The 72,089-nt window shown below is 33.0% G+C and overlaps 1 protein-coding gene across 1 annotated transcript; it reads right to left on the minus strand.

Annotated features, from left to right (window-relative positions):
- Positions 1-19,525: 19,525 nt before the first annotated feature.
- LOC106693952 (uncharacterized) lies at positions 19,526-20,299 on the minus strand. The gene has a single exon (XM_014443637.1). The coding sequence runs from the start codon at positions 20,297-20,299 to the stop codon at positions 19,526-19,528; it is 774 nt and encodes a 257-aa protein (XP_014299123.1).
- Positions 20,300-72,089: the final 51,790 nt, after the last annotated feature.

The raw sequence follows: 72,089 nt of genomic DNA on the forward strand, positions 1-72,089 counted from the left end.
TTTATTGCGAGTTTTGATGAGATTCAAGGTTTCGGCTGCCTCCATAATAGCATCGTGGAAATTTTCATTGAGCTCGTTTAGTGGCGTACTTTCAAAATCCACTGCGATTTTCTGCGACCATCTCATGTAGCTAATATAGAATTGCTCAGTATGCGAGGACCAGATTAAAGTAGTTCTGTTGAGTCGGGTATCGGGCTGATCCTATTCTGTTTGAGCTTCTACGTCCAGTTGAAGAAGTATAGGGAAGTGATCTGAAGAAGAGTCCTTTTGCAGCACTTCCATATCATGAGTTAAATTTGAGGCACTTATACTAGCTCAGATAAAGTCAATTGTGCTTCGGCTAAGGTGTGTGTAAGTGAAATTGCTCGGTCGATCACTGTTCGATCTGTCATTGATGAGTACCAGACTATTATCAGTCATGAAGTCGACTAGTGTGCGCCCTCTTACCGTGGTACGATTTCCTATCCTGGCATTGTAGTCACTAGTTATATATATCGGCAATTGTCCATGAGACGCTGTTAATTCATCTAAAGCTAATTTGAGCAAGTTTAAAGAAGCCTCCGTGTCTCGACTTGGACGAATGTATACACAGGCCAGAACACATGAAAATTTTCCTGTTTCAATGAAAGCAAATATCCAACTGTCTGAGGCTTTCAACAAAGTGGCTTTAATATGCTGAGCTACGAGAATTACTAATCCACCGCTTCCGTGTCCAGTGCTTTTTTCTTTGATGGCAGGAACCCACAGTGCCGAATAGCTAGACCATAAATTAGTTAATTTAAGAGGTGACGTTGCCCACGTTTTGTATGCACAAACTATATCTGCATCAATACTGAAGTTATGGTTGAGGAGATTTTGGATTCCCCTCGAGTTCTATGCTAAAATTTTTATTAGCTTTTTGGTTGCGATATAAGCATCTCCATGCGAGTAACAACAGAGTAAGTGCCTGGAGTTTCCGTAGATATGCGTTTTCCCAAATCTTTTTATTTATCATTTGCCAGATCCCAGGTGTACCACTTATTATCTATATTTAATCGCGTACTGTGCATTTTTACCAAGTGACCCGTGACTTTGTGCTAAACTGCTGCCTCTTTTAGCTTTTTAACACATTATTTCCTGCTTTGTTATATCGTGCTGTATTAATGTTCTTGTGCCCTTTAATGCAGCTGCTTTGGCTTTCATTATTTTTTTTTTAACCTCCTGATTTATTAGCTTGATTCTGGGGAATTTCCCTTCTCTATCAGCAGGTGAAACACTATCCACTACATCATCGAGGTTACGAAATTTTAATCATTAAAAGGCAAAGTCCTTAATTTTATTATATCATGGAGAATGGTGATTTAAATATTTATAAACTGAATTAGTAAAATATAATTCAGAATATTTGTAAATAATTATTGAATTATTAAAAAGTTATAATTCATTTAAAAAAAAATAATTTTGATAAATATTCCGTCGATTGTCAAGTTCAAATCGAATTATTTAAATATAATTAATTTAATTAATAAAATTCAATATTTATTAAATTTCATCGATTATCAAGGGTTAAGAAGGTTGAATAATGAATAAAAAATTATATAAATAATAATTGATAATAACAATAATCATCAAATGAATGACGATAACAATTTAATTGACTAAATAATTAATCATAAAATTCGAATAATAAATTGTTTTTAAATAAATTAAATAACAAGTGAAATCGAGAGCTAATCCATTTTATAAGTTGTTACGTCCAGCTCAGACGCTGAACTTTATATTTTTTGTTTTATTATATTCAATTTTATTTCTCTTGTAAAAATTTAGTAGCTAACCAAATGTTACATTCAAACAAATTTACACTCATAAGATATAATGTAATTTTTAAAAAATGCTTTTAACAGATTTAAGCTTGTTTGTTCTGACATTCATTAAAATGCTAGAGCAAACAATTAAATGTAATTTTAATGACCCCTCCGGTCACTATAGAAAAAAGGCCCAAGTGCCATCTGAAAATACTTTTTTAGAAAACAATTGAAGGTTTATCAACAGAAACGTACGTTAAATATTTAGAAGAAAAAGTAAATTTTAGAATGAATTTTAACAGTGACTCATTTTAGAATAAATAAAATAATCTTATAAAACTTTCCCTTTTTAAGTGTACCTTTGTAGAAACATTTCGGTCTTTATACGTAAACGTAAAACAGATGTCCAAATGAGATTTTAATGACAGAATAGTCATTAAGAAAATAAATTTAAGAAAACAATTTTTTAACTGAAAGAATATTCAGTAATAATTTCTATATAATTGGAATCGAAATAAATTTGTACTTAAAAAATATTCAGTAAACAACTATAACGAAGGAATATTCAATTAATAATACAATTTTCTTTATATAATTTTAAAATAAATAATAAGTGGAATAAAAAAATTAGACTGAACGCCATTCAACAATAAATATTAAACGAATCGAATGCTAATTTTTAAATAGATAAAAATTTGTAACAACTACTAAAGGAATAGGCTCAACGCCATTAAATAGTAAATATTATACGAATCAAACATCAAAGGTTAGTAATTTTATAAAATTATAAATAAATTAAAATATTGTTATAAATAAAATATTGTAGATGTGAGCGGATGTGTAGTTGCGCACGCACATAGGCCCACATCGGGGTGTGCCCTTACCGTTCCCTTAAAGAAAAATCTTAAGGAAAGGGAAAGGACTCAAGAAAACTACATTCTGATTGAATGCAGTTTTTCCCTTAAACAATAAACGAAATAGGACAAAGTAAAACACATAAAAAGGGCCGTAAAATCAAAAATAATTAGTCTAGTCTAGGACATGAATCCCATTGAGACAGCGAGTTCAAATCACAGTGTCTTCACATAAGTTTTTTTCACTAGTTCTGCACTAGTTTTTACAAGTGTTCTCTCACACTTAAGTTTATTTTACACTAGTTCCGCACTAATTTTTATTTTTGTACAAGTGTGCTCATATGGGAAATCGAATTGCTAACATTAAAAGTCAAGATATAAATTGTTAAAGAACGCTCCATATCTTTGAAAGTTTACGTAAAAGGTATGAGCTGAGCTACTTTTTAGTAAAATTAAGCAATTACTAACAATACTTATAATAATATTTTTAAAAAATTAGGGCGCATGTAACATTTACAAATTTCGAATGATTTTCAAATATAAGTAGCTTCATTCGATGTGAAATAAATAATTCGTAAGTTCGAACTATTCCCATACTCCTAATGCGTAGTTATGTACTATCATATTTGATAGCTATCTATTTTATACTATCTTAAATATCATATATGCCCATATATGGCAAAATATTGGCGTATATAGTCATATATAGACATACAGATTTTTAAAATGAATTTGTGTACTACAATTACAGTTACTAAAGCGGGGTGCGATCATTATTAAGTCTAGCGTTGTTTCTCTGAACCAAAAATTTGCAATTTGATAATGGACTCAATTATTCGTATATCTAGTAATCTCTGCGTCGTCAAAATAATTAAAAAAATTTTTGTTTTAATTTAGTTAAAATTTGTATGCATAGTTATATCAAATGATATGTAGCCACATCAAGCTATGTATGATCATATATGGCCATGTTGGGCCAATTCCCATACATGGCCTCAAATGGAGCATTCATATGTGTCCACGAATGATTCATTTTTCACAGGATTGTGCGATGAAAACAGTGTGAAAATGTTTCTGTGCAAGTGAAATTGTCGGAAAGCATGTAATGATACAATAGTGAAGCACCCTAAATGTTTTCGGACTTGAGGTGTGCAATATTTTCTTCGCGTTATTTGAAATTTGTTCATCAAACAATAATCATTACCTATTAGTACTGAAGGATATTTTATTTTAAGTATTTTCTTTTCTGATGTCATTAGCTGAGATCAAGATAACACTGCGACAATGGAAAGGATTTACTATCAGATTCAGTCAGTTTGCTCCTAAAATAGTATTATTTTCTAGATTATTTTCTAATTAAAGCCGATGAAAACTTTTCTATCATAACCAATCGAAAAATAACATTAGTATTTAAATTTCAATTAGATTTGATTGGAGCTTTAAATTAAAAAATATATTACATATCATTATTTTCAATCGTAATTATTAAAAAAAAGTTTTTGATTATTTAAATCAAATTTCAACGCGATGGAATGTATTCGAATTTTTTTTATTAAATTTTCTCTTCAGAATTGAAAAGCAGTGCAACGTGGTGAGTGAATCAAGATCGTATAGATACAGTTTTTTTATGATATTATTTTTTTTACGATAGAGATGTTCCGAAACGGAATTTTTATTTAACTGAAAAATTTTTAGTGGACTTAAGCATTATGCGAGATTACGCATGATTAAGATGATATAATAGACAGTTATTTTAATACATATGTCACGTAACGATTCAAAATTATTTAATTTTAATTAGTTGTAAGTTAGATGTTTGAAGTATGCGTTGAATTTGAATCGTTGCGCAGGTATTCCGCCATTTCGCCGATGGAGACAGCAGTCCGTTCACAGTGCTAGTGCATGCGCACAGCGTATGAGAGAGCACGTGTGTGAAAGAATTTTATTTTATAATTTAAAAATATAAACAATTAATTTTTGTTAGTTATAAGTATTTGTTTATGATTGTGAAACAGTTGGGATGCATAATCCAGCGTGACATAATGCCCCAACATTTGTGTAACATATTATTTTTATTAAACTTGTCATTCGATTAGGGATGTCATTCGATGTTTTGGGAAAAATATTGACCGCCGGGTAGGAGAAAATCAATACCTAGGCAACATTCCCGACGTCAATCCTATGATTTTAAATAATTATTATTTAATTTATTAGATAAAATAAAAACATGCATATAGTATGGATAAATAGTTCATACACTTAAATAATTATTCATGTACCATGTAGGTGTCGAAAAATTATCTTTATAATTTATACTTTAATTTAAAACTAGGCCCAGGGCTGGGAAAAATATTCATAATAATAAATAAGGGCGACATGCACGCCACGTGGGTGACGACCAACAGGTGGAGGATAGAGTAATAAAATCAGAAAGATACGAACTTGTATTGAGTGCGGACGCTGTCCTAGTATATAAAAAAAAAAAAAAGAGATAAAATTGCTGATAAGTTGCGGATTATTAGTAATTAAAGTTATTGCGGTAGTTATAATTAACCGGGTGAATTAACTTATATTTTTTAACTTATATTATTTTGATAGTCTGGAGATTATTTTTGAGTAAGTACTTTGGATTTCTTTGGCCGTTCATATTTTCACGTGATAATCTCCCCCGGTAGTTGTTGGTCGCCGCGGCGAGTAAAATCAATTTATTTATAATCGCTAACTGAATGATACATGATATATGTTATAAATTTTTATTGTTAATTATCGTTGGATATGTTTTTTTATATATTCAAAAATATCCAGATATTTATATATATGCCAATACATAAACAACGTTATTAAACGTTGCCGGTAGATATAATATATATAGATATATATATCTATAGTGAGCCGACAGTACTTGAGCAAATTCCTCAAGTACTGACATCATCGTTTGGGTGAAAAATTCTCAACTTATTAACATTATTATTTACTTAAAATATCTATAAGATATTATTTATGATTGTTTATATTTATTATTATTTCAAATAATTAAGTAATTTTACTTTTTTTTTATTATGATTTATTTATCTACCCCAGGGGTCGAAATTATTATTGAATTTTTATTATAAATTATTTCAAAGAGAAAAAATTTTATTATTTTGAGTGTGAGTGAGGAAAAATTCCGAATCGTTCTCTCTCTCACAAGTGCTGAGAGATAATGTGAAATAAAAATATTGTTATCATTTATTAATTTAGAAAATTTAAAATGAAATAATTGTTTCTTTTATTTAATATTAAAAATCGATATTATTAATTAAATCGAATTACATTGATTTTTGGTATATTAAGTTTGAGTACTTTGTTTTAATACTGCGATTATTGTGTGATAAAATAACCCCAGATATAAAAATACAACGATTGTAAATTGTATTTTTGGCAATATAGCCGAGTATTATTGTTAATGATTTAACCAAACTGAATATTGTGAAAGATTATTTTTACTATTATTTATATTATTCAACAGTCGGAAACCAACAGCTGTCGGGGAATTTTAATATTTATTTTCCTCTGGATCTTTTCCTACTGGTTCATCTTATTTTTCCTAATCTTATTTATCATTTGTATGTAATTATCTATTATTTATTTAATTTCCATTGGGTTGCTCGAGTGTTGATCCGCTTCGTTACAACCGCTTGCTCGGATTTTCCCTCGTAAATTTCCCCTGAATAATTTTTGTCCGTTTTGGATAAACGGTCTGGCGCCTGCGTGCACTAACCCAACCTGAGGAGCTGGTTTAGGTACTCTAATTATTTATTACTTAAGATTTAACAATTGTTTAAATTTATTATTTTATTATGCTTTGATCTCAGTATTTATTATCATTTAATATTATTTTTCTTACCATTTATTTATCACGTGGTAGTCTAAGAGCCGGTGGGAGATCGACCTTTATCCATCGGATAACCAGATGAGACATATTTTTTATCAAATATAATTTATTAACAAACGTGCCTATGATGGCTTGACTATCAAAAAGTCTTCATGGCTATTTTTAATTAAATTAATTTTAATCAATTTTTTTTCTTCACCTTCACACTTTTGATAACCGAATGAATTTCATTTCAACTGATAGTTTTTAAAACACAGAATATGCCTTCGTAGGCTTGTCTATTTATTTCTGTGCATGGCTACCTGCCAAGCAGATGTAAACAGGTAAGTCAATATAGGAAACTGTAGTGTTCTGATAATCAATCGAAATTGGTATCATAAAGAAGATATTTTAATTACAAAACTAATCGTATAGGCTTGTCTGCAAAAAATCGTTCATGAAATATTATTGTCAGGCTATAAAATTTTAAAATTGGAGCTATTTAATAGGTACGATAGAGAAAGTAGAGCGGCCGAGGTCCGTGTAGTAAAACAAGACACAACATAGCAGCTGCACGCTACCTGACCGTTGAATGTGTCCGAGAGCACATGCTCGTGTACAGTCGAAAATAATTTATTAGTGACAAAACAACAGGTGCTAAGTAATATTTATTAAGATGTCAAAAATTAGTAAAAAGGGTTTTTTGTGTGGAACGAAAGAGGAAAAATTGACTTTAAAGAAAATTCTTTTAAAATATGTCATTTAAAATTGGCTTTCTGTAACGAGCAACCTGCAGTCACTACGTGACTACCCAAATATCGGTAAGAAATTTATAAAGTACACAGAAAAAAAAGATTCCTTGCCAGAAAATTAAAATATTAATTTAAATAAAGAAAATAAATACGACCGTCTTTTTTTCCCGCGTAATTTTAATGTAATTCGAATGATATAGATAAATCGCTCCATCTCAATATTTGTCAATAAAAAAGAGTTTAAACTATGAAAAGACACAAATTCAAGTCAAGATCTTTTTAACGATAGAAAATTTGATAACATTAACTAATTTTAGTATGTAAATATGGCGGGACCAAAATCTTCCTTATTCTCTTAATAATATAGATTATTCTTTATAATATATTTTAAATAATGAATATAACTTTTTTTATAATTTTAAAATTTTATAATTTAGCTGCAAAATGAAAAAAAATTTAGTTGAATTAATTTTTTTTTTATTATTAATATATTTAATAATTTATTTTTCATTATTTTACAGCCGTAAGTATTTCTAATATAATTAAATTAGAGTTATAATAAATTAGAGTTTAAAATTACTGTCGACTGTGATAAATAAATGCTGTCTCTGTCACTCACATGTATGCGAGCATGCGCCCTCGGATACATTCAACGGTCAGGTAGCGTGCAACTGCTATGTTGTGTCTTGATCTATTACACGGACCTCGGCCGCTCTACTTTCTCTCTCGCACCTATCAAATAGCTCCAATTTTAAAATTTTATAGCCTGACAATAATATTTTATGAACGATTTTTTGCAGACAAGCCTATACGATTAGTTTTGTAATAAAAATATCTTACTTATGATACCAATTTCGATTGGTTATCAGAACACTACAGTTTCCTATATATATTTACCTGTTTACAACTGCTTGGCAGGTAGCCATGCACAGAAATAAATAGACAAGCCTACGAAGGCATATTCTGTGTTTAAAAAACTATCAGTTGAAATGAAATTCATTCGGTTATCAAAAGTGTGAAGGTGATGAAAAAAAATTGATTAAAATTAATTCAATTAAAAATAGCCATGAACACTTTTTTAAAGTCAAGCCATCATAGGCATGTTTGTTAATAAATTATATTTGATAAAAAATATGTCTCATCTTGTTATCCGATGGGTGGAGGTCAATCTCCTCTACTATGGGTAGCTACATACGATATCGGACTGTTCCGCATCTCTATCGAGGAATTTCAGCACGGTATACGTTATACATGATTTCCAATCACTGAAATTTATTTGCCCATAGGTATAATTTTATATAGATATTATTTTAACGAAATATTCCAAACGAGTTGTTCCATGATAGATTTGTATGACAGTAATGATTTTTCTGTAGAGAAAGTTTTTTATTGATATTATCTACCAATCGATGAATAATTAATAGAGATGAATAAAAGTGAATAAATCGAATAGCAGAATTGATTTAATATTTATAAATTTTATTTTACTATTCTTATAAAATATTGTAGTGCATGAGTAGATTTATCAGATGATATTATTTTTGTATAATATAATTTCTTCCAAAATAGAATAATTTAATATAGACAATAATTTTTACTCATTTTTTCACCATGCAGATGACTTTATGACAGCAAAAATTTATTCATTAGTTCACCAATAAAGACTTTCTTTTTTGCATTAATGAATAAAATCGAAATATCAAAAAATTGAGATTTAATTTTTCCACATTATTGTCATACATTTGTTTAATTTTTGACATTTCATTTATTCGACAGAAGTTTGAATTGTGTCTTGCTCGAATAAATATATTATCCTCGAGATATTAAATTTAGAATGGACTTATCAAAAAAAAAAATAATCTTAAACTAGATGTATCTTTTATTGAAATATTTTCATTAGTGTTGTTTTGAAAGAGATGTACTGAAATAGAAAAGTTCTTCAAGCTGGGGATAACACAATCCGAGACGAATTATTGTCGTCGATTGTACTTCTTGATGGTGATTTTCTATTTCCTATTAAAATAACATGGGAAAAAAATTTTAAGTTTGGAATTTTTTACCTTGGTGATGGCATATTGTACAGATAAGCCCAGAACATATTTTGGTAGGGAATTTAACGCTCTACAAAGAAGGTCTCTTATTAGTTTTTCTTGATTTTATCTGTTCCAAAGTTATTGGAGCTTGAACTTAAATTTATAGTAATTTTTGAGATCTGTTTACTCTTCGGGCAAAACTATCAGATATATTATCACAAAATGGCAGAAAATCTTTTTTGTAGACAATTTTATTCCCTACAAATTATCTCTGACAAAGCGATTCAAAATTCTACATGGTTTTCTAGTTATCTCTATTTTAATGTCAAGCTCTTGATATTTTTTTAAAAGCTTGATATTAAAATCTAATTAACTAGGAATATATTTGAGATTTGAAAAGAATTTATCAGAGATAATTTGTAGAGAATAAAATTATCTACATAAAAGAGACTGTGATATTTCATGATAAGTCTGATAGTTTCGCCGGAAAAGTGAAAAGATCTCGAAAGTTATTGTAACCTTTACTTTGACTTTTGTTGAAAAGGAATAGTTGTCCTAAAATGACACATCCTAATATAGAGAAAGATGGAGGAAACTCAAGCATCATTTTTTAACAAAAATAAAATTTTTTTTTTCTAGAGAAACTCTAACGTCTATCCAATAATTCGAGGATTGAATGGGATGATGTAGGGAAGTTAAAAAAAATGACTTTATCATTAAAATTACTAAAGAACTGCGAAAAAAACCAGATTAAAGTAAAAAAACGAAAAATGACTGTAGAGGATTTCTTGACGAATACTATTCCTAGGAAAATGTTGGAGGATATTTATGTACAGTTATCATGGCCACAGTGTAAGTAGTTATAACTTAATTATTCAGCCTACTTCAGATAGAAGAGAGAGCGGGCAGGGCGATCCCCCTAATCTGATTATTATTTTTTGTGGCTTTCAACCATCAGATAACTTTACTTTTGTCCTATTTCGAACAAATTTATGGACATTTAGCCGAACCTCTCAAAAAAAAATTTTTTTTCTTTCAGGGCAAAGAGGCCTCCATTCGAAAAATGATAATTTTTGTTGTTATTTAAAATTATATTTAAAGTAAATAAACAAAAATTTCAGTTGCCCTTGAAACAAAAAAATTTTCGGGCAAAATGGGTACTTCCCAACAAAGGTTAAAAAAAAATAACAATTTAACCATAAAAATATAAAAGTCATTCTTTCAGAATTTTTGGCTGGTCCATTTTGCCCCAGGTGTTATGGGTGGTAGTCGGCGTTTTGATCCGCGGACAAAATATCCCCGACAAAATATCCTTGCCAAAATATCTTGAGACAAAATATCCCCACGACAAAATATCCTCATGACATAATATCTTTAGACAAAATATCCTCAGCTGAAATATCCTTGTAACTAAATATTATTACATTTTTTGAAAAAAATTCCTTTATTTTTTATCATTTCTCAACTCGTACCTTTTAAGACAAAGATATGAATAAAAAAAAAATTATATTATTATAAATTGAAATTTTTTATCATGTGAAATTTGTGTTTTCGACAGGTATCTTCATGAAAGTGTTCCGAGAGCCTCGTCCCAGGCACTTCCCAGACATTTTCAGAGTCTTTCATCGAGAAAATTCAAAAAAGTACTGGCTAAATTTTATTTCAAAAGATGGTACAGGACTATTGTGAATGTATGGGTTACACATACATATTACATGTGAAAGGGCACTTGATTTGTATATATTATTATAACTATTTGCGCATTTAACATATAACATTTGAATATTTACAATTGGCGCTTAGAATTTCTAATATATTGTAGCGCTATCTAGTCATAGTCTGTCAATATATTCTCAATTTCTTACTATAGTTGGTGTTGTAGTTGTGTCACGTTGTTCATGATTGTATGTCCATTATATTAGTTGCTCTATTACGTTTAATTACATTATTACTGTGTTTAATTTTTCGCGTATCATTTGCATATCATTTCGTATCGCTTCATTTTTAATTCAATTATTGATATCAAATTTTTTATACATTGTATACGATGCCATTGACATTTGTTCCATCGCAAAAAAAAAAAAAAAATTTGTTGCTTTACGAAGGATTTTTATATTCTAAAAAATCCGTCAACAAAACTTGTGTATCATGGCGTTGTGCTTCAAACGTAAATTGTAATGTATTAATCCATACAGATTCAGAAATAAAAACTGGTAATTATTTATTCATTTAATTTTTTTTTTTATAATTGAAGCTTATTATTTTAACTTAAGTTTTCTTTTTTATTGTTGTATAGGAAATATTGTCGGTGTAATACCTAAGCACGAGCATGCGGGTGACATTGCTGCAGTACAGGCCAAGATTGTAAAATCTAAGATCGCTAAAAAAGCAAGAAAAGGTGAAGCTAAACCAGCTACTATTGTTACTCAAGCACTGCGTGGCGTCTTATCACCTGTTTCGGCTTTGTTGCCTAATCTTTCTTCTATGAGCCGAACAGTTAATCGGATTAGAGCGAAAAATAACCTTCAGCTTTTAGCTGCATCTTCACGTCATGATTTGGTGTTGAATAACAAGCTTAAGCATACTTACACAGGAGAGTTATTTTTGCTACATGATAATGGTGGTTCGAAGAATAGATTCTTGATTTTTACAACAGCAAAAAATTTGAATGTTTTGAGTAGATGTCATCAGTGGTTGAGTGACGGGACTTTCAGTGTCGTACCAAACATTTTTTCACAACTATACACTGTTCATGGCTTTATGGCTGGTAAATCTATCCCGCTTGTGTATATGTTAATACCAAAAAAGGCAAAAAATATATACGTCTAAGCTTTGACGGTTTTGCGACACGCTTTACCCAATTTTTCTCCTAGTCTAATTATGATTGACTTTGAGAAGTCATTCATTGAGGCTTTCAAGAAAATATATGTTAGTGTTAAAGTTTCTGGCTGTAATTTCCATTTTAATCAATGTTTTTAATCAATGTTTTAACGAGCTTGTGGGTTACAAGCTCGTTACAACACAGATGTTACTTTTTCATTTAACTTGCGTTTGGTATCGGCCTTAGCGTATATTCCACGTGGCGATATGATAGCTGGATTCGAGATGATTGTTGGTAGTGATTTTTATGATCGCAACAGTGATTTATTGGAGCCTTTATTATCCTACTTCGAAACAGTTTGGAATGGTGAATTACGTCATAGTAATAAAAAAAGAAATAAGCCGTTATTCGACATTAAAATGTGGAATTGTTATCGTTCTGTAATTGACAATCTTTTACGATCTAACAATCCAATAGAAGGATGGCACAATGGTTTTAACCGTCGTGTAGGTGTGTGCCATGCTTCTGTTGGATTGTTAATTAATAAATTAAAAGACGAACAATCGAGAAGTGAAGCTTTTATTTCTCAGATCGATTCAGGATTGAAGACTATTACTCAAGTTAAAGCTTATTGTGATTATAATGCTCGATTGATGACAGTCGTTTCGAATTATGATCCTGATAATAAATTACAATACTTGAGAAATGTCGCAAAAATAATTTCAATCAATGTTGATAATTAAAGCAGATATTAGTATTGCCATTATCTCTATATTTTATAAATATATTGACATATTTGGAATTAATTATTTCGTTTATTTGATGTTTTGGAATATTTAAAATTATTATTTATGTTTACCCTGGTGGAAATTTTTCGGACTTTGGCCTGAATAACTCAGTTCTAGAGTTCTAAAGAATTTTTCAGCCAAAAATCCCAAAAATTTCCACCAGGGCAGTGATAAAATTAAGGTTTTTTTTTTTATTTTAAATGATTTTCATATGATTATTGTTACAATAATGAATATTATACTATAATGTTTATCAGAATAATTGTTAGATTAACGAATTCAAAGTTTATAAAAACATGATATATAATAATTATATTAATAAATTAAAATTGACCTAATTAATAAATGATGTATCGTTAGTTTTGGCGGAATTGTGACAATAATTTAAGTTTATGTGACTTTGTGATAATTCTAGTAATTAATTAATATTTATATGGTAATTAGCTACATCATTAACTGTCATTTATTTATACAATCTAATATTATATTATATGACAAATTTATTTTGATATTGTTACCTGATACAACGATATATAATAATTATCTTCATAAGTTATTAATGATTTAATGGATAAAAGATAAATTATTTTTTTTTAAGGGATATAAAGAACTAAAGTTAATGTGATTTTGTGATAATTCCAGTAATTAATTAAAAAAAAATTATTTTCTTCAATCATATTATATTATTTGTTCATTTTGGTGTCATGATATTTTGTTTAAAGATATTTTTTCATGAGAATATTTCGTCTAAATATATTTTGTCTTGAAAATATTTCGTCTAAATATATTTTGTCTTGAGAATATTTTGTCCAATGGATACTTTTTCCGAGGATCAAAAGTCATAGAACCCCATCTGGTGTTATGGGTAGGGCTAAAAATGTGCAAATATACTAGATTTATAGTAATTAGATGAAAAAAATTTGTTTTTGATCAAAATTTCAGGGGGGCCGCTCTGGCTCAGGGGGCCTCCTTGTCCCAACCTTACCTATACAAAAAAAGTTCGAATCAAATATGATAAGAAAGGTGAATAATTCGAAGCCTCAACCTATTTGATATAACTCGGGAAGTTTTCGATTAAAATATAAAGTAATATTCATCAATACACACGTTTGAAACGAATGATTGGAGGATTCGCATTACAAACTAAATATTTCTCCAATTTTTTTACAGATATTGGTGACGTTGGAAAATTAATACCGGTACCAAAACCAGAACGCTTCTTTTCAAAAGGTAATAATTGAGTTGTCATAATTAAATAAATAAAATATAGATAATTAATTTAAAAAATTAATAAAAAAAATTTTAAATGCATACGAGTTAAAGAAGCTAATATTTAGTCAGTAGCTAGTACCCGATCACTTCATCTCTTTGTATATTTACTTAAAGGCATAGCTACGAATATATGAAGTAATCAGGTACTAGTCCATGATTGGGTGGGTCTTTATCATCAAAGGAAAATTAACTTCTTGAGCAGAGCTCAACATTTTGTATTATGAAGCTGATTTTAAGAAAGAACATACTTATTTCTGAAAGTGGATCTTAAGATTATGATTCCTAGATTAATTTATATATATATATATATATATATATATATATATATATATATATATATATATACATATATATATATGGGGCATTCCACGCCAAATCGGACAGTTTTAACATTTTTAATTTTTAATTTCCGTTATTTTTTGATATTTTTTAGTACTCAACAAAAAACTCATCTACTACTATTCCATGTACTTTTAAGAAAAAAATAGAAATAATTTTTTTAAAAAATTTTCCGCGTTATTTTTGAGTTTTAAAACTTTAAAGTCATTTTCTGAAAATCATGCATATTTTGATTTTCCTGAAAATTTGTGTCAACCAACTACTATTTATTCCACAACTTTTCAGGTGGTTCTGGTCGTGGGACCTCCGTGGCTACTATTTTTTTTTCGATTATTGAAAATTAAAAAAAAATTTTTTTCCGTATAAATTATTGTCCGTACCGATTTTTGACACTGTACACTTGTTTTTCTTACACATTAAAAATTGATTTCGATATTTTTTTATTTTTAGTAGGAAATTAAAAGCAGTAAGCAAAAGTTTATGCTATTTATGACCAGTTATAATAAATGTTTTGATTTATTGACAAGCAACTATTTCGAAGCAAAAGAAACATTAGATTTGCTATACAATTTAGCTAAGACCATTACAGGAGCTCTAAAACATCATATAATTATTCGAAAAAGCGACGAAACTGTATTACAAACGTTTTTAATTATTTCCGTGTTCTTTTAAAAATTTTACATTAACGATTGTTTTATGAACTAGAGTACTCCTTAGTTAATACAGCTCCGTCGCTTTGTCGAATAATTATATGATATTTTATAGCTTCTGTAATGGTCTTAGCTGAATTGTATAGCAAATCTAATGTTTCTTTTGCTTCGAAATAGTTGCTTCTCAATAAATCAAAACATTTATTTTAACTGCTCATAGAAAACGATGCGGAATTCGAAAAAAAGACTAATAATAATTTTTAGACAACAAGATTGTTAACAAATAAGAACTTATAACATTTTGTGATAAATCTGATAGTTTCACCGGAAAAGTAAAATGATCTCCAACTTTCATTCAAGCTCTAATAACTTTTGGACAGATGGATTTATCAAAAAATGAGAGACTTTTTTTGTAGAGCGTTCAATTTCCTACTGAAAAATATATTAGCCTATTCTATCTATTGATTTGTTAAAGAGTTCACAATATTTGCAGCTAAAAAACATTTTTCCCGTATTATTTAAATGGGAATATCGACTTTTTTAATGAGCTAGGTCTCTAATCGAAATAGAATTTTTTTTCTTGTGCGAAAATTTTTTTTTTCTGTTGAACTATGATTTTTTCCACATGCACTTAAAAAAAATAAATGTTGCTCTGAAATGACGCACCTTAATATATAGATACGGGTGTTTAAAAAAAACAACAAATTCTTTTTTTTTTTATGGTGTCCAAAAATTGAAAGTATAATTAAAAATAAGAATTTTGGTACCAATCCGGACTTTTAATAGTGATATTAAGGTTTGCCTCAATCCAATTTTCTATTTTCCATTTAAATAACACGGGGAAAAAAATTTGTTTTTTTTTTTTATAATTTTCTAGCTCACAAACCAATCGACAGATTTTTTTGCCCAGTAAATATTTTTGTAGGAAATTGAACGCTCTACAAAAAAAGTTTCTTAATATTTTTTGATAAATCCTACTATTCAAAAGTTATTTAAGCTTCAAGTCAAATTTATAGTAAATTTCGAGATTTTTTTACTTTTCCGGCGAAAGTATCAATTTTATCAAAATTTTATTTCTAACAAATTATTACGAATAAAGTTTTTCAAAATTCCATATTGTTCACAAGTTATTTGCATTTCAATGTCAAGCTCTTCAAATCCATCAAAAATCTATTTTTTTACTACTACAATATATATATATATATACATATATATGTAAATATATATATATATATATATATGTATATATATATATGTATATATATATATATATATATATATATATATATATATATATGTATATGTATGTATATATTGTGGTAGTTATAGATTACTAAATAAGAACACCACAATTAACAGCAATATAAGAAAAGCAAAGAGAGATATCGTTTATTGATATACAGATGTATGCTGTTATGCTGTCAATATAAGACTGACTGACTTAGTCGCGCATCTATAAAAACAAGAGAAGAAGGCATTTGTTTTTTAGTTATTCAAATATTTTAAAACATCAGTTTCACATTCATTACACTACCCCCTCCTCAATAAATTATCGTCCCGATAAAAATTGTGTTGGGCGAATTGAACTTAATTGAAGCTAAAAGCATTTCCAATTTTGGTTCGATTCCGCTATGGTCCCAATACACCCTATCTATTACCCTACAGGGAAAAAAACACCATAGCCAAAAAAACAACCCTGTAGGGGTTAGCAAAGATAATAAAATAATAGTCTATCGTTTAATTGAGCTAAGAATTGATAAAAAAAAAAAAATATTCTGCTAAGAAGTTAATCGACGTGCATGATTCTATTTTCCTATTCAACGAGTCAAAATAATAGAATTAAAAATTTAACCCTCCTCTTCGATAATGGATCTTCAATGGGAATAGGAACCGGTATGAGATGGGAACAGAAACTCTTTCCTCTCCTCCTTAAAGGACTAGGAATGGACTCATTATCTCCTCCCCCAATGAAATTAGAGATATGATCTGCACATTATAAAGAAAACAAAACGAGTATCTCTAACATTTTATTAAATTTATACTTAAAAATATTTCATCGTTATATTTTATTATTTGTCAGTTGTTAATTTATAAACTTTCATTATGATCAGTTTAATAATTTTCGATCTTATATGCTCAATGTTCTACTGCTCGATTCATCCAGCTCATATGCCGATATGTTATTTCGAGCTAACACATTAATGAATACTGAATAATACACGTTGCAACGAATTTCAATTTTTCTCCCTAAAAGTTCCTCGGAAACTCTTCAAGGCATCCATCTATCTCTCAAAAGTCGTGGCCACCAACAAAAGAGAAATGCTGACGAAGTCAACTCCGGATGGATCCCAAAGCTCCAGTCAGGATACTGTTGAGCTCACTTAAACCAAAAGAAATATCCAGTCTCTCGTCAAAGGCCCAGGAATCCCGGGAACCCCCTGCAACGACCGATCGTTCAGGGCCATTAGACAGACTTTCCTCAGCTAATAATTGAACCTAGAACATTCCCAGTCCTAATAGAATCCCCGGAATCCCTCGAACAACGTTACCACTGAGATCGTTCAGAGCCAGACTTCTTTCAGAATTTCGGGAACTCTTCAGCAACGTCTACAGTGTGGTTATTCAGGGTCCACTGCCAGATTTCTCGTAAGGACTATACCAGTCTTTAGTAAGCCGCCCAGACAAATCTTTCAATTCTATCAATTTGAAAGAGATATCCTAGTCTTACCAATTGATTACAGAATCCCGGGAACCCTTTACAATGTCTATGCTGAGATCGTTTAGGGCCCAAGTCGGACTTTTCTTTTATTTTTCTTATTGATCACAATATGGTGCAAAAAGATTTACATGCACAGTTTTATATCTTCCATTTGGTATTTTCCTAATTCTGTAAACTACGTTATTTAATTTATTTTCAATTTCATAAGGACCCTCCCAATCGCATTGAAGTTTTGGAGATTTTCCCTTGACTCTATGGGGGAAATAGAGCCAAACCAATTCTTTCTCTTGAAAAGTTAACATATTCATTTTCAAATCAAAATTTGAATTTGCTTTATTTGATTTGATTTCAAATTAATTTTTTGTAAAATCGTGAATGAAATTCATTTTCTCTTTTAATTGACTCACGAAATCAGACAGTGTCTCAGACTCCCCTGAACTCTCCAGGTCTATCGGAGAACCTCGAAGAAGATCCAAAGGAATCCTGAGTTCACGTTCCATCATGAGCATTGCAGAAGAAAATTCTGTTGTTTCATGTTTAGAAAAGCGATAAGCTAAGAGGAAAAGTGGTAACCATTTATCCCAATCTTTTTGATTTTTCGAGATAAATGTTGAGAGGTATTGAAGAATCCGTATTGAAGAAACCATGATGACAAATGACATGACAAACTAATGCTTCAACGATTGTGGAAGTTTGGTGATTTGGAAGAGGAATAGCTTCTGGCCATCTAGTAAAATAATCTGTGACGACTAGAATAAAACGATTTCCTGAAGAAGATTTGGTAATTGGACCGAGGATATCAATTGTAATTCTTTCAAATAGTGATCCTACATTATAAATCTGAAATTTTGCTTTAGGTTTACGATGAGGACCTTTTTTCGAGAAACCAACTTGACAATTTTTACACCATAACTCAACATCCTGTTTGCAAGTTGCCCAATAGAATCTTTGACGAATTTCGTCGAGGGTCTTATTGATTCCAAAATGTCTACCAGATGAAAAATCATGTGCTTCATGAAGAACGTCGTTAACTTTATTTTTTGGAACAATAATTTGCCAAAAGATTTTCGAGAGAATTGGAGATTCCCACTTTTTATAAAGTATATCGTTTTCCAATTTTAAAGAATCCCAATAGAGTAGATAAACTTTGAAGGAGGAGTTAAGATGAGAAATAGACTGCCAATCTGGTACAAGATTTTTTTTCTTAAAATCAATGATAACTTTCAGCAATTCATCTTCGATTTGGAGCTTACCCCAATCAATAGGATCTGCAATTCCTAAATTTATTTGTTGGATATATAGTCAATCTTCTGAAATTTTTCAATTCAATTTTTGACATTTTTTACAATCACAAGGACGGCGATATAATGCATCAGCATTTTGATGATTTTTACCAGAGCGATGAACGATTTAAAAATCATATTGAAATAGAACCTCTAACCAACGAGCCATCTGACCTTCAGGATTTTTAATAGTTAATAACCATTTTAATGCAACATGATCTGTTCTAATGATGAATTTTCCCTCTATTAAATAATGACGAAAATGTTCTATTGATTTTACAACAGCTAATAATTTTTTTCTAGTTACACAATAATTTCTTTCCACCTTATTTAATATTTTGTTATAATAATCTACTACTTTTTCTACGTCTTGCTCCTTACCATGGAGCCTTAATAGGAGTATTAATTCGATGAACTTGAGACAAAACTGCACCTAATTGGAAATAAGAAGCGTCAGTATCTAGAATGAATGGAAGATTCGGATCTGGAGGTGTTAGAACAGGGGCAGTACTTAGAGCTTTCTTTAAGTTTTCAAAGGCTTGATGAGCTTTATCATCCCAAATAAATTGTACTTTTTCCTCAGTTAATTTATAAAGATCCTTAGCGATTAGGGAAAAATTTTTCATATATCTCCTATAGTACGAGCAGAGTCCTAAGAAACCTTGAAGATCGGTTTTATTTTTTGGAGTAGGCCAATTGGCAATTGATTCAACTTTCTTTGAATCGCATTCAATTTTATCTCCGGAAATTACATGACCTAAAAATGAAACTTTGTGTTGGAAGAATACAAATTTTTTTGTATTGATCTTTAGGCCTGCTTGAAGAAGTCCGTCAAATATAATTTCTAAATGTTCGAGGTGCTCTGAGAAAGTTTTGCTACTTATGCAAAACGTTGTCTTTTCCCTGTCCTTCTCATTCATACGGACCTGCCAATATCCAATTTTAAAATCAACGACTGAAATCCAAACCGTACCTACTATAAAATCGATAATTTCCAATTGATGACTAATTGGAGAAGCCGTTTTCTTAGTCACTGAATTTAATTGTCGATAATCTACACAAAATCTAAGAGTTTCATCTTTTTTCTTTTTAAATACGACTGGAGATGCCCATGGACTAGAAGTAGGTTGAATAACACTCTGACTTTTCATATCTTTTAATAATTCGAAAGCTTCTTTCCTATAATGTAATGGAATACGTCTAGGTAACTGTTTAATGAGCAGAGCATTTCCTGTGTCAATATCATGTTCAATATAATTACAAACGCCAATGTCATTTTTTTTTTTGCAAAGATATTTTGATATTTTATCAGAAATTTATTAAATTTTTCTTTTTGTGAATCATTTAAATTTTTAATTGATGAATCGTAAACTTCTTTCAAAAATTCCTGTAATAAGAAATTTCTTTTGGTTCTAAATTGACTTACGAAGATCTTTTTGTTATTGTTAAATTTTTTATTTAAAAGTTTATTGAAATTTTTTATTAATTTTGATTTTTTTAAGAAATCTTTACCCTGTAAACAATTTTCCTTAATTTCTGCGAAAACAATATCTAAATCAATGGAAAAATTTGAAATTTTAATCTCAGTTTTGTGAATGAATTTATATGGAAATTCATCACCGGATGCAGTAAAAATTGTATAAGCTTTATAATTATTATTTGCTAAATTATTTAATAAATTAACATTAGCGATAGTAATGTCAGCCACAGTATCGATATTCATTTTACAAGGGATATCATTATTAGTCCCATGTAGTATTAAGTTTAATTCAGGATTTAAATTTTTTAATTTAATTTTTTTAATGGAATAGGTTGATCCGTCCCCCGTCGGATCAACCTCATTTAGTTTCCCTGATGCTGGTTAGTTTGTAACAGTGCTTTTCGACTTGAGAATCGAGCGCCAAAGTCTAGTTGACCTATGGCCATCTATTTGAATAATGTTACATTAATTAGCACTCATCAGTCACTCGGGGCCATATCAGAGGGCCCCCTGGATCGAATTCTATTGAGATAATAGTGGGGTAGTTTCCCGCTCTCAGACTTTTCCTTTAAGAGGGCTAGCAAACAGTTACTAGAGGACTTAGGCCCTGGCTACCACCCAGAGTGGACCAGTAGGGTAGTGGACTGATGACGCTTAGCGCGGTTCCTACTCTACAACCAGAGCTCATGATAATTTATTTAAGCCTGCCTAACGATAAGTCCAGTCGTATCTAGGCATTTAGTCCAGTGATCATTCTATTTAATCTATTCTATATAATTGAGTTTGTTTGTCCGTTATAAATAGCTACAGTAATTATTTTATACATTATTTATTTGAAGAACGTTTTAATTGACCACATTTCGAGTCAAATTTCTACACGCGGTTATTTAGTAAAGTTAAAGTTAAATTGGAATTGTGCCGATAAAATTTGCTGCCACGTTTGCTGCCTACGCTTATTGAGGGTCATTTTCCATCTTGTAACAGTGTAATTTTAATAAACATGAATAATTAAATTAAGTTGAATTTGAATTTCGTTCCCGCCAATGACCGGCCAACGACCTCGTAAGTTACGAGTAGTATTGCGACTAGTCACCGGGTGTCGCATGGATCACTAAGGCCCGTCCGTCCGTCATTTCCTTAGTCTAAGAAAGTAAGAATAGGTTTCTGGAGTAGTGAACGGGAGTGAAACGAAATAATGGACTGCGTAACAAAAAAAAGACAGAGAATTGCCAAGACGGCGAGAACACCAGACAGGAAAACATCACCAGGTAATTATATATGTCCGTTCACGCTTCACGTGGAACGAGGTAATTATTACATTATATTTAATTGTCCATAAATTATTAGGCTTTTAGGCCGATAATTACAATAATCAATAATTTAATAAAATACTAATACGTACTGATTATTGACAGGTTACAGTATAACAAACAAGAAAAATTTATTTCCTGAGTGACGAGAGAAGGAGTAAGAGGAAAATAGACCGGCGGAAAATTAGAGGAGTTGAACGAGACACCAGATACGTTCCTCATCGAATTTTTTGAAGTTTTCTCAAGGTAAAAATTATAATTAATTAAGGCCTCGGATTTAATTATAAGAGGGCCGAATTAGTTATAATTAATTTACATAATATCTTTCTGCTGGTTATGTGAGTTAGATTGGTAGCACAAAGCCCGTCGGCTAGTTTAACCACGCTTCTCGTAATTTCCGTAAAACCTTTGCCGTGTACTCGTCGTTCTGTCGTAACTCAAAATTTATTCTATTCGAGGCCTTTCGGCTGGAATAAAATAAATTTTTCCGTGTAAATTATTCCATAAGTAAATTTAATAATTTAATAAAAGTATTCAGGCCTGTCGGCCGCTCTAGACAAAAGTTGTCCGCGTGTAAGATCGTAAATTAAGGCCTTGCGACGCTAATTCGCCGGCCGAATATTCTAGTCAATTTTAGCCGTAATTCTAGTCGTAAAATTTAGTCGTAAAATAATTGTAAAATAATGTTAAAATAATTCCAATTAAAATTATAAAATCGAAAATCCGAATTTGAAGACGCTAGAAAATTTACGATAAAATTATGTCGAGAAAAAGTTAAGAACGGATTATTTTGTCAGTAAATTAAGTTGAGCAAGGATAATTATCAGAAATATTGAGTAAATTAATTATACAGGTTTTGAAAGCCAATATTAATGGGGAAATTTATCAGTGGAAAATTAATTAATTAATAATTAAAATAAAACCAAAATTAATTAATTAATAAATATAAATGAGTAAATAAATCAGTGAAAATAAATAAGAATTAAACAATTGGTGAAAAATTTATATGGGAAATTTTGTTAGTGAAATTTTTGTATTGAAAAATCAAGTTTTGTAATTGAGTAAAAGAAAATGATGTCATGAAATAAGTAGAGTTCAAAGTAGAGTCAATTAGTGTGAGGGAAAACTGTGTCTGTGATTTAGGTCCGGTGGACATGTTAAGTTTATTTTAAATAATTATACATCCAGGGGATGGTTTTTAAACTAAAATTAAGGTTTACCGTCCAGGGGACGAGTTATTAGGTTAAGGTCAATGTCCAGGGGACAATAATAAGGCTTACCGTCCAGGGGACGAGGTATATTTTAACGTAGGTGTGTGGGTGTGGAAACCGTCCAGGGGACGAGAAAATTTAGTTTGCCATAAGGAAATTAGTTTGTCATAAGGAAATTTAGTTTGTCATAAGGAAATTTAGTTTGCCATAAGGAAATTAGTTTGTCATAAGAAATTAGTTTGTCATAAGTATATTAGTAATTATTGTCACAAGATAATGAAATAAAGCAAGGTGCTTAAATTAATTAAAATTGGAATTAACATTATTTCAGCCTACTCTACGATTCCTCTTCTCACTCACAAAATATTACAACCGACCCTGAGTAATGAATTAATTTAATTTAATTAAAATAAAATCATATAACATCCGGTTCTGGAAGGCCGAGTCGATCTTCCAGTGGCGCCCTAATATTCGACTATAATAGTAGGTGCGACCAGACTTGGCAAGATTAGTCTCTCTGTCATATTTGGCGCCCAACTTATAAGTATAAAAAAAAAAAACCCTAAAATTTTGTGAGAGTGATGAAGAGTTAAGATTTGCTGAAGTATTGAAAAATTTTTGAAAATTGTGGGACATAAAATTTTAAATAAAATAAATTATGAAGGAGGAAAAATTTCAAATTAAAAAAAAGTGTGGGATTAAATATATTAAGAGATAGAAATTTTGAAATATTTTTGTGACAAACATAAAATAAATAAGAGTGATAGAAATATTGAAATATTATTTGGGGATTAAAATCAAACAAAATTACTCATACTAAATTCTCACTAATAAAAGAATTCAAGGGATTAAAACTTAAAATAAAACTATCGAAATATCAAATAAAATTTAGTGTCAGAAATATTTCAAACAGACAACAGTGATTTTACATTATAATTACTTAATTATTTAATTCATTTATTTAATTAGATCAAAATTAACCGAAAATAGATCAAATAAATTATCGATGAGTCATTAAGAGGTTTACCATAATTTATATTAGTAACTTAAAATAAATTAAAGTAAAACTTTACAAAATCAAATTTAATTTACAACAACAAAATAATCCTTTTACAATAGAGAAACAATAGTTCAGAATACATTTAGAAGTTTTATAATCCCTATACAAAAGAAAACTATCACTCAATATATTTCAATCGACAAAATACGATACAAAATGGATAATCTACTACAACAACAAGGAATTATTGATGAAGACACAAGAAGATCGTCAAATGGTCGTGGTCGTGTACAACAACAATTACCAATTATCAATCCGGGTTTACCACAAATACCAACCGCTTCGTCAACAACATCTACTACGTCATCAGTAACAACCACTATGAGTACCAGAATAAGTCATCCAGCTCAACTACAAAACTTGAACAATCCAAATCCATTGGATAGATAGAACACATTGCCAGCACACATGGTTGATGATCGTTTTGAGGATGTAGATGAAGCTGCGGGAGGTAATATACCACAAGAGTTCGAGTAATCTTTAATAGAATGGATCTAGCATCTCATCAGGTTCGACAGATGTCATTGGAACAACGTGCAATTAATGAGGATAATTCGCGGTCGATTAATCAACTGACACGCATGCTGGGTGACATGATGAATACACAGAGAGAGCTATTGGACCCGATGACCTCTCGTGATAATTCTTTACGAGGAAGTTCCCCTGTTAATTGGCAGGCAGCTGAATTCCAACTAGGAGGTTCAACCTTTGCCCCGATGGGTCAAGGTTTGGCAGGGGGGTGAGACCATTAAGCTGCATTAAGACCTCAACCTGATAATCATCAAGAAAAAGCCGAACCAAGTCAAGATATTCCATTGGCTGAAAGAATAAATTTTCTTCAAAATCAATTACAACAGCTACGGTCAACACAACAACGTCAGTCGAGTGGTCCTCAAAATAATTTGGGATCGAGTGGAGGCCCGGTACCCCAGGCCTTTTCTAACATAAGGCCGAGGTCGGCCGCTTCGACCCAAAATTTACAACAAAGTCCGTCAGGGTTGTACACAGATGACAGAAGGTGAAAAGGAATCATGCAAAGTCTTAAAATAGGTAATTTATTTTATCCACAAGAAGGAATGTCTGTTAACGAGTTCTTGTTCGCAGTAGAGTCCAGAGCACGTAGAGAGGGTTGGACATGACGAATTACTGAAAGCTATGAGTTACATTTTACATGGCACTGCAGCAAGATGGTATGATGCAAATTACAAAGGGTGGACGGATTTTGAACACTTCAAGTCTGAGTTCATTAAAGCTTGTGGAACATCTACAACAGATCATCAAATCATAATGGAAATTAGTAAACTCCGTATGAAACCTGGAAAAAGCCCAACAGAATTTGTACTAAAAATACAACAGAAATATCAGAGCATGCAGATTCCGGCTCCTGTTGATGATCAAGTGGCATGTATAAGAAATCATCTTACTGATGAATTGAGATTACTTGTGTTTGCAAGGCCAGTATTCACCTATGAGCATCTGTTTAACGCCTTACACGAAGCAACCAGATGTATTGACGAAGCTCAACAACCAGCTCCAACAGTAAAAACAGTGAAATTCCAGGATAAACCACGATTTAGTTTATTACAATCTACACCAGAGAATCTCAGCCATGAAGAGGACGAATATGAGTTAACAAATTGTAATGTAATGGAGTCGTCTAGTCCATCGACATATAACAACAATTATGGCGTTCAGACTAGACCAACTAACAATAATTATCCATCACCATACACTCAAAGACAACAAAATTATTATCGGCCACGTATAAACCAACCTGCGGGATTTTCAAGCAATTAAAATCGATATCCTTCATCACCACCGAGAAAGAGTCGTCCATGCTTCAGTTGTGGGTTTCATGGACACATGTTTGAAGTATGTGAAAACCCGAGACAAGATGTTTGCAACTACTGTTTTGAAATTGGCCATCTTAGAAATAATTGTAGTTTGTTGGTTCGAGATAATAATAATAATTCGGCACAAAATATACAAAAAGACAATCGGGATACGGGTCGTCAAGACAATATAATTAATACTGAAGATGAACGAAAAAACCAGTGAAACCTGTCCCGAATTCCTCGTCGGTACAGGTTATCCAAGAAGTAAATAAGGGGTTAATAAATGATTTCGGCTGTTTGGAGTCGGGTAAGGCCTCGTCCCGGCCGTCCCACTCTATTTCAAGCCCTCCAGTTTCAATTTCAACTTCAATTTCAACATAAACATCGGAAATGTCAACTGACACCATAGACATAAATAAAATAATTTCTTGGAGCAAAGCTGACCAGTCTAGGAATATTCAGGAAGTTGTCATTCAATCAGTACGGATACTTGAAGATCAAAGTTGTATCCCAGAAGAAATAAGGGATATTGAAATGAACTCCAGTTGTAATTTATTAACATCAGCTATGAATTTAGAAGACGAAGAGCTTGAGATTCCACATGAGGAAGAATTTGATCCAGGTTTTGAACCAGTTGAGAACTTACACGACACGATCCGGCCGTCTTCTTTGGAATTAGGTCCTCTCGGCCAACTTTCAGAATCTCAGGCCCATCATTCAGTCCAGTCTCGGCCGTTACCTCAAGAATTAGGCTCTCCCGGCCAATCCTTGGAGCCTAAGGCCTCTACACTTATACCAACGACGTCATCCAGAGAAGCATTCGTTCCAGAATTACTTCAGAAGAAACAATTACCTTCGGCAATTAAACATCGTCTGGCAGAAAGGAAAATCTTCATTCCAGGATCAGGTCCGAGGCCTCCTATCATTACGGCTAGGATTCCTGTATCGCTGTGGATTTTTGGAGTCAAAATAAATGGAATATTGGACACCGGCAGTGAAAGGTCATATATTAATGCGAAAGTATATGAAGATATACGGGAATATGCTTCAGGAGAGTTAAGATCAGATGAAACTCAGAAAAAGGGTATATTGCTAGCTAATCATACTCAGTGTAAAAGTCTTGGTGGAGCCCCATTCATAATTCAGATTGGCTCGGTAGCTGGGGAACAGTACTTGAGTATATTGGAGAATCTGGGACATTCAGTCGTCTTGGGGATGGATTTTGCACTGCATTTTGGAGTTGTGCTTGATAGCAAGCAAAGAACTTAGCATTTTAACGGAAGCACTGAAAATCATCCTTTTGAACTTATCTCCTGTAAAGATAATAATTCTGCCTGCGCCATTTTGACTTCAGAACAAGAACAAGACTTCAAAAAATTTATTGATCAAGAAATGAAGAAATTCGAAGGTCTTCCTAATCAGGGTTTAACCAATTTAATTGAACATGAGATCGGTTTGAAGCCAGAAGCTACTCCAGTGAGAATAAAACCATATTGTCGAAGTCCAGTGATAAACGAAGAACTGAATAAACAAATAGATGAACTACTAAAGAAGAATTTCATCAGACCCAGTTATAGTGTGTGGTCGTGTTCACCAGTTATGGTTTCGAAACCAAATAAAACTTGGAGATTCTGTGTAGATTATCGACCGATTAATAAGGTTACTATACTACCTGCACATCCACTATCTAATATGCTGTGAATTTTACGTGCGTTACATGAGGCTATTTGGATTAGTACTATGGACTTGAAAGAAGCCTTTCATCAAATTCGTATGTCTCCTGCGTCGATTCCTCTTACCGCTTTTCCCGTAGAAGGACGAGGGCAGTTTGAGTGGCTGCGAATGCCCTATGGACTTGTTGGGGCTCCAAGTACATTTCAAAAAGCAATGGATGAACTTAAGGATAAACTTCATAGGAAATTAATTGATCGGTCTTTGCCTCTGTATTGGTCAGAAAAGGTGTTCACATATTTGGATGACTGGATAGTTATCAGTACCACGCTAGATGAACACAAAGCTATACTGAGTTTAGTCTTCGAGGTATTTCGAGAAGCTGGATTATTAATCAACCCTGAAAAATGTAAATTCTGTCGTCCAGAAGTTAAATTTCTGGGATTTATTGTGAATCAAGATGGACTTCATCCTGATCCTGAATAGATCGCGCCAATCGTCAATTATCCAAGACCTACAAATAGAAAACAACTTCGCAGTTTCTTGGGAATTGTTAACTGGTACCATCGTCATTTACAAGATGTTGCCAAATCTCAAGGGTGAAATGGGAGAACAGTCATTTCAACAGCTCAAGCAGGCCTTGGTGGAAGCCCGGCCGTTGGCTATCCCTCGACTGGATCTCCCATACTATTTGTCCACTGATGCGTGTGACACTGGACTTGGTGCGTACTTAGTACAAAAAGATCTGAACACTGGAAAAGAATATTTGATTATTTGTCTTAGTCGTGACGTGTGGCACTCGGGGACTGCCGCGGCAATATTTATTTATAATATATTAAATTACAGAATTGATTATATTTTTTTTACTATTTATTGAGTATCTTTTGTTTAAAAATGTCGACAGTTAATGAAAATTTGACAGCTTTATGTTTAAAATGTCTTGACAGAATGTTAATAATATTGAATAAAAGTAATAAAATAACTCTTGAAATGTCAAAGAATGTTCTTTATTTATTGGATAAAATCGAAAATATTTTGGCATTACCCATACGAAAATATTTATAACCGAAAATGTAGTCAAATATGTATCCATGATTATAACTTGGATATATCCTAGATTATATGACATTTTGCCGCGAGATTGTAACCGTGAGATATAATTTATAATTATAGTCGAGATTACAATAATCATATTCTAATTTCAAAATTGTAATTTAAATTATAATTATTCAAATATAATTTTAAATTATAATCCAGATATAAATATATAATTATACATTACTTTATTAATTTACATATACAATTACAGCCATGAAAAAAAAAAAAAACTCCGCCGATTCATGGGCTCGAATCTAAACCCTTCTGATCCAAAGTCGGATGTATTAACCACTGTGCTGAATAAAGATGTTATGTCCGCCGCTTAAATTTAAATTTATTATCCGAGATTTCTCCCTTTGGTAGCGATAGAAAAATTAGGACGAGCGATTTGGAGGTTGCGGACAACATTAAAGAATACGAGGAAGAGGTATCTTCCTACAATTTATTATTTATGGTGGATCTTTTATTTCGAAGTAAGAACCCAAACGTCTCCGAAGAGACTGGTGATCTTGTTTTGAACCAGTTATCTTATGAAAGAATAGAATTTAAATCTTTCACCTACCTTTCGATGTTTCTTTCTTTCTAGTCACGGCAGGTTAGATCCCTGTTAGAACGTTGCAGCTCACTCAGCTTCCTCCTATAGGATTTGGTTGGATGGGCGCGGCTGGGGTTGGAAGATGTAAACTTATGTGCTACTTTCGAATGAAACTCGGAAGGCTGATCTTATGGTTTTTCTGCTTTTATTTCTGATTTAATTACAATTCACTTGTACACTGAATCCTTTACACTAATTTTTAACAATTGATATTTTTAAGATTATTGATTATTCACGGAAATTTTATAGGATTTTTATTTTATTTTTAATGCGTCCCTTTTACACACCCTAAAAGTGATTTTATGCGCAAAATAACTCAGACCGAGATGGAATCGCAAATACACGTGATTTGCGTCACTATTTCAATCGGACCGGAAGTTTCTATTAATCTGTGAGGATTTTTAATAGATAAAGAAATCGATTATTGCTTTTTCAACGCCTAAGCGGAATCCTGCAATAATTGACTGCAAAAAGATGTCAATTTTTAGAATGCCTTATTGATTATTTAACGCCGAAGCGGATTCCTGCAATAAGGTTTAAATAGAAAATATTAAAGATCCTCTTATTGACTTTTCGACGCCTGGGGCGGAATCCTGCAATAAGAGTGCACGAAAGTTCGACGTTCGAATATTCGCGGACCGTAAGTTAGAAGAACCGACTAGCCCAGAGCTATAGGTGCTTAGGCTTTTTATAAACTTTGATTTGGTGACTGATGGGGAATATTTAATTATTGTCATTGGTGGAAAGTGACGACAGTTTATCAATTGTTCGTTAAACTTATCGCAGTCATCCTCCCACTATTCTTTTGTCGCATAAAAAGGTGGACGAAGCTGACGCTGCGTTTTCGCGCGCTTTTGAAAAGAAGAGCTCTGTAATAATTATTTTAAATAATTATTAAAATAAAAAAAAAAATTACTTGGACATAACAATCCCCCGGAAAGTAAGAGGGTTGCAAAAAGCTCTTGCTTTCCTAAACATATGTCCCTTCTTTTACAAAGGCTCGCGATAACGCTTACAATTTTAAAAAGTCTTACAGCTAGGATATTATAATTTTATAAAATATATAGAAGATTAATTAAAATTTTTCCTGATCTTTCTAAAGATATGTATTTATATATGTAGATCTCTAAATATATATATATAGCAAATACTTATGGTATGATTTATATATTATTATATTATTTTATATAGTTTCCTCCTAAAATCTGTTATTTTCCCATCACCATAATAATAGCTATTTTTAAATATAAGGATTACATAGGATATATCTCTCTACATGCATATGATGCGTACCCATTTGCATTTGTGTATGGATAACCTTGAGACTGTAAAAAGCTACCGAAGTAGGCTGGGGAGAATAATTCCTTCACGCTGTGCGAATCTGCATCTAGCCGACATCTAGCGATGTTTAATTGCGAATAGGTTTGCCGCGTCTGCATGAAGAATTTGATCTCCGGCTAACGTCTTATCTCAAGACGCATTCCGCTGACGCTCCTTGCGATTTATGAGTAGGAATACTCAGTGTGAAATTAACGACAAAGCTGAGAACTTCGTCAGTGTCAAAGTGAAAATATAAAACAAATAATTCAAAAAAAAAAAAATTATGTATGTTACTGGTCAACACTACAAGGGGTTTTCCACGTGGTTCCGGCTGGTGAGGCACCGGTTCCATTATTTTGTAGGTAATAATTTATCGTTTTACCAAAAAAAAAATTTAATTACGGGAAAAGGAGAGAAAATTAATTCCTCTTTTTTTTTTATTTTTCTAGGCGTTGTGCGAGATGGGTATGAGGATAGATGTATTCACCAGGCCAATCAACCCCCTGGTGGGGATGCGGCTGCTGCTTGACATTAAGGAGCTCGTAGGGGTTTTACCTCCCGAACTAGAGGAGGTTACCACTTATTTCCGGGCCTCGTGGGCCATCACTCCTCCGAGGGTGCAGTTGGTGGCTCCCAATATTGAGGAGATCCGGGTTCTGGCCACCAACCTCCTCGAGACGGCTGAGGACCTTATAAGGTAAGGAGCTAATTTACATTTAATTGGAAGGTGTTCCTTTTTTTTTCTTTTTTTTTTTTTTTTTTTATATGGTTATTTAATGGAATTCCGTTTTTTTTTTTTTTTCACAGAGCCGACCTGCCCGGAGCCCCCGACGAGCCCCTGGAGTTCCAGCCCTTCCCCATAGCGGGTTGAGGAAGCTTCAAACCGAAACCGTAAAAAAAAAGAAATTTCTTTATAATGTAATTTTTTGTGTAGATATATATAAAAAAAAAATTTTAGAATAAAACAAAAAAAACATCAAAATTGATTGTTATATTGATCTTTTTTTTCCTAATAGTTCCTTTCCCTTTATTATATTTTTCTTTTTTATATTTAATAATTTAATTAGTATAATTAGTAATATTTCTTTCCCCCCCCCCTTTTTTTTTATTAAACTTTTATTTAGATATGGTTACGCTAAGGCGGTTAACCTTGTGTGCGTGGGAGTGAGCGCGTGAGATGACAGAGAGAGAGAGCGCGCGCTTGGTATATGGAGGGGCTTGTTAATCGGTCTCTTCTTTGCCCGCGTTCGCAACTCTCGCGGTAGCATAGCGTCAATCGGATGTTGATTATCGACCGCAGTATTGATCTCATCTTAGTAGATCCTCACCGGCAAGTGGCGCCATCTTACGGCGGCTAAAGGAACCATTCTCTCAAACAGCTTATTTCGTTGACAACATAGATTACCCGATTTTTACAGGGATAATCCTGCTACCGGATGGATTTTAAGAATAATAAGGATGAAATTATGCCAAAATAGAGAATAATGGTCATGTATGAATACGGAATGCATGGAGAGAGATTTTTACAGTTTTTTTTTTTTATAATATAGGCGAAAAATTGCCTTTCCATGCTTCCTGGCAATATCTTTGGTTTAAAAGTTATTACAAATTCATGTTCAACTGGGTATAAATTATAGTTGATTTTGTCAGATTATCATGAACTTTTGTGCTGATTTAGCAAGGTCGTGGTTAATTTTATATATAATTTATTCTTTTTGAAGGAAAAGATAATATTTGAATATAGTGCTTTAGTTGAGTTGTTCTTATAGCTAGCGGGCGTTCGTTGCAATAAGAGGTAAGTTGGCTAGTTTTTATTAAACCCATTTTCAATAAAAAAAAAAAAAAGAAAAAATACCAAATTTTTGTAGTGTCTGGTTCAATTTGTGATCTGAATTTCGATAATTCTAAGATTTGTTAGTAAAAATGTGTTTTAACCGCCCACCTTTTGAGATTGTCGATCCAGAATTGGATCCCTTACAGATCCCACTGGAAGAGGTTCTCATCGAGGTACAAGCTCGATGGTACTTGGATTCGGACCCGATTTTTTTATTCACGACCAACCAGTGTGAGATCGATTGGATCCATTCTGTGGCACCACCATCACCCCCGCTGGATGCCAATGGTCGTGTTCTTACCCTATTAGAGGTGAACGGATTAATCTTGTGTTTTTAAATTTTTTTTTTTTTTTAAATTTTTTTTTGTTTTTTTTTTTTTATTTTAATTTGTTGACTTATGGATTTCAGTATATGGTGGTGAATTTGCACTTGCATTTTATTGACAATGCCGAGGTTCGTGACAGTTATTTATTGGAAGTTTTGAGAAATTTCCGGGACATTCGAGAAAACAGAAATAATTGGCGGTTGCTGAACTCCAGTTTAAGGGGTTCTTCTATCGCTTGGTTATTTAAAACGCGTTAATGGTTGTAAAAATTTTTTTCTTTTTTTTTTTTTTTGAAATAAAAGAAGGGTTGAAAGGATTTGCACAGGTTTAAATTTTATTTATTTATTCCTAAAGAGTTTCCAATAATATTTTTATTCTTTAACTTTATTTCTTTTACTGCTATAACTCTCTCACGGCTGACGCGTCTTATTACTGCTGACTAGCTATTTATGCGCTAAGTCAGTCATTCAGTCACTTGGTTTGAAGCTGGCATAATGTGTGTGTCTTTTGGTCACAAGTACGACCTTGGGGATCCCATTTATTATTTTGTAAGAACTTATGCAGAATTTGCCTACATTAGAAGAATTTTTGCGATCTGGGACCCCAAAATTCATATTTGTGAGTGCTATTACTCGTGTGGTATACGCAACAATCTGTTACACGTAAGTGTTTAAGTGTTAATTCAAGGTCAATTGTGTTTATAACGTTATAATTCCATTTGTTCGTCCAGTATTATTTAAGCTGTAGTTCTCTGCCCTACTGCCCTGACCGATTAAAGCGTGAGCTTTTCCTGGCCTGGAGTAAACATCTCTGGAGGGAAAAGGACGAGGATTTAGATGATTGGATGGAAGATTGGGTACCGATCTCTTGGCTCTTTGAGGAGGACGGGAAAGATGAGCCAGAGGGAGGAAAATTCGAGGACTAAAATGGTGCAATTTGGTCATCACCAGCGTTTGCTGAATGAATCATGAGATGTTATCACTCTCGAGTCACTTTTAGCTGTCAATTTTCTCTTTTCAATAAAGAGGAAATGAGCTTGAAGATCGTTTGTTCCTTCTTTTAACCCAGAACATACCCATCCTTTTTATTAACCGTATACCATCTCGGATATAAATAATATGCGAGTGTAAACGGAGAGAAAAAGCGGTTTTTATTTTCTTTTCCTCTTTTCTTTCAAATTTATTATTATTATTATTATTAAATGGCGCAATTCGCCAGGTAAGTTAATTAAAATTTTTAAGGAACATGTGACCATTATGAGGTGAGTGACATTCTGATGCTTGTTTTTGAGAGAAAACATCTTTTCCATTTATTGCTTCCATTTTCTGTTATTATAGGAGGTGAAATAGGAGTAATAGGAGGTTTTCCTGGAGCTGAATTTTAAAGGCGAATTTTAGTGGAGAATGGTGTTTCCTCAGGAGTTGTATCAACGGCTGTTATAAGCGGCCGTTAAATGATGTTTAGAGTTGCGCATGCGCTGTGAGAGGTAAGCGCTTGTCTCTTAGTTAGAATTTTTTTTTTTTTTTTTTTTTTTTAAATAATTTCTTGAGTTTTGACAGAAATTATCAATTCTCCTGTTTTCTCAAATGTCCAGGTGACTTAAAAATTTGTCATAATTTGAATGAATTTTGAATTTAGATATATGAAAATTTTTTTCTTTGAAACTTAATCTTATAAATTTATATTCTAGACATTTCCTTAATTAGAATATAGTAATATAATTTTTCTAAAAATATGTTGTGCCAGTAAAATAGGAATCCTCTTTCAAAACAACGTAAAGTGTCGGTAAATTCATAAGAATTTGTAGAGTTACAGAAAGGCTCGAGAATTCTTTTGGAGTCCGGATTTTAAGTACTTAAAAAGAAAAAGGATTTCTATTTTTCCGTGAAATTTTGATTTGACTTATACATTATTCTTATCTTGTTTAGGATGATTATATCGGAGCGTTGAAATCTGAGACGCGAAGGCCTCTTGTGGTACGAGTTGGAGTCGCTGATTTACTTGCAGAGAAGACGACACGACTTGAAAGAGCTGATGGAGTTTCCTGGAGCTCGATGACTTCCGGTTGGTCCCTGATTTGGACAGACTTTAATTAGAAGTCTGAGGTACGTCTGGTTTCTTTTACTTTTTTGGGATGTACCTCGCCTGGCTGCTTGTTTTTCTTGTAGGTGAAGCAGCGCTTCTTGCTTGAGCATACACAGCATTTGAAGAGTACTGGAACGACGAGGATAACACCCAGGACAGCAAGGATGGACATGTTTCCCACCGTCATCGTTCGATGGATATCGTCTTCTTGATGGTGCAACGCTATTTCAGACATTCTATTTTCCGTTTCTTCCAATCCTGCTCCCCAGGGTTGGAATTTGTCTATCGTTTTTAACGGATCGACGTTTTTCTTAAAGAGAAATCCAGATATTTTTGGTTCAGTTGTTAAGTTCGTTGATAGCGTTTCCAAGGTTAAGTTTAATCTTGGCAAGGTGATGTTCAGCTAAGTGATCTCTTCATCTATGCTTTTGATTATATATTTTCCGCTTCTAATTTCACATCTACCGTGAACATGGACCATTCCTGTTCCGTTGATGTGATATTCTTTCTCGACTGGACTTAAGCACTTGAAAATTAATTTTTCCTCCTTACAAGTCGAATACGCCCAAGAATTTGGTTGATTGAGCTTGATCCAAGTGGTTCTACATCCTGGAATGATGCGGACATTTCACGTTCTGGAGATATCTTCGGTTGACTTCAGAAGCAGCTTCATTTCGCAGTCTACTTCTTCTTGGACTTCCGCAGACTGGAATGGTATGTCAGGACGACAAGACAAATCGTCCCCGATAGATTTGCAATTGTTGATATATTTAGAATCTGCTAGGTAGAATCTCCTCAAGCCTGGATCGGTAACTAGGAACCTTTTTGATGGTAGTATCATCAGTGTCTGAATTTTTCCATTGAGATCTTCTGGCTTTGGCAGTGGTCTCATTTCGTATGACAATAACGGAATTTTATGGAATAGGGGTAAGGTTACGATGATAAGTAGGTAACCTTTCGCCCTTGCTACCTTTACCGTAGACACAGCTGACAAGGTTGAAATATCCATTCGGTCAATTGGTTGAGGTGGATTCAAATCCGGATGCTTCCTCATGATGTCAACGGTTGCTCGGTAGAGTTGTCTTGGTGATATAGCTTATGGGGAAAGTCTGCCGGCCTTGGCTTCCTCTATGATAGTTTCAGCTTCCTTCAGGACTCGATGGTGGTTACTGGCGATCTCCTTTCGTTCGTCCCCCAGCATCATGACTTTCATCAAATATGCGAGTTTACCCAAGGAATTATTGGTAGAATTCATAAAGTTCGTGGTAACATCTGCGAGATTATTTAGATTGGACTGCATTTGCGCCTCACTTTGGAGAATAGTATTGATCTCACTCTTGACAAGATGAGTGGCGTTCTGTACTAGGTGCACCATTTCTGCATTATCTTGATATAATTTGTTGATCTCCTTGGTGATATGTTCTTTGTCTTCATAGTCCATGGTTCCAAACAGTTCTCGGGCAATTGTACCAACAAACCCGAACCATGGAGCTCGTTGATTACGGTCAAACGGCGGAGTTTTGAATGTTGTTTCTTCAAGGAGCTGGTCCAAACGGCTTTTAGCTTGGTTTATGGAGGTTTGTATTTCCGTTATCAGGTCCATCCTCAGATAGTGCATGCAGGACCCAGAGTCGATAATTTCGGTACAACCTAGCATGGTCGAGTGGAGATGGTCCCACTCAAAGGGATACATATCGACCAATCCTCGGACGTTAATGGAAGAAATGATGCACTAGTTTTCTTCTACCAGGTAAATCTTCTTAAACGGGTCATTCAGTAGACCCGGGTTGTCTGCCATTGGCTGGATGGTCAGGTCGTCCTTGGATTGACCCCCTTGGATGATGATAACCAGGAATATCAATAATTGTCCCATGATGGTGAGAGATTTGAGGATCTGAAACAGAGAACTTTATAAAGGTCTAGCGTTATGGTCAAGAGCAGGTTTAGCTTTATTAGGGTTTACCAATTTGCGGTTCCCTTTGTCGTTCAGGTAGATCAGACTCCCAAATTCGTTAATTTCGACGATTTCATAGGGATCGGTATAATAAACATCGAGTTTATTTTTCCGTGGTTCCTTTAGAACATAAAGAAAGTCGCCTACGTTGAAGGTTTGGGCATGTATGTGTCGATCGTAACGAATTTTGGAATCTTGTTTTGCCTTACTGAGACAATCAGCGGTAATTTCTCTGACTTCTGACAGTCTATTCATAAGATCGGCGAGATAGTCGGAATAAGTTTCGATTCTGGAATAATCGAGGAACTGGGTTGGTAACCGAGCTCTTCGACCAAACATCAGCTCGAATGGAGTGAATTTGGTTGAAGTATGCACATTGGTATTGTAACTCAGCGCCGCGAGACTCACATATCGATCCTAGTTCGGATACTTATCAGAGATTACTCTTAGGAAATCTATCAGTAGCTGATGGCTCCTTTCTAGAAAACCATTTGATTGGGGATAATAACCCGAAGTCGTTAATCTTTGGATTTTTAGGGCTTTCGCAAGTTGTTGTATTATTTTAGAGGTAAATGAAGTACCTTCATCTGAGAGGATGACTCTCGGACAACCATAATAGCATATATAACGATCTACAAGGGCTTCTGCCACTGTTGTCGATCGGATATCAGGTATCGGAATTGCTGTTACGGCTTTCGAAAAATTATCCTGAATAGTCAATATGTGGACATTCCCACTCCTAGTCATAGGAAGTGGTCCCACGGTATCAATAAAAATTTTCTCGAAGGGTTCGAAGGGAGTATTGGTTATCATCATGGGTTGTTTTGTTTTGATTCGGGTGAGTTTATTCTTCTGGCAGATCTCGCATTTCCGGATGAATCTATAGATTCTTTCCTTCATGCCTGGCCAGTAGAATCTCTCTCGAATTCTCCAATAAGTTTTCACGACACCCTTGTGGCCCGCAACAGGGCTGCAGTGGTTTTCTTCAATGATTTTATCGCGTAACTCTTCAGTATGAACTTCTATATTTCCTTCGCAAAGTGTTACCTCGATAGAACAGTCGCCCAATTCTTGTATGAGATAAGGCTTAATGTTTATATCATCGAATTCATCCCCCTGTTTCGCCATGCGGAATGTGTAGATTTCGTGTTTGAACATGGACACTCTTAAATTTCGTGATCCTTCAATTAAATTATTTAAATCAATTTTCTCGAAATGACTTTTCTTGACAAAGACCGTAGAGATAAAGCACTGACCCAATTTTGTGATTAATACATCCCCCATCTTTGGTTTGGCTGTCTTCAGATCTTCTTGATCGACGAAAGTGAGATCTCTCAACAGTCGAGAAACTGGTTTCACCAATTCACAATCCAGGGACAGGAAGTGTACCATGTGATCTCTCACATAAGTAATTCCATCTCGACTGTCCTTAAACTTGATTCGATTCATAGGCAGTTTCCGAGGTCTATCAGACTCAGAGCTCGAGGAAGACGAAACTTCCGGTGGGGAATAGCGTTGATCACTCAGATCCTCCGCGATATCGGAGGAAGGGGGATCAAATACGTACCACGGAGCTTGATTTGGAAGTTCAGGAGGTAAATCTACATTCATCTCCGGTTCATCCCCCAGTTGTTCGTCAACAACTTCCTGTAGAGTCGTGTGGAGGGAATCAGATTCATTTACCTGAGCATTTCCGTCGTCTTGTTCTCGGTGTACTTCCACTTGAATCACTGTGGTTCCGTCAGATTGGCTGGCATCTGATTGGCCTAATTGAGGAGATGTCTCTGCTATGATTATTTGATCATTTGCAGAGTTTCGCTTTGGTGAATTTGAGTGCTGGTTTTCGTTCAACAAGGTGTTTTCTTGTCTTAGATTTTTACTAGTAGATGTCACTTTGCGTTTGGGTGTTTCCACGTGAGCCATACTGAATGAGGCTGCAGGAATATCTTCGACGTTCAGAGTTTGGCAGGTAGAAGGCCTCGCGATGACTGGAGATGTATTGTCATCAGAACTTCCGGCGTCCTTCCAATAAAAGCTTTTTGTATGATCGTCATAGTCAAGTTCCTTGCGATTTGCCTGCGCGGCTTTCAGTACCGTGTTCTTCCACATAGGGGTCAACGGACTTCTACCTGCGGTGAAGTATTTCTCTCGAAATTCTTTAGCTCGCGGTGTCTGTGGAGTTGCAGGGGTTATTTCCACTTGGAATTCAGGTTCAGAGCAGCTGACTTCACTTAAATCTTCATTTTCTTCTACATCTTGATTTTCACGAAGGAATTCCTCTTCTCCTTCTTCGTCAGACTCATTCAAGTCTTCAGATACGCCGTCTTCGTCTGATAAGTAGCCCTGTTCAAGATATTTCCTAACTTCCTTGGCCACTTGAGGGCTGACTACCGGCAGTGGATTGTAATAGTCTTCTGGACGAACAGTACGATCTGCTTCTTCGTCTGAAACGTTAATTCCTCGTTTTTCCAGGGCCTTATTGAAGCGTTCAAATGATTTCCTCAAATCTTCGCGTATTTGCTGTCGATTTATCGCTTCAGACGTGTTTTCATCCCCCTGATCGCTGAAATTTTTATCCGATTCGTTGAGCAGATATTCTTCATTCATGAGTCGGACTGCTTCTTCTTCTTCCTCATCTGTTTCTTCCAGTTCTAGCCCGGGCTCTGGCTCAATCTCTACTTCCGTGTTGACTGGAGCCTGAGGTGCTGAGGATGGTCCTGGTTGGTTTATCTCGAAAACGTCATCTTCGATACTCTCTGAGACGTCAGGTTCGGTCGTACTTATTTCACAATAGTTTACTTTTTTTTGGTTTTGCGACAGTTCTGTAGCCCGTCTCATTCGTAATCGGGATGCAATTGTATCACGAGGTTGCGGAGCGCTGTTAACCCGAGGTTTGTTTTTACTTCCAGGTTTCCTTCCTCGTTTTACAGCTGTTATGGCTTCTTCGTCGGGACAAGAAGTTTTCCTGAGTGGAAGCATCACTGCTTCCTCAACAGAATTTTGGGTTGAAGCCATTTCCTCTGGAGATCTACCTTCGGGATTGTAGGATAACCCTTCGGCATATTGTTCTGAGATTTTATGTCGAACTATAACCGAAAATTTATATTCACTTAGTTTGGATCTCCATTTAATTTGTCGTTCGGTGACAGTTTGGCTGTCTTTCAACCAAGACATACAAGGGCTGCTTGTATACAAGGTGAAAGGCTTACCATAAAGGTAAGGCCGAAATTGTTGCACCGCGTACAAGACTGCCAAACACTCTTTTTCGTTGTGTGTGTATCTTGTCTCGGTCTCTTGCAAGACTCGGGACGTACAGGAGACAATTTTCTCAATATTTTCGTCGGGGTTTCCAGGCGCACGATCTTCGTTCTCCAGTTCCTGGCTCAAGATGCCTGAAATACCGACATCAGAGGAGCTGGTTGCCAATATAAAAGGTCGATTGAAGTTCGGATAGGCAAGGAATGAATTTTCGCACAATGCGTTTTTAATATCATCGAAAGCCCTTTGCGAATCAACCGACCAGACGAACGGTTTAGTTTTTCTGGTAAGGTCAGTGATCGGTTTTGCTCTTCCAGCGAAGTTTTCGATGAATCGTCGGTAGTAATTTGCTAATCCCATAAATTTTCGCGCTTCTGTATGATTACGGGGGTGCGAAGCGTTTTTAAGGGATGAAATTTTCTTTGGGTCGGGTTTCACACCATCTTTAGTGATAATGTAACCCAAATATTCTACCTCGGGGCAGAGAAATTTGCATTTCTCGGGCTGAAGAGTTAGCCCAGCCTCTCGAAGGCGGTTGAAAAGACTTTGGACTCGTACCTCATGTTCTTCAAGCGAAGATGCATAACTTACGAAGTCGTCGAGATAGATGAATAGTTCAGTACCTTTTAAACCACTCAATGTGGAGTCCATCATACGTTGAAAAATTGCTGGAGCACACTCAAGCCCAAAAGGCATACAGCAATATTCCCAATGACCGTCAGGGGTGGAAAACGCCGTTTTTTCAGCGTCTCTGGGGTCCATTGGTACTTGGTGGAACCCACTGGCAAGGTCAAATACACTGAAGTACTTGGCCCCGCCAAGTTGGTCTAAAATATCGATTATAAGTGGGAGGGGGTAAGCATCCCCAATGGTTATCTTATTCAGATTTCGAAAATCGATAACCATTCTCCACTTTTTATTACCTTGTGCATCAAATTTCTTAGGGACAATCCATAAAGGAGAATTATACGGAGATCTTGATTTCCGAATAATTCCTTGCTTAAGTAGGTTATCCACTTGCTTTTTGATTTCGTCGCGGTGTTCTTGCGGAAACCGATATTGCTTGATTCGGACCGGTTTGTCACTCGTGGTTTCGATTTTGCAGGTGAACTTTTTAGAACGTCCCAGGCGATCACCAGGGAGGTGAAATATGTCATGATTTTTCTGAATAAGTCGGAAAATTTGCTTCCTTTCCGTGCGACTGAGATGATTGCTAGGAATCTTATTAAAGATTGCTTGGATACGATCTCGCTTAGAAAGTGAATGTGTTCCGGATGGAATTTCCGCTATGTCGGAAAATTCGTCGGATGGATCAAGATGATCAAATTCAAATTCTTCAAGCACTTGAGGTTCAATTTCGATTTCTGCTGGATCTGATGTGGTATTGATGACCATACACATCGCTTGATCGTCATCAACTGAGACAACGGCTTCGCCCATTAAGAGTCCCTCTTTAAGAGGAATCTTACGAAGGTAGCCTTGTTTGATCTCAGGATTTACAACAGGTACCGACACGGACATTCGCATACGGGGTGGAATTACATATGAACGGGATGGTTTTATACCGAGACTGAAAGCTAAAGGTCGGGAAGGTCGAGAAGATAAATTCAGGGATTGATGATGGTATGAAATCTCCGCTTGTTCATTTTTCAGGAAGTTGTTGCCCAAAATTCCGACACCATGGAAGGGTAAATTCCTATCACAAACATGAAATCGGATCCTGGAAACAAACATCTACGTCAAAGATCTTGAGGGTTACAGTTCCAATTATTGGCATACTACTGGTTGCTATGCCGCCTACCACACCACCATTTTCAGGGTAAAAGGTGGTATCACCCCCCAGAGCATCGATGCAAAGGAGATTCAGGTCGGAACCTGTATCCAACAGAACTTCGCATCCGTCCTGGAAGAGGTCTGGAGAGGTGATCCAGATTCGTGGACCCTTACCGATGACTAGTGTAAGGGTTTCGAACGTTGAAGAATTCTGAACTCCTTCACCGTCTGAGTTTTCTGATGAGGGTTCGTAGGTCGGCGAGACTCTCGGGGCATACTCGCAGTCGCCTCGGTCTGTCAAGCGCCCGTTGAGTTTGAATGTTCATCATTGTGTTTTGAGGAGGCAGATTTACTTGCCTCGCGATGAGGACAGAAAGGACAATTACAGCAAGGAGCCTCTAGTTTCAGATGTTCGAGTTTTTCTGTGTCAATGTCTGCAGAGTCGGTCACAACCTTTTTCTTCATTGAAGAGGGTTCTTCAGTTCGCGAACGTGATGAACTTTTCTTTAACGTTTGTGACGTCGAGTCTTCATCGTAGGTCCGTCCACGTCCCCCTTTACTCGAGGTGTAAGTGTACGTTCGGTAATCAGCTGACGCTGAGCTATCGTCAGAGTCCACACTGTCTTCGCTGTCTGTAGCGTATTTACTCGGTCTGTAATGATTTTTAGAGTAAGAGAACGTTCGTCCTCTGGTTTCTCTACGGTCGTCGTAATCGTCGTACTCATTGCGAGGTCTTTGATAGTCGTCTTTCGAGTAACGTCGGTTATAGTCTCGGTCGTAGCCTCTGTCTCTCTGAAACTGACGTTGATAGTCGTTAGATTCGCGTTTACGCCTTGGTCGTATGCATTCGCAAGTTCTTTCTTCTTTTACCGCTTTATAAAGATCTTCGAGCGTCTTTGGATCTTTTAAACTCGCAAGACATTTTGGGAGGTCAGGCAAAGCGGAATAGAGAGCATCGAATGCAACTTTTTCTTGTTGCGACATAATGGCTTCCCGATTCTCCTCTGGTAACGCGGCTTCTAGGCCTCTGATCATTTTGCGCAACCTGAAAAAGAAATCTTCGATGGTTTCGCCTTCTCTCGGGCTAGCTGAGGCTAGACGTTTGTGCCAAACAAGAGCTGGATCGCCGTCTCGATACCTTTCTCCCAGTATCTCAAGAAGTTCTATGACGCTATGAATCGGAGTGAGTTCGATTTGATCTCTAGCACGACCAGAAATTCTTTTTACGATTTTTGCCACGAACATGTCCTGATGTTCCGGGATGATGCAAGGTAACCAACTCCGTACGATTGCGTCAAATTCCTTGAAGTCTTGTTCGCAATTTGGACCTTCACCGTTAAATTTAGGGAGCTCTCGATAGAGCTCCTTGGCCATGTCATACTGGGAAGGTGGAGTGTTTGCATCGTGCAAAGTGGCGTCTAGCCGGATAACGGGTCTTTCCTCATTATTGACCATTTCGCCTCTTAGACCACCGACTGGAGGAGGCGTCAAATTTCTTCGCCTCCTGTTTTTGCTGGTACGAGAAATGATGGTGACCACACCCTAAGGTAAAGCGTAAGACAAGGATGTTAAACGTCTCCGAACTCTGCAGAATTAATGAGTAGGTCAAAAAGAGAAAGAAGGAATTAATAAAAAAAAATTTTCCAACAGCTCAAAGCTGTACAGTAAGGTCGATGTGCGACTTATTGCTGACTTCGCGATTTGGTCGTGAAGTCGCGGACGGTGAACTCAGGCGTTTCACAACTCGAACTGAGGGGCGAAAATTGCTGAATTTACAATACGTGGAATTGCTACCTGTTAAGGTGTGGCAAGTCCACGCAAGCAGGGTGTGGCACTCTCAAGAAAATGCCACGAAACTCAAAATTATAAGATGTGAAAATTTCGAGAAGAGAAAAATAACCACAAAAATCTACCTTTTCTCAAAAATAGTAGAAGAATTATAACTGTGGCTCATTAAGAAGGATTTTTTCTCCGAAAATCCCACCGCTGCCACCAGTGTTCTTTATGTTATGTCCGCCGCTTAAATTTAAATTTATTATCCGAGATTTCTCCCTTTGGTAGCGATAGAAAAATTTAGACGAGCGATTTGGAGGTTGCGGACAACATTAAAGAATACGAGGAAGAGGTATCTTCCTATAATTTATTATTTATGGTGGATCTTTTATTTCGAAGTAAGAACTCAAACGTCTCCGAAGAGACTGGTGATCTTGTTTTGAACCAGTTATCTTATGAAAGAATAGAATTTAAATCTTTCACCTACCTTTCGATGTTTCTTTCTTTCTAGTCACGGCAGGTTAGAACCCTCCAGAACGTTGCAGCTCACTTAGCTTCCTCCTATAGGATTTGGTTGGATGGGCGCGGCTGGGGTTGGAGGATGTAAACTTATGTGCTACTTTCGAATGAAACTCGGAAGGCTGATCTTATGGTTTTTCTGCTTTTATTTCTGATTTAATTACAATTCACTTGTACACTGAATCCTTTACACTAATTTTTAACAATTGATATTTTTAAGATTATTGATTATTCACGGAAATTTTATAGGATTTTTATTTTATTTTTAATGCGTCCCTTTTACACACCCTAAAAGTGATTTTATGCGCAAAATAACTCAGACCGAGATGGAATCGCAAATACACGTGATTTGCGTCACTATTTCAATCGGACCGGAAGTTTCTATTAATCTGTGAGGATTTTTAATAGATAAAGAAATCGATTATTGCTTTTTCAACGCCTAAGCGGAATCCTGCAATAATTGACTGCAAAAAGATGTCAATTTTTAGAATGCCTTATTGATTATTTAACGCCGAAGCGGATTCCTGCAATAAGGTTTAAATAGAAAATATTAAAGATCCTCTTATTGACTTTTCGACGCCTGGGGCGGAATCCTGCAATAAGAGTGCACGAAAGTTCGACGTTCGAATATTCGCGGACCGTAAGTTAGAAGAACCGACTAGCCCAGAGCTATAGGTGCTTAGGCTTTTTATAAACTTTGATTTGGTGACTGATGGGGAATATTTAATTATTGTCATTGGTGGAAAGTGACGACAGTTTATCAATTGTTCGTTAAACTTATCGCAGTCATCCTCCCACTATTCTTTTGTCGCATAAAAAGGTGGACGAAGCTGACGCTGCGTTTCCGCGCGCTTTTGAAAAGAAGAGCTCTGTAATAATTATTTTAAATAATTATTAAAATAAAAAAAAAAATTACTTGGACATAACAAAGCACTTTAAAGTACACGTTAATTGTAGTTATTTGGATACAAATCAACTTTAGAAAATTGACGACATCAATAAACGATTGATTCTATTGTTTCTGTTGTATTCAAGTATGTTATTGTTTATAGGGTGAAGAGACCAATAGTGGTATACCCACTGATAGCGGGGCAATAATTTCTTCTTTTGGCAAATTAAAAAAAAAAAAAATGAGAAGTTAAAATCATTTAAACTTCACTAAAACTTTTTTAATTTTATATTTGAGTTTTTTAAAACATAACTTTTTATTTATAACTTTCTCTTCTATTTCACGCGTCCCACGGCGGAGTGTGGTTGGCGCTCAATAGCCGTTATGACTCTCCGTTGGTCGAAAACTGGAAATAAAATAAACCCAGAACCCAATGTCCCACCTGGAGATATCCTGAATCTCCCTGGACTGGCTGCTCTGCTCAGGCTGGGTTAGAAAACCTAGTTGGGCGCCAGTTCGTGTGCCCCACGAACAAAATTAACTCGAAAATAACACAGCGGAGAAAAATGAAAATGAAAATAAAATAGAATGACAGGAAAGCGATTTCAGATTTAGGAATAAGGATAGCGAGAGAGATAGCAGTAATTAAACTAATAAGATTAAACAAATACCGGGTTGATGACCACTTGCTTTAATTATCCATTAATTAATTAAACTAATCAGTCAATATATAACGCATACTCACATAAATAAAGGTTCGAAAAATAATAATAAATCACTTACAAAAGAAAATATTAGTAATAGTATGCGCCTATAAAGTATACTTCAGATAATAATAATATTGCGGAAGCAATCAATGTGTTGAACAAAAATATATCTCTGTGAATAGTTAATAATTCACTCGCACATGAACATAAACAAGAATAATAAAATAATTATTAACGCAAATAATAAACTGATTATTCGATAACTCAACTCCAAAAAAATAAATAGAATGATTCAAATTAACAATAATTAATACCTCAAATTAATAATAATTACTACGCAAATTAATAATACTTCTTAGCCAATATTCAAATAAATAATAATTAATAATTCAAATCAAATCAATTATAATTTTATAAATAATACTCAGATACTAATAATTTCTAACTCAAATTATTAGTAATCGATTCGCAAATTACTAATGTTTCTTAATTCAGATTAGTAATATTTCATAAATTTTATCAATAAATCATTCATAAATAATAATCAAAATATTCAAAATTTATAACTCAAAACATTAATACTCAGCGCTGTGTAAAGTATACATATATACATATATCAGCCTATCGAGGCCCAGTCGCATATGATGGTAATCACGTGGCATAAAATAATAATAATAACAAAAATATTTCTTCACAATAGATATTCACTATTTAAATAATAATAAATAATCGTGATTAAATTTTTATCATTCCCTGGACTCGATTAGTACTAATTTTATTCGTATGCTTGTAATCACAGCCTAATAATACAAACAATAATACTTCATCAACTACGTGATATTCACACGCTTGCAAATGGCCACCAACGCGGGAATGCAACGTTACACGCCAATGAATTTACCAAAGGTACTTACAGTCGTCGTTGTAGTACAAACGGCGAACAGGCTCCATCGTCAGTTTTTTCTCAATATCCAATGGGTTCCAATGTATCAAATATCGCTCTTCGATATTAAATTAATTCAAACTCAATTTAAAGTAACAATGGTTATTATTATATATATCAATGCAATATCACTTAAACAAAATTTATAACGCAGCAGCACACCTTGCTCGTACAAAAGATTATCCACGTCTGACCATGGCAGCACGTGAATTTCATGCCGGCACCTCGGCCGGCCATATTGTATATTTGCATCTCATTTTAACCCACTGGAGAACTATCTCCGTCGCATGTTACTTCCAAGTACTACCAACGACAACGTACCCGATGTCAACTGTGTAACCTTGCCAATTCCCGACGTCAAATGCCCAATTACTTTTTATATTACTAATTAACAGTAATTTAAATTGCCAAACCAATTAATAATGTATGCAAAATAATTATAAATTTCATTTATAGTATAATAAATTTGTTGCTGACAACTGTTGCGTCGCCGCGCATGCGCCGACCAACCACAATAATTACAAGCATATAAATAAAATGAATAATTATCTTCCAGCCTCATAAATTATACCTGTAAACTCAACCTAATCAGTAAATTTTGCTGATTTCAGCGCAGTTTTCACCTAACAAATTAATTGAGTACCAGCAATACAACAATAAAAATAAAATGTCAAACATAAACAAAATAATCATAAAATTAATAAGTGTATAGACGTGTGAGCAGCGTGTGCTGCCATCTGTTGCTCACCAACCTGATGTGAGACTGCCGCGATATTTAAATATCGTGACAAATTAATCGTTGAAACTTCAAAATTTTTTACCTGTCATCCCGCTTTGGGTCTTGTTAGTCTATTTTCAAGAATTTAAGACAAAGTCTTTCTTTATAACATTTATGAGTGTGGTAATAAATTAAAAAATTTTAGAGACTTCGTTTTATAAATCATTTTGCAGTTTTTATGAATAGTCTTATGTTGTTTGGTCCCATCTAAATTATTTCACAAACATTATGATTCAAACACCCGCACGGCTTAATTTACACTCAAAACTTGCGATTTGATAAAACTTTTTAGAACTCAATTGTATAAAACTTCATACAATTATATAAAATTTTTTCGACCGAATGTAAAAATATGTATGGTTATATTTAATATAACAGAATTAGGTATATTTATATAAAAATATATTATTATATATAATTTTTTCTTCCCGGGAACTCAAAGATATATTTTAGGGTGTAATTTATTAGAATTTCGGTTATAACTTCGGATGTATCTAAGGATACAACTTCAAAGATATATTTTAGGATATAGTTTATTATAATTTCGGTTGTAATTTGCGGATAAATCTACGGATGTTACTCTGAAGATAGATTTTGGGGTATAATTGATAATAATTCTCGTAATAATTTCGTATATATTCAAGGATATGACTTTAGAAATATATTTTTGGATATAGTTTATTATAATTTTGGTTGTAATTTGTCGATATATCAAAGGATGTAACTTTGAAGATACATTTTGGGGTATAATTTATTATGATTCTCGGATATATCTCGGATATATAGAATTTCGGATATATCTAAGGATATAACTCAAAAAATATATTTTTGGGATATAGTTTATTATAATTCCGGTTATAATTTACGGATACATCTGAGAATATAACTCTAGTAATATATTTTTGGGCACAATCTATTGTAATTTTGGTTCTAATTTGCAGATATATCTGAGAATATAACTTTAAATATATTTTGGGGTATAATCTATTATAATTCTCGTTATAATTTCGGATACATCTAAGTATATAACTCAAAAGATATATTTTGGGATATAGTTTATTATAATTTCGGTTATAATTTGCAGATATATCTAAGGGTATACCTTTGAAGATATATTTAAGGGTATAATTTATTATAATTCCGGTTATAATTTGCGAATATATCAGTGAATGTAACCTTAAAAATATATTTTGGATTATAATGTATTATAAAGTTGCTTATAACTTGCGGATATAATTTTGTGGATATATTCCGACAATATATTCCAAATTATAATAATTATAACCGATTACACTGAGAAAAAAAATACTTTTGTTTAGGACATTTACTTGATACAAGAACATATATTCTTGATAATTTTCAAGAATATATAATTTTGTCTCAAGAATTCGTAGAATTGAAGGAAATAATTTTTATTTAATTCAAGTAAAGCTATTCTTTTGTTTACTCATAATATAATATCAAATTCATATAATAACAAAAATAAATTTGATGCTCTTTTCTCAAGAAATTGATAATTAATTATAATAAAATAAATATTTTGAACGGATTTCTTGAACCAAGAAATTCTTGTTTCGAAAATAGTTCTTTTTTTCTCAGTGTATACTTTAGGTTATAAATTTTTTAGTATGGGTAGAAACCATCAAAATTTTTGAGACATCTGATTACGGAAGCGCATTAGCACATTTCAAATATCAAGAAAATTAAAATAAATTTATGAATCTTTATTATTATTATTTATATATGTGAAAAGTTCTGTTTTTTATCTAAAAGCGATTAATAACAGACTAATAATTATAGTGATTGAAGTCTGTTTTGAGACGCAATTTAAAACAGATTAAATATCATACGAAAATGAGTCTGATATTGGTCTGAATAAGAAATAGTACGGGGAAAAACAGATCAAATTCTTATAAAAAATGAATAAGATTTATCAAATCAAATCCATCAAAAATTATTTGAATTTATCATTTATTTTAAAACAGATCTAATTTTTTAACCCGGGTTGTTGAAAAATCATAAAATTAAGAACTAGAGTTCTGTAACTTTCGACTATTTATAATACGGAAAATTTCACCTCTAAAACTTTGTTGTAAATTTGATACACTAAAAAATTGTTACGATATTTTTTGTTCTACCATCAATAGTTCAATTGATAAAAACGAAAAATTAGAAAATAGAAATTTTGTGAGTCGGTAACTTTGTTATTGTTAATAATATGAAAAACTCATTGAGGACTTTTTTATAGGGCATCGAACGAACTACAAAATCGTCATTTAACTTTTTGTTCTGTCTCCAATAGCTTAGCTGCAAACTGCAGAAAACGCGAAATATTCGAAAATTTAAATTCTAAAGATCCGTAGAAGCTCAAATATTGATGATTGACATTTGACTCAATGAAATTTTTTGTCAAAAAGTTAATGCCAAAAAGATCTATGCATTCATTTTATCGAAAAAAATTTCTTCCTAGCTTGCAGGAGAAAATACTGTTTAAAAACTTTTTTTCCATGTTATTTAAATGGGAAATCTTAAAGTTCCATGAAGAACCTCTTAAAATTGAAATTAAGAGCTGTATTCAATAATATTTTCGGGTGAGAGTAAAAAAAAACAATGTCGATTTTTTTTGACACACCCTTATAAATATATATATATTGAGACAAAGTGAATTGTCTTCGTCGTCCTCAACCTTGCGGTTTCTATTTTCCCCGTCTTGTTGCCATCCGAAATTACAGAAGTCATAGTGCCGTGGTCACATGACTAATTCGAATTGACGCATGACCGTAAGAGTGAAGTGGGGACAGAGTTCAGAGGCGAGTCCTAGGCTCAATTATCGGTCAATCACTTCGATCCTGGATCAATTAGCATACAGACGTTCTAATATATTAATTATTCAGTCTTAATGCCGGCAATTTACTTGCAAAACCTAACTGTAATTCGGGCAATTAACTTGCGATATTTTGTACATTATTGGCAATTATCTTGCAATTATATTTTACTGTTTAGTTATTAATTATTATAAATAAAGTTAGTTTAAGTAACTATCACTGTACGTACTGGCGAGATACTCGTAATATAAAATTATACTGTGCTACACATCTCTCTACATTACATCCAGCGCTTGCATTTTCTTGTAAGTTATTTTTATTATTATAATTGGCAATAAACTTGCACATATTGTTAATAATTCATTTTACCGATATTTGTTCATTCTATTTATATCCTATTTTACTGGTAAGATCCTTCAATAGTTTAATAAAAGTATTATTAATTAAGTAAGAATTGATAAGTTCATTGGGTACAATAGATTGTTGCAAAAAAAAACTATTCTACCAGATTTCTTTCTGTCTGTCTTTCATTCCCTTATTCTGCGTTCCCCACTTATTGTCAGCTAAGATCACACTAATGCACACAATTAGCGTTGACTTAAATTAAGTTCCGTCAACGGGACATCTCACAAGATGCAACTCACCTGAAGATTTCCTTTTCCCAAACTCGGACCCCCATGGTTGCGGCGTTCAAAATTTTCATGGGCAAGATCACTCTACCGAGCTCAGGCTTGCGTTTCAGTTACTCGCTGAATTAAAAGTGTTTAGTCAAGAGTCATAGACCAGGTATAGCGGTATCCTCAATTTTTACATTTCATAGAACCGATAAAAATCGCTTTTATAAATCAATAAAATAAATTATAAAAATCGCATCGCGAAGAAAATAGTTATCACAGAGAAAAATTTATAACCATTATAACCAGTATAAAACTTGGTGTTATATGTTGAGTGTAATTATTAAATGTTAAAAATTAAAAATATATTCCTTTAAAGAGTATCAACTCTATTTTCTTTAAAGAAAATTAAAGGAATTTTTATTAACAATTTAAAATTTGAGTTTAAAATAAAAAAAAAAAAATAAGTCATAATAATTTTTGTGCATTATTCATAAAAATAAGTTAATTAATAAGTCACCACCTCCCCCTCGTCTGGAGATTGCCTGCACCAAGAGCTAGCAGCCAATTCAAGGGACTACAACGCGAAAACATTCTCAAGGAAAATACGAAATATATATATATATATATATATATATATATATATTTATATATATGTATATATATACTTTAGCGCAAAGGTAAGGCCTCTATAATTGACCTCTTTTTCTCTTCAACTTTAACATATTTTCTAATCAGCCTCAAAAATTTGAGAGGAAATAAAGACGCTATAAAGCTAAAATCGTATGTATTGACTAGCGCATTTTACATTCATCTACTAGTAAAGATAACTTTATTTTAGTTGAACTAGAAATAAAAGAAAGTCCACATTGAAAAGTATCCCAAAATAAATAAATTAAGGCTTGAATAATATTTGAGCCAAAAATTGCATTGGTTAGTCCGAACACCTAATTCACGCAACCAAATAATTAATGAAACCCTAGGACAACCCCCCCTCCCCAACTTTTTTTAAGTTAAAAATTTGGGGGTACCATTTTGAACCCAGGGGTCTATTTTATCCTAGTGGGCCATTTCCCCCCCCCTCCCCACTTTTCATCCTAAAAATTTTGAGGGCCCATTTTACCCTTAAAGTTTTAAAGGCATCCAAGATTTCAGTTTGTAATGCTATTTGTGTCGTCCTACAAAAGTTCGAAAAAAAGTTGAGTTTTGTAACAAATTTCCAAGTTCGACATGTCGAACTTTTTTTATTTACACGGGAACATTCAAAATTCTTGAGCGCCGTTTAAATATTTAAATTTTGGGCTAAAATTTTCAGCATAGTCATGATTTTACAAATATAAAATATTGCTGCCATGAGAAAGAACAAAATTTGAAATAAAAAATTCACATTTCAATCATTTTTGAAATTTTCAAAATTCGTGAGCGACCTCTTGAAAGTATTTATCGAGCTGATTTTTGGAGAGACTTCTTAAAACATCGTAAGTCAGAAAATTTTCATGCGAGATCGAAAAAGAAAAAAAATAGTCGGTTTTTGGCCCACCCTAATATATATGGGCAGATCCATTGATTCTTGACGAAAGTGTGCACGCTGGGGTCGACGATTTTGATGCTGATTTTTTGCTCAAAGTACAGCTAAAACGGAGACGATTTTGAAAATTCGAGCCCGACATGTGCAAATCCGGCCACTAGAAAATCTTTTGAATTTAAAAAAAAAATCGATTTTTCACTAATCTTTAAATATTTGTATCTCAGCTTGTATAAAACTTAAAGACTCCTGCCCAGCAGCATTCTTCTCAGTAAGATCTACCTTTACAAAAAAAAATAGATATCAGGTCTTAACTTATATCAGAGCTAATATCTTCCAATTAAACAACTGTTTTGGTTAAATTTTGCCTATTTATAAAACACGATTATATGTACCGTATTTGAAGTTGAGAGTCGAACAGTAGCTAGTATTTTTCATTGAGGTATATTTTAGTGGAATTTACCCAGTTTCTGCTTAATTGTTCTGATTTTGTAAAGCTATAGCTATTTAAAGCCAATCAAACTTTAAAAAATCCCTGTTTTCAAATAGTTAGAACTTTTTTCTCCGAACTTCGATTTGTTTTGAACTTTCAAGAAAAATGCTTTATCCTTTCTACAAGAAACCTTGAAAATTTGGAGAATCGAGCTTGTATTGGAGGTATGAATTTTTTAATATTGTCAAAATTGCATTGAACCTGATAAGGAATTCCTCAATTATCACCAATTTAGCACATAAAATACTGATTATTGAATGAAATAGAAATAATTTTAGGTGCATATTCAAGAGTTATTGAAATTTTATATTCTTATGTTACGTGATAGTACACAAAAATATAAAGGAAATAACTATTGTAGAAAATTTAAAAAATTTTTATTTACAAATTCAGATTAACTACTTTACAATCTTTTTTAAAAGAGTCACTCTTACTTCTTAAGAATTGTCAATAATAGGTGTGAAAGAGTAGTAAAATCGAGTGTTCTTGACGATTTTTACAGATTCAAATTATTTATTTAATTTTTTTTTTAATTTTTGAATATCGGCATCAGATACCTGATATTGCTTTGAAAATATAGGACATTATTTACATTATACATGACTATGAGCTATGATTTTACTCTGTATACCTTATACATAGATAAAGTCATAACTGATAGTCCTAATTTTTCAAATTTTAATAACTATTGAATATGGACCTGAAATTATTTCTATTTAATTCAATAATCATTATTTTATGTGCTAAATTGCTGATAATTAAGGAATTCTTTATCAGGTTCAATGCAATTTTGACAATATTAAAAAATTCATACCTCAAATCCAAGTTCGATTCTCTAGTCAAAATTTCCAGGGTTTTTGGGAACAGAATAAAGCAACTTTCCTGAAAGTTTAAAACAAATCGAAGTTCAGAGAAAAAAGTTCTAGCTATTTAAAAACAGCGATTTTTTAAAGTTTGATTGGTTTTAAATAGCTATAACCTTACAAAATCAGAGCAATGAAGCAGAAGCTGGGTAAATACCATTAAAATATACCTCAATGAAAAATACTAGCTACTGTTCGACTCTCAACTTCAAATACGGTACATATAATCGTGTTTTATAAATAGGCAAAATTTAACCAAAACAGTTGTTTAATTGGAAGATATTAGCTCTGATATAAGTTAAGACCTGATATCTATTTTTTTTTTGTAAAGGTAGATCTTACTGAGAAGAATGCTGCTGGGCAGGAGTCTTTAAGTTCTATACAAGCTGAGATACAAATATTTGAAGATTAGTGAAAAATCGATTTTTTTTTAAATTCAAAAAATTCTTCAGCGGCCGGGTTTGCACATGTCAGGCTCAAATTTTCAGAATCGTATCCATTTTAGCTGTACTTTTAAGCCAAACATCAGCATGAAAATCGCCGACCCCAGCGTGCACACTTTCGTCGAGAATTAATGGATCTGCCCACATATATATATACATATATATAACGCGCCGTTCTCCAACGATAGCGCCCACAAATCTACACCGATTTTAATGAAACTTAGTATAATTATTCTATGCACGATTACCTTGAATGAGTTCGAAGATGAGCCAAATCGACCCTGAAGTTTAGTAGATATGGTTAATTGAAATTTTGTAAAATTCTCAAAAAAAAAAAAAAATTGTTTACCGATTCAACCGGATGTAACTTTTAAACGGAAAGAGATAGCTTACTTTTCTTTGTTAGATCTGAAAGCTCGCTCGATTGCCTTCAATTTTCACTATGCAGCTCATTAATTTGACCACATTTTCTGATAGAAAAATGGTTTTAGATCTTTACAAAATATTACAAGAAATATCTTTATGAAGGTTGTCACTTAGATTATTACCACAGTCTTAAAACGATCGCCTTGAAACTCGGTATACGTATTCTGTAAGTGACTACCTTGATCGAGTTGAAGAATGAGCTCAATCGGTCGATTAGTTTAGAAGTTATAGCATCCCAAAATTTTCAGAATGTCAAAAATTCATATTTTTACTTATTTCTCTTCAATATTATTTGAATGTCATAACTTATCAACTTTGTATAAAATTAATCTAAAAGCTCTTTAAATAAGCTTTAATTTCCATTCCTATATTTGTGCCTAGACCAATGAAATTTCTTATCTTACCACTCATCAAATGAAATTTTGCTATTGCATTGGCTCTCCTACTTTCAATAGATTTCTCAAAATCCTAACTATTGTATTTATTAGTAAACTTATGAAACTGATCGAATTTATATTATTGCTGTGTAACACTCATACAATCTAAATATTTCAATTCAAGTGTATAAATTTAATTTTGTTTGATTGACAGTTATTATGACTGATTTCATGTATGACACTTGGATCTGCCATAATTGAATTTTAACTCAAATTATTTTATTCAATTTCGGATTAACCATTAATCCTATAATAAAAAAGAAACAGAATACTTTTTCGTTGATAACTTGATTCTCTTTAATTTTTCTTTTCGTTATTTAACTTACCATTCCGATAATTTTCTTAATTTTCTAATTTCAATTCTTAAATTTTTCGCATTCAACTTTAAATTTTTCGCCAATTTTTTTTTTGCTCTTCAACCTTGAGAATTTCTAAGGATATCAAAAGAAAATTTATTTTGTTATTAATGTTTATTTGAAAGGTTGTAATAATTAAATAATGAGAAATCTATTTCCATTTTGGCTGCCAAATAGCGATTTTTTTATTAACTTCCCGTTAAGAAAATCGATGATTTTCAAAAATTTCGGGAAGTTATTGTTTTCACCCCGATTTGCGAAAATCGAAATCCCAACAGATGTCGACGTTTTGAGGCTCTTGGAAGCTATTCTGACTAAATTTGAGATGATGTCCGAGTGTATGCATGTATGTATGTACGTACGTGGGTATGTAATTATGTATGTAAATATTCTGTAACTGTTGAACAGATTAACCAATTTTGATCGTCAAGGTAACATTCGACGCGGCTTGTCAAATATTATATGCACTAAAAATTTGAGCTTAATCAGTAGGTTACGTCCGGAGATATTTCAAAAATAAAACTTTTTCAAAAATGTTTTTTTTGAATAACTTTTGAGTCGCTCGATGGATTGATTATAAATTTAATCAGCTCTAGAACTTTATAAGCCGCGTCGAATGCCACCACAACCATTAAAATCGGTCCATTCGTTCAAGAGAAACCGTTAACGGAAGAATTAAAAAAAAATTTTTTTTTTTTAGTTTTTTTGAAATTTCTCAAAACCGACTTGATAAATCAATTTTACAATTTAATCAGCTCTAGAACTCAATAAAACGCGTCAAGTGCCACCTCAACTGTTGCAATCGGTGAATTCGTTCGAGAGATATCGTTAGAAAAAAAAATGATAAAAAACGTTATTTTTCGAAAACAAAAGCATTCAAAAGTATTTTCGAGCTCGAAAAACTCGAAAATGTATTCTCAACCATTTTTACGAGCTTAAGGAGCTCGAAAACAGCGGGAAGGTTTAGGGCTGGCCCGCAGGGTCAACTGACAGGCCGATTTTTCAATTCTTTATTAACCATTAACTCTATAGTAAAAAACACAGAATACTTTTTCGTACATAATTTGGTTCTCTTTAACTTCCATTTCCGTTATTCAACTTACCATTCCGATAATTTTTTAAATTCTTAAATTTTTTGCATTCAACTTTAAATTTTTTGGCAATATTCTTTTGCTCTATAACCTTGAGAATTTCTGAGCATGTCAAAAAAAAATTTGTTTTGTGATTATTGTTTATTGAAAAGGTTAAAATAATAAAATAATGAGAAATCTACTTCCATTTCAGGTGCCGAATGGTTTTTTTTTCAGTTTCAAAATAGTTTTTTCACCGACAATCCTAAATTCTTCGATGAAAAACATTGACTATCGGAAAACATTAAAAAATAAACATTTTTTTTTTTTTCAAAATTGTTTTTTTTTCTCATTATATCCGCATTGATTAATCATTATCGAAAAAAAATCTTCAATTTTTTCTTACCAGCTCCATTAGCGTTACCCGAATCGTACCACGTGGAGGATGCTCGGTCAGATTTACGCTTCTTACACACGAGCGCGTGTGTGCATGTGTGTATGTCCGTGTATGTGTGTGTTTATGAGTGTGTGTGTGTGTGTGTGTGTGTGTGTGTCTGTGTGCACGTGTGTATGTTTGGGTCCGCTAATGCCACCGGTAAAAAAGAAATTAAAGAACCGTGCATGATGAAAAAATTTAAACTCCAGATCTGTAAACTAGAAACTTGAGGCTACAATTTGTTTCTTTTATTTTTACTCTACGACTTTTTGTCACCGAGTTACAGTATGTTGAAAATAACTCAAAAATTTAGAATTTTTTTAATGTCCATAAATTTTTGTGACCAGTGTACTTTTTTAAGCTATTGCATAGCTTTTATCGCGGGCTTTGAGCGCGGCGACCGAATCAAGAAATTCCGTAACGAAAATAAAACCTAACACTTCCAACTTCGCCTACCATGTAGCTTGGCCAAGCGTTCGCTTAACGTGTATGTATATGGTTAACATGTCTGTACAACTGTACGAAGCTCGCACGGATCGAGACGAGCTGTTCCGAAATCAGACGAATACGTAAGCAGCTGTTTGTGAAAAAGTATATCCCGTGCCAAAAGGTAAAAGGGCGCATAAATTTTTTTTTTCATCGCCAGTTGATTACTGAACATTTTCTACGCTTGAAAATCCAACATTGTTTTCTTAAAGCTAAAAGGGTGTATATTTTTAATTATGCGCCCTTTTGGCTTTAGTAATTTGAAAATTTTGTGACCAAAAGCTAAAAGGGCGTATGATTTTTTTTTTCTGGAAAATTCATTAAAAAGCTTAGCCGAAGTCTCAAAATGAAAAAAAAAAAATGCTGCAGTCATAAAGGTATATTCCAACTAATACTTTCTTTCAATATTAAAGTTAAAAATATGTCTACACAGAAGAAAAGGATTTCTTGGGGCAAAAAATTTTTTCTTGATCTAAAAAAATTTTTACTTGACCCAAGAAATTTTTTGTATTATAAAGTGAAATCAAAAATTTTCTTGGAGTGAGAAAAAATTTTCTTCAAACCGATTTTCGAAAATCGAGTTTTCATCAGATGTCGACGTTTTGAGGTCCTAGGAAGCTATTCTGACTATTTTCAGAATGATGTCCGATTGTGTGTATGTGTGTGTGTGTGTGTGTGTGTGTGTGTGTGTGTGTGTGTGTGTGTGTGTGTGTGTGTATGTATGTAAACTCTTTGTAACTTTTGAACTAATGAATCGATTTGGATGGTTGAGGTGGCAATCGAAAGAGCTTGTTGGCCATCAACTTTCCTGGAAATTTCAGATTATTTGATCGAATAGACTCGAAAATATTTGCGAATTACGAAAAAGAAAAAAATTTTTTTTTTAGTTTTTTATTAATTTCTCAAAAACGACTTATACGATCATCTTCAAAATCTGATCAGCTCTAGTACTCAATAAAAAGCGTCGATTGCCACCTCAAACATCAAAATCGGATAATTCGTTCGAGAGTTATCGCGGGAGAAAGAAATGGTGAAAAACGGTTTTTTCTAAATATTTTCGAAACGACTGACGCGATCGATTTCAAATTTTAATCAGCTCTAGAACTCAATAAAACGCGCCGATTGCTACGTCAACTATCAAAATCGATTAATTAGTTCAAAAGATATCGACGTTGAAAAGTTAAAAAAATAACATTTTATGTTATTTTTTCAGGATAAATCAAAATATAACATACTAAAATGTGCCTGATTTCATACCAACTCATCTTTTTTATGGTTTCTTTCGATCATATAATGTCATTGAACTTGGTTTTTAGTTTAAATCATATTATCAACAAAAAAATCGATAAAACGTAGTTTTTAATATTTTTATCGGATATTTCATATTTTATTGTTTCTTACATGAGTCAAAATTTATTTAAATCTTGATTTTGATCCCCGACTTTGATTTCTGCCTCAATACACTTATTTTACTGAACAAAATCAGGAACTAAATTTTAAAAACTGCTTCATTGATGATTTTTGATTCTTAAATTTTCAAACTTCAGCATAACAGGTAACTTGTTAGAGCTTGAAATGATCGTAAAAAAACAATTGCATGTGATAGTTTCACAAAACAAGTTAGATGAAAAAAACAGTCTCCTATACTTTTTTTTTCAAAATTTACCAAAGATAAAATTATTAAAAAAAAAAAAAAGAAAATATCAAATTTTCAATCAAAAGAAACCATAAAAAAGATGAGTTGGTATGATATCAGGCAAATTTTAGTACGTTATATTATCATTTATCCGGAAAAAATAACATAAAATGTTATTTTTTTAACTTTTTAACGCCGATATCTTTTGAACTAATCAATCGATTTTGATAGTTGACGTAGCAATCGGCGCGTTTTATTGAGTTCTAGAGCTGATTAAAATTTGAAATCGATCGCGTCAGTCGTTTCGAAAATATTTAGAAAAAACCGTTTTTCACCATTTCTTTCTCCCGTGATAACTCTCGAACGAATTATCCGATTTTGATGTTTGAGGTGGCAATCGACGCGTTTTATTGAGTACTAGAACTGATTAGATTTTAAAGTCGATCGTAAAAATTTTCAGGAAAGTTGAAGGCCAACAAGCTCTTTCGATTGCCACCTCAACCATCTAAATCGATTCATTAGTTCAAAAGTTACAAAGAGTTTACACACACACACACACACACACACACACACACACACACACACACACACACACACACACGCGCGCGCGCGCGCGCGCGCGCGCACACGCACACACACACACACAACTTTCTTTCGAAAAATTTGAATTTAAACATGAATAATGATCCACAAGATCCACAACAAAATATGGGACCATAATTGACGCGGTATTTTCCAGATATTTTCCAGATATCAAGTCTCAATCTTATGTTTCTTATTTTTCAGTTACCATAAACCTATAGTTTCAATGATAAAAATTCCTGAATAACCTATATGTATTGTAAGATAATAAAAATATTTTAAACGATATTAACTTCTCATTTTTTTAATAAAAGGAAAAAAATTTGTTTTCTTATCGGTCACCACGCTCAAAAAGTGTAACTTGAATTTATATAAAAGAAAAAAAAATACTGCATAAATAAACAATAAATAAATAATTATAATTGCATAAGTTGATAAAAATGATATGCAATAGCTTTACCGCGGCAGTCCCCGAGTGCTACACGTCTTTTTTAACTTCCCGCTTAGAAAATCGATGATTTTCAAAAATTTCGGGAAGTTATTGTTTTCACCCCGATTTTTAAAAATCGAGTTTTCATCAGATGTCGACGTTTTGAGGTCCTAGGAAGCTATTCTGACTATTTTCAGAATGATGTCCGAGTGTCTGTATGTATGTGTGTGTGTGTGTGTGTATGTATGTATGTAAAATCTTTATAACTTTTTAACACATAAACCGATTTGGTTGGTTAAGGCGGCAATCGAAAGAGTTTTTTGGCAATCAACTTTTCTGAAAATTTCAGATCATTTGACCAAGTAGACTCGAAGATATTGGCCAATTACGAAAAAAAAAAATTTTTTTTTTAGTTTTTTATCCCTCGCGGTTTTGAGAATGCCGTAAAAATGACGTAAATTTTCGGCATTTATGCACATGTCGTAAATTTACCGTAATAATTTAGTATTAATATGGTTATATTGGCTAGTTTTTTTCCTGTAGTTATGCCATATACTTTCTGTACTTATGCTGTAGAGTTACCAGATTACTACAGTAATATTACTATAAAAATGCTGAACTTTTACTGAAAAAATGCTGCGAAAAAACTATAACAATACCGAAATTTTACCAAAAAAATGTTGTAAAAAAACTGTAAAAATGCAGAACTTTTACCAATAAAATGCTGTATAAAAACTATTATACGATAATGTTACAATAATGAAATCGTTGTTTTTGTGATAATAATACTGTCAGTATCCTGCAATTTTGCTAGATTTACGCTGATGAAATAGAAAATTGTAAAAAATATGGTTTTATTTTTCGTTCGCTTCTGCATTTAACATCATCGAAAATGTGCAAAATGTAATATTTTTTGTTTTATTTTATTGGTTTACACAATTCTTACTCAAACAAAAAAATGTAAGTGAAAATAACTATCTGTGAAAATTGATGTTTTCAATTTTCTAAAGTTCGTTTGTATTCATCTAAATACAATTACTAACATTTTTCAAGTAATTGATTTGGCATAATGGCTACCAGATCAGACTTTGAATAATTAGGTCTCGGGATCGAGTCCACGAATAGACGGGAGTTTTTTTTTTTTTTTTTTCATGACAGTTATTGCATATAACTTTATAAGGTTATATATAATTATATAAAATTTGATATAACTACATAAAATTTTATACAATTATATATAAATTTTTTTCTGGGCAGAACGGTTAGATGCTGCAAAAATGCCGAATATATACTATAAATATGCTGTATGATTATGGTTTTAATGCTGTGAAAATACCGTATTTTTTCTGATTTATTGCCGTAAATATTCTGAATTTTTTGCGTAAATTTTTGGTAATAATACGGCAAAAAAAACTGGCGAAAATAACTCGAGTAATACCATATTTATGCGATATTTATACCGTACAATTCCGGTATTATTTCGGTATTTCCAAAACCGCGAGGAATTGATTTCTCGAAATCGACTTATACGATCGACTTCAAAATCTAATCAGCTCTAGAAATCGATAAAACGCGTCGATTGCCACCTCAAACATCTAAATCGAATAATTCGTTCGAGAGTTATCGTTGGAGAAAGAAATGGTAAAAAACAGTTTTTTGCGAATATCTTTGAAACAACTCAACCAAACAATTCAAAAATCTAATCAGCTTTAGAATTTATTAAAACGCGTCGATTGCCACCTCAGCCATCAAAATCGGATAATTTATCTAAGAGATATCGCGGGAAAAAAAAACGATAAATACCAGTTTTTTGCGAATATCTGTGAAACAACTGAGCTGAACAATTTTAAAATCTGATCAACTTTAGAATCAATTACAACGCATCGATTTCCACCTCAACCATCAAAATTGGGTCATTCGTCTAAGAAGTATCGTGAAAATAAGAAATGATGAAAAACAATTTTTTGCAAATATCTCTGAAATAACTGAACTAAATAATTTCAAAATCTGATCAGCTTTAGATTTTATCAAAACGGGTCAATTGCTACTTCAAACATAAAAATCAGATCATTTTTCTAAGAAATATCGTGTAAGAAAGAAATGATGTAAACCGTTTTTAACTTCCCGCTAAGAAAATCGACGATTTTCAAAAATTTCGGGAAGTTATTGTTTTCACCCCGATTTTTGAAAATCGAGTTTTCATAAAATGTCAACGTTTTGAGGTCCTAGGAAGCTATTCTGACTATTTTCAGAATGATGTCCGAGTGTGTGTATGTATGTGTGTGTGCGTGTGTGTGTGTGTGTGTGTGTGTGTGTGTGTGTGTGTGTGTGTGTATGTATGTAAACTCTTTGTAACTTTTGAACTAATGAATCGATTTGGATGGTTGAGGTGGCAATCGAAAGAGCTTGTTGGCCATCAACTTTCCTGGAAATTTCAGATTATTTGATCGAATAGACTCGAAAATATTTGCGAATTACGAAAAAGAAAAAAATTTTTTTTTTAGTTTTTTATTAATTTCTCAAAAACGACTTATACGATCATCTTCAAAATCTGATCAGCTCTAGTACTCAATAAAAAGCGTCGATTGCCACCTCAAACATCAAAATCGGATAATTCGTTCGAGAGTTATCGCGGGAGAAAGAAATGGTAAAAAACGGTTTTTTCTAAATATTTTCGAAACGACTGACGCGATCGATTTCAAATTTTAATCAGCTCTAGAATTCAATAAAACGCGCCGATTGCCACGTCAACTATCAAAATCGATTGATTAGTTCAAAAGATATCTGCGTTGAAACGTTAAACAAATAACATTTTATGTTATTTTTTCCGGATAAATCATAATATAACGTACTAAAATGTGCCTGATATCATACCAACTCATCTTTTTTATGGTTTCTTTTGATCATATAATGTCATCGAACTTGATTTTTAGTTTAAATCATATTATCAACAAAAAATCGATAAAACGTAGTTTTTAATATTTTTATCGGATATTTCATATTTTTTTGTTTCTTACATGAGTCAAAACTTATTTAAATCTTGATTTTGATCCCTGACATTGATTTCTGCCTCAATTCACTTATTTTACTGAACATAATCAGGAACTAAATTTTAAAAACCGCTTCATTGATGATTTTCGATTCTTAAATTTTCAAACTTCAGCATAACAGGTAATTTGTTAGAGCTTGAAAAGATCGTAAAAAAACAATTGCATGTGATAGCATTTTCGAGCTCGAAGAGCTCGAAAATATATCTACACTCATGTTTTCGAGCTCTTTGAGGTCGAAAACAGCGGGAAGTTTTGGGGCTGGCCCGCAGGGTCAACCGACGCCCAGCTTTTTTTTATTGTCATCAAACTTTCTAAGTTAAGTAAGGGAGAGTGGGAAGAGCGGCTCCCCTGAAATTTTGGTAGAAAAAAAATTTTTTTTTGTCGCCTAATTATTATAAATATGATATATTTGCGCATAACACTTAGGGCAAAATGAACCAGCCGAAAATTCTGAAAAATTAATTCGTTCAAATTGTTACCGTCGAGTTATATAAAATTTAATATATTGATTCATTTTTTGTCTCATTCTCCATAACTGGGGCAAATCTAGCTACTAAAAATATTTAAAAATAATAATTTATTTTTTAATTGTTGAAATTTTTAAAATGATGCAAAATAATCAGTAATCTAACAAATCGAAAAACACGTTTTTTTACTTTAAAATAATGACAAATAAGAAATATAGAAGTGTATTTTTTCACGACTTATGATGCGAAGAATCAGAGAGTGCTTTACGATCGAAAAATTTTTTTCGTCTTACTTCGTTAACTATTTGAATTATTATACCTTTGTTGATTTACGGAATTAAGATAAGTTGCACACCATTTTGAAGATAATTTAATGGAGATTAATTCCATACTTTTCAGAAATTTATTTAATTTAATAAAAACCGAAAAAACATCAAAATAGTTTAAAAAAATTTCCTGTCTGTCAAGTATGAAACCCGTAGACACGATAACTTGCGAAAAAATCCAGTAATTGAAACAGATTTTTTTTTAAAAATTCTTTGAAAAAATTGTAGATCCCCTATTGAAAATGGCTAGGTAATTCAGTGTCGTTTAATTACAATCAATAAAAGAATAAAAAAGCTGTATAATATATATACATATATGTATCTATGTAAAATTAACATGGATGGTGATATATCTATACATTATACGCATATTTATTCCACCAGGGGCGATTGCACAGTACCGTCCTAGTACAGCTGTTTTTTTTGTGTTATTGCTAATTGGTAAGCCTGAATTTTTTCAATTCATTTCTTTTTTTTTATTTGTTTTTATTTATATATATATATTTTTTTTTTGTTATTAATCGAGATATTTTAAGAAAATTCTTTTGTAATTATAAAAAATTACTAATCCCGCTATTTTTTTGTTATTATTTTATTATTTCATAATAAATGAGCATTATGAGTCGTGCACTTTTGGATTTCCCAATTTTTTTTTTATTAAATAACAATTAGTAATTAAGCTAATCGAATGAAAAGGGGGAACAATTTATCATACCTTAAAAAATTTTTTGTAAGTAATGTAAACCCAAAAATAGTTGTCAAGCGAAAGAAGTATATTGCTAATGATGGTAACAAAAAAGAAAAATAAAGCTACCATTTTTTGGAGGGGAGCCTCATCGCCCCGCAAAAAAAAATTTCAAAATTTCGGCAAAGTATTCATAGATTTGATCTAAATAGGACAAAAATAAAGTGATCTGATATTTGAAAGCCACAAAAAGTAGTAATTGGCTTAGGGCACCACTCTGCCTCACCCTTTCCTACATAGACTACATAGAAAATATGAATTCCGATAAATTCAGGATTAAGTGAATCATGAATAAATTATATTGATGTAAAACATCTATCGTAATACAGGCATCGAACCTGGTAGTATCTCAGATTTTGTTATCTGCTGATATATCGAGATAATGTGAATTGTCTTCGTTGCCCTCAGTCTTGCGGTTCCCGTTTTTCTCCGTCTCGTTACCGTCTGAGTATCTTACGTTATAGTGCCATGGTCACATAACTTATTTCTCACGTCGACGCATGTCCGTAAGGGTGAAGTGGGGACAGAGTTCAGAGGCGAGTCCCAGGCCCTCAATTATCGGTCCATTACTTTGATCCTGGATCAACTAGCGTTTAGACGTATTTCTTTTCTATTGTCAAATTGCGCTAATCATTCTGTACTCAGTAAATTGCGATATTTTCTATTAATACCCTGGCAATTTTACTTATAGTATTATTTTATTATTTTTTATTGATTATTATAAGTCAAGTTCGAATAAAATAAACTATTACTGTACGTTAGCGGTAATATACTTGCGATCTAAAGAATTGTTATAATCAAATAATAAATTCAGAGTAATAATTGCGCTATCCCACGTGTAGGGTCATTGTATCTTCAGCGTATTTCAGGACACTCCTGATATTGTTATTTGCGGAAGCGTTTATTGTAAGTAACTGAATTTTATTATAATTGGCAATAAAATTTGTAATGTTCTGATTAACTCCTTTCACTCTATCTATCACTATTCATATTATTTCTTATCCTACAGTAATGGTAAGAATTATTAAGTAGTTGATTAAAAAGTATTTTTAATTGAGTAAGAATTGATAAGTCTACCAACAATAAGAAATTTATTTGTAACAGGGTAATTTTAATGAATATAAAATAATAAATAAATTTGAATTTGAATTCCGTTCCCGCAAATGACCGGCCCATGACCTTGTAGGTTACGAGTAGTATTGCGACTAGTCACCGGGTGTCGCATGGATCACTAAGGCCCGTCCGTTCGTCATTTCCTCAGTCTAAGATAGTGGGAATAGGTTTCCGGAATAGTGATTCCGGAATTATTCGATAAATAAATTCAATTAAATTCAATAACTTAATAAAAGTATTCAGGCCTGTCGGCCGCTCTAGAAAATAATTGTCCGCGCGTAAGATCGTAAATTAAGGCCTTGCGACGCCAACTCACCGGCCGAATGTTCTAGTCAATTTAAGACGTAATTCTAGTCGTAAAATTAGTCATAAAATATTTATAAAATAATGTTAAAATAATTCTAATTGAAATTATAAAATAAAAAGTAAGACGCTAGAAAAACTTACGATAAAATCGTCTCGAGTAAAGCTTAAGAATGGATTATTTTGTCAGTAAATTAAGTTGAGTGTTAAAATACATAATGAAAATAATTATTAGTAAATTGAGAAAATAAAATATATAAATTTTGGAATTGGATATTGAAGGAAAATTGTCAGTGAAAATTCATTAATTAATAATTAAATCCATACCAAAATTATTTAATTAATAAATATAAATGAATTAAATAAATCGTTGAAAAGAAATAAGAATTAAATAATTGTGAAAGTTTTATACTAGAAATTTTATTGTGAAATTTTTGTATTGAAAAGTCAAGTTTAATAATTGAGTAAAAGAAAGTAATGTCACAAAGTTCAATAAAGTAAAGTAGAGTCAGTAAATTTTAAGTAAAGGAAAACTGTGTCTGTGATTTAGATCCGGTGGACATGTTAAGTTTATTTTCAATAATTATACATCCAGGGGATGGTTTTTAAACTAATGTTAAGGCTTACCGTCCAGGGACGAGGTATTAAATCATAAGGTTTACCGTCCAGGGGACGAGGCATATTCTAACGTTGGTGTGTGGGTGTGGAAATCCGTCCAGGGGACGAGGAAAATTTAGTTTGTCATAAGAAACCGTCCAGGGGACGAGAAAAATTAGTTTGCCATAAGGAAATTAGTTTGTCATAAGAAAATTAGTTTGTCATAAGTATATTAGTTTGCCATAAGAAATAAATATTGTCACAGGTTAAGGAAATAAAGCAAGGTGCTTAAATTTTTTAAAATTTGGATTAACATTATTTCAGCCTACTCTACGATTCCTCTTCTCACTCACAAAATATTACGAACGACCCTGAGTAACAAATTAATTTAAATTAATTAAAATAAAATCCTCCAACATCCGGTTCTGGAAGGCCGAGTCCATCTTCCAGTGGCGCCCTAATATTCGACTATAATACTAGGTGCGACCAGACTTGGCAAGATTAGTCTCTCTGTCATATATTTATAAGTAATAAGCCGTGAGGTCAGTTAGTAAATTTTTGTATTTGTTGCCGTGTTTGAATAAGTGCGGGTCTTTGCTTTGCAAGAACCTCAGCCCATTGCTCTGTCTAAGTAAAATGAAAAATTCGTTAGAGGCCAGCCTAAGCCAGGGTTTAACCCGCGAATTCTGGTGGCTGCTGGTAAAAATCACAAAGAGAAAAAGCGATTTGTCTCAACAGACGCTTGGACAGGGACTTTGCAGTAGTTCAAACGGGCAACTGAAAATTTTATTAATTTTTCTCACGGCTTTACAGTAAAAATTTTTATAAAATTTCCAGTAATAATTATGAAAATTTTCTTAGCAGTATTAACAATTTGATTTCTCTACATTCATAATTCCATTACATTTTATTATTTATTACTAGCATCTACCATTTTAAAAAATTCAATTATTTTATTTAAAATCTTTAATTATTTCCAAATTTCCTTTTATTTATTATCAATGCTATAAAATAATATAAAATAAAATTTGTCATTGTAATGTTGTGTGCCGGTTTCGTTCCTATAAGTATTTCATTGTACTTTGACCTTGAGCGTATACTAGCTACACGAATCGTAACCTGAGACGCTAGTATTTACTTCCTTACAGTTAACGATTATTTACTTACATACAAAGACAACCCGAAGTAAATAACAAAAATAAATACTTAAAATATTAAAATAAAACTTTAGTTCGAGTATTTTCTAAGTGTAGTAAAGAAATTTATTACTCTCTTTACAACAAAAAAGTTTAGAACAAAAATATCTTTTGCTCGACAAAATTGTCTTTAAATAAACTAAGCACTTATGTAAATTATCAATAGAACCTTTGCAGTAATAAATAAAAATCTTATGAGTCATTGAAAATTTCAATAACCAAAATAAATCATTAACTTATTAAATAAATAAATCAACATTAATTAGTCATCAAAAATTTTGATAACCCAAATCCATTATTAATTTATAAATAAATAATCTTTACAGTTCTAAAAAGATTTCTATTACAATAATTCTTGATTTAATAAATCCACTTGTAATCCGACAAGATTATTATCAATTCGGATTAAGTAAAAATCATCAGTAATAAAATTTTATAAATTATTATTTTAAGAAGAATTTACTAAGACAGTTTACCCGCCAAAATGCCGTTACCGAGAATGCCGATTTCTCAACTACCTCCTTCAGTCACTTCAGCTCATAACCCTGCTGATCTTTTGCATTTTCCTATCACAATGGGCGCGGTGATTGCAAGTACGAGCGCAATGGAAGATCTCGTTGATCTTATGCAGGACGATGACGTACATAACAGTACTATATGTACCCAAAGTCAAGCTGTAAATCAAAATAATAATGTTTCTACTACTAGTTCGGGCATTAACATAAATGTTCACTTCCACAATATTGGTGGGGTTATGCCAATTTCAGAATCCTAAAATACGACCTCCGTCGCTGTGCTGCAAAATTTAGTTTCGGGCCTACAAACGGAAATTGAAGCTTTGCGGGCAGAACGTCAGCATTTGCTTTGTATATCGAGCATGGTCCTGCGACCTCCAGGTGTTCAATTATCACCGTCAAATTTTCGGCCAGACGCGTCAAGTATATGGATGCCGAGAGAGATTTCCTGTTGCCACTGTGACGTCACAAGCAACACATTCCCTCTCTAATAGCCAAGTCATTCCACATCCACATGCATCCATTCCGGCAACGCAATAGAGCGGGCAGCAGTTTGCCATGCCTGGCTTCCCTGTGCGTGAACCGTACGCGCACTCAGCGGTCCCACCACCAATTCATACGTTACCGTTGCATATGAATGCTCAGCCAACACTCTCGCATACATAGACACATCCACCTAGCAGTAATAATGTACCTGCATCTACAACTACACACTCACAAGCCCCATTGGCGCAGACATATTCACATGCACATCCGTCAGTATAGTATATTACGTATACAGTTCCGGCGGGAAATTCAAATATGAATGGGTCAAACTCTATGCGATCGTATGATATAACTCGTCTTGTTAAATCTTGAAATGTCTCGGTTCCGTCTCATGATCGATCTTCTCCAATTGACGCAAAGAAATATTTTAAAATAATAGAGCAGCGAATGGTCAGCAATGAAATTTCTTTCGACAATTTTCACGCAGTTGTAACTAACACACTCAACGACGTACTCGAGTGGTACTACCAGAACGATGGTTTGTTTCACAGCTGGTCTACTTTCAAGGATTATTTTAAAATTTGGCAGGTTCAACAAACAGACGAGGCAGTGCTGCAGGAGATTTACTCGGCCAAAGAACGCATCGACGAGACAGGAGTTGCATTTATTAATCGTATGCAAGACGCATTTGTGAAATTAGAAGATCTGTTCCCACAGGTGAAACAAATTAGAAGTATAACTTCACGATTTAATTCTCATTTCTTACAAAAATTTGCAGATACGAAAATCATGACTTACGCCGAATTATACACACGGGTCAGTGCTTGGCAGCCAACGACTGATGCACTGAACCCTCATTTCAAAATTCATAAAGGAAGTAATAGTAGAATCAAGACTCGCAGTCAATTGAATTCGATCAAAGGTTCAGAAATAAATTCTTTAAATAGTATGCAAACTTTACAGCCATTCACTTCATCATCCAATAATAATTTGCCTAACAATAACTTCAATAGAAACAACAATTTTAATAGAAATAATAATTTTAATAGCAGCAATAATTTCAATAGAAATAATAATTTTAATAAAAATAAAAATTCTGATAATTTTAAAAACTCACAGAACCCCGATTTACAAACGAAAAAGCACGATTCTGAGTCTTCCACTCTATTAAATAATTTTGAGTCTATGATGAAAACTATTCTAGAAAAATCGGATCAAAATACTGTCAATACTGTCACCGGTAAAAGTCAATCCTGTCAACTCAACTCCGGTATCGCACAATAATGCAACGAAAGCTCCTGTCTGCGGTCGTTGTGGAAGAATTGGTCATGTCACCGAGGTTTGTTGTGGGCCCGTAACTGATGAGTTACGTATCAAGGCAGGATTGCCTCTTCGTCCACGTCCTTCTACTCCAAAAAACGCGTGAACACCCTGGTAGACACCAATTACTAGGGCTTCTGTATCAACTAATAACTCGGAAAAGTCCATTGTAAATAATGATGATAAACTTAATTCGTTCAAATTTAATCCTGATGCTCCTAAGTTCGTTATTATTCGATGGAAATTCTTTTTAAATTATCCTATTGCTGCTGATAATCCAAATATGGTCGATAACGTCTCAGAAAATCTCGACGTTGATTCAATTGATTTTACATCACCCCTCGATCAAATTACGGATAAGTTGGTTGAGTCGAAGACTGATAAATTTGTGGATACAGAATCCAATTGGAAGACAAGTTCGAAAGCTTCACAGCAAGTTAAAAATATTAAAAAATCAAAAGCTAAAAATTCTATAAAAACCCTAAAATCAAAACTTAAAAAATCTATAACCCCGATACGTAATACCGAAACTAAAATTAATTAAAATCAATCTAATTCTCCAATTGATAATTCATTACTGGACTGTGAAATTGAAGAACTGCAACCTGCTACAAAGCTTGAAAATGGTCCGGAGACGATTGCTCAAAGTTTTATAGAACAATCAAAGGAACCAGTTTTGTTCCCTAATTTGTGCAATCATTACTAAATAGAAAAAATTAATTTTTTTCGGATTTTCTTTTGTTTTTACGTTAGTTATTCGGTTAATGTCAAGTAAAGGAAAAAAAAATATTTTTTTTTTCAAAAAACGAGATAAAACTAGAATTTTTTACTTTCGTTTTTTTACGTTTTATTCGGGTTTTTTTTTCTTTTCGTTTTTCGGAAAATTTTTTTTTTTTTCCTTTACCATACATTTACCGAATAACTAACGTAAAAACGAAAGAAATCCGAAAAAAAATAAGTTTTTTTATTTTGGTAAAGATTACACAAATTTAGGAACAAAACTTGTTCCTTTAATTGTTTTATAAAACTTTAAGCAATCGGTCTGGACAAATGGTTCAATGGATCAATCTGAAAATTTCCAGGGTTTTCGGGGGCACATTAAGCTATAAAATCACCTGGCAACATTATTTTTTGTATCGATATTTACAAAATAACGATGCCTTGACTAAAAAACCAGAAAATGGCCATTTTTTGGGAGGTTTTCAAATTGATATTAAGGGTGAAAAAATTTTTTTTTTCAAAAAAATCGAAAATGAAGCTTGTAAGATATTTATTCAAGTTTTTTAAACTGCCCTTTAAATTACTGTGCGACCATAAGTTGCTGAGATATCGATAATCGAAGAGAAAATGATCCTCTTTCATTTGAAGGCTGATACCTCAGCAGCAAATTATCGTACAGAGAAACAAAAAAAGCAAATCGTAGCTGAATAAATTTTCTAAACGAGCCATGAATTGGTTTTTTCAAAAAAATTTTCCCGGCCCTATAGACCTAAAAAACAAAACCAAAAAATTTAGAAAAATTTTGTCTCGACCTATCTCTAATGATTCCGCAAAAACCGTGGCTCAAAAAATTATTTTGCTGGAAGATATTTAAATTAGATATTTCAATCTTCAATTTGCTTTTTTTATTTTTTCGATACGATCATTCTTCACAAAAATACAGACTTCCAAACGTCGCTAAAAATTTTATAAAATTTTTTTGTTCTTTTAATTTTTTGGATAAGTCTATTATTTTTCTTTGGTATCATTACCGGTGAGCTTGCCCACGCCATAGTTGAAGGC

Source organism: Microplitis demolitor, chromosome 2, assembly GCF_026212275.2.
Source record: "Microplitis demolitor isolate Queensland-Clemson2020A chromosome 2, iyMicDemo2.1a, whole genome shotgun sequence".
In the NCBI taxonomy this organism is placed as follows: domain Eukaryota; kingdom Metazoa; phylum Arthropoda; class Insecta; order Hymenoptera; family Braconidae; genus Microplitis; species Microplitis demolitor.

Coding starts and splice junctions, on each gene's coding strand:
- LOC106693952 (XM_014443637.1), bottom strand. CDS start 20,299: ATGAAAAGTCAGAGTGTTATTCAACCTACTTCTAGTCCATGGGCATCT.